Source organism: Chiloscyllium punctatum, chromosome 18 (genome assembly GCF_047496795.1).
Source record: "Chiloscyllium punctatum isolate Juve2018m chromosome 18, sChiPun1.3, whole genome shotgun sequence".
NCBI lineage: Eukaryota > Metazoa > Chordata > Chondrichthyes > Orectolobiformes > Hemiscylliidae > Chiloscyllium > Chiloscyllium punctatum.
The window spans coordinates 73530665-73602753 of record NC_092756.1 but is presented as its reverse complement, the minus strand read 5'-3'; the positions used below and the strand labels follow the sequence as shown (position 1 = coordinate 73602753).

Sequence of the window (72089 nt, the reverse complement as noted above, 5' to 3'; positions counted from 1 at the left end):
GTGTATGAGTGTGTATACGTGTGTGCATATGTGTGTGTGGGTGTGTGTGTGTGCATTTATATGTGTGTGTATATGTGTGTTGGTGTGTATATGTTTGTGTGTATGTGTATGTGTGTGTATGTGTGCGGCTGTGTATGTGCGTGGCTGTGTATGTGCGTGTGGGTGCATATGTGTGTGTATGTGTGTCTATGTGTGTGTGCGTATGTGTGTGTACGTGTGTGTGTATATGTGTATGTGTGTGTGGGTGTGTATGTGTGTGTATGTGTGAGTGTGGGTGTTTATGTATGTGTGTATGTGTCTGTGTATGTGTATGTGTGTGTATGTATGTGTGTGTATGTGCATGTGTGTGTATGTGGGAGTGCATGTGTATATGTGTAGGTGTGTGTTTATGTATGTGTTTATGTGTGTGCATGTGCGTGTGTTTGTATGTGTGTGCGTGTCTGTGTCTATGTGTATGTTTGTGTGTGTGTATGTGTGTGTATATGTGTGTATATGTGTGTGTGTATGTGTGTGTTTGTGTGTGTATGTGTGTGTATACGTATGTGTGTGGATGTGTGTGTGGGTGTGTGTGTGTATGTATGTTTGAGTGTGTATATATGAGTTTGTATGTGTATAAGAGTGTGCGTGTATGTGTATGTATGTGTGTGTATGTGCATGTGTTAATGTGTATGTATATGTGTGTGTTTGTGTGTGTATGTGTGTGTGGGTGTGTATGTGTGTGTATGTGTATGTGTGTGTGTATCTGTATGTGTGTGTATGTGGGTGTGTGTGTGTATGTGTGTATGTTTATGTGTGTTTGTGTGTGTGTTTATGTGTATGTGTTTATGTGTGTGTGTATATGTGTGTTTGTGTATGTGTTTATGTGTATGTGTTTATGTGTGTGTGTATATATATACGTGTTTGTGTGTGTGTGTATGTGCGTGTATATGTGTGTTTGTGTGTGTATATGTGTGTATTTGTGTGTGTATGTGTGTGCACGTGTGTGTGTGTGTGTGTGTAGGTATGCTTATGTGTGCATATATATGTGTGTATGCGTATGTGTGTGTGCGTGTATGTGTGTGTATGTGTGCGTATGTGTAAGTGTGTATATGTGTATGTGTGTGTATGTGTGTATGTGTATGTGTGTGTATGGGTGTGTGTACATGTGTGCATGTATATGTGTGTATATGTATGTGCATATGTGTGTTTATGTGTATGCGTGTTTGTGTGTGTATGTGCATGTGTGTTTGTGTGTGTATGTGTGTGTGTATATCTGTTTATGTGCACGCGTGTGTATGTGTATGTGTGTGTTTGTGTGTGTGTATATGTGTGTATGTGTGTGTATATGTGTGCATGTGGGTGTGTGTGCGGGTGTGTATGTGTGTGTGTATGTGTAGGGGTGTGTGTATGTGTGTGTGTATGTATGTGTGTGTATGTGGGTGTGCATGTGTATGTGTGTGTGTTTATGTGTATGTGTATATGTGTGTGTATGTGCATGTGTGTATGTGTGTGTGTATATGTGTGTGTATGTATATGTGTGTATGTGTATGTGTGTGTGTATGCAAGTGTGTGTGCGTATGTGTGTGTGTTTATGTGTATGTGTATATGTGTGTGTATGTGCATGTGTGTGAATGTGTGTGTGTATGTGTGTGTGTGCATCTGTGTGTATGTAAGTGTGTGTGTATGTGTGTGTATGTGTATGTGTGTATGTGTATGTGTGTGTGTCTGTGTTTCTGAGTGTGTGTGTGTATGTGTGTGCGTGTATGTGTATGTGTGTGTGTCTGTGTTTCTGAGTGTGTGTATGTAAGTGTGTGTGCGTATGTCTGTGTGTGTATGTGTATGTGTGTATGTGTATGTGTGTGTGTCTGTGTTTCTGAGTGTGTGTGTGTATGTGTGTGTGTGTGTGTGTGTGTGTGTGTGTGTGTGTGTGTGTAGTTGAATGGGGTCACCTGTAATGTCCCAGTTGAGGCCATCTCCATTGTTACCAAACTTGGTGATCAGCCTCTGCTCGGCCACTTTTCATTGTTGCCTGTCCCGAAGTCCCCCTTGGAGGAAGGTCCGAGGTCGAATGTCCCGAATTGCTGAAGTGTTCTCTGACTGGGAGGGAACACTCCTGTCTGTTGACACTCAGAACAGCACCACCCCCCCACCCCATATACACACATGCACACACACGCACACACACACACGCACACACGCACACACACACACGCACATACACATGCACAAACACACGCACACATGCACGCACGCACACACACGCGCACACACACACGCACACATACACGCACGCGCACACACACGCACACACACAGACGCGCACACACACATATATACACTCACACACACACACGCACGCACGCGTGCACATCACGCACCCGCGCACACACACACACACACACACACACACACAAGCACATATAAATTTGTGGGGTGAATTTGTATTTGCAGAACTACATTTTACTTTGCTCAAAAACTGCATGAACTACAGAGCTACGGAGAGAATTGTGGCAGCTCCCAGAATCAGGTGACTCAGTGGTTAGCACTGCTGCCTCACACTACGAGGGTCCCAGGTTCAATTCCAGCCTTAGATAACTGCCTGTGTGGAGTTTGCACATTGCTCTGGTTTCCTCCCACAGTACAAAGGTGAATTGGCCATGTTAAATTGCCCATAGTGTTACCTGTTTCCACACTGTAGGTAGTCTAATCCAGGGGAAGGATCTGAAGGCCCTAATTTACGAGGGCTCTAAGCTCATGCCTTTCCAGGACTTCTCAGCGGTGGTAAACCAGAAAAGAAAACCTTACGACGATGAGCCTAAGACATAGGAATGGAAGTAAGGCCATTCAGCCCATCGGGTCCACCCCCCGATTCAATCGTGAATGATGGGCATTTCAACGCCACTTCGTGGCACTCTCATCGTTCACCCTTAATTCCTTGCGCGATCAAGAATTTATCAATCTCTGCCCTGAAGACAATTAACGTCCTGGCCAATGCTGCGCTCCACGGCAATGAATTCCACAGGCCCACCACTCTCTGCCTGAAGAAATGTCTCCTCATTTCCGTTCTAAATTGACCCCCCTCTAATTCTCAGGCTGTGCCAATGGGTCCTGATGGAAACACATTCCCAGCATCCACCCTTTCTAAGCCATGCATTATCTAGTAAATTTGCATTAGATCTCCCCTCAACCTTCTAAACTCTAATCAATACAATCCCAGGATCCTCAGCTGTTCATTGTATGTTAAGCCTCCCATTCCAGGGATCATCTGTGTGAATCTCCGCTGGACATGCTCCAGTGCCAGTATGTCCCTCCTGAGGTGTGGAGCCCAAAATTGGATACAGTATTTCAAATGGGGCCTAACCAGAGCTTTATAAAGTCTCAGAAGGACATCGCTGCTTTTACATTCCAACCCTCTTGAGATAAATGGCAACATTACATTTGTTTTCTCAACCACGGACTCAACCTGCAAGTCAACCTTTAGAGATTCCTGGACTATCATTCCCAGATCCCTTTGTACTTTGGCTTTATGAATTTTCTCCTGTTTAAAAAATAGTCCATGCCTGTATTCCTTTTTCCAAAGTGCAAGTCCGAGCATTTGCTCAGGTTGAATTTCATCAGCCATTTCCTGGACCACTCTCCTAAACTGTCTAAATCTTTCTGCAGCCTCCCCACCTCCTCAGAACGACCTGCTTGTCTGCTGAACTTTGCATCATCGGTGAACTTCGCCAGAATGTCCCCCAGTCCCTTCATCCAGATCATTAATATATAAAGTGAACAGCTGTTGCCCCAACACTGAACCCTACGGGACACCACTTGTCACCAGCTGCCATTCCAAGAAAGAACCCTTTATCCCAACTCTCTGCCTTCTGTCAGATAGCCAATTCCCAATCCATGCCTGTAGCTCACATCGAACACCATGGACCGTCACCTTACTCAGCAGTCTCCCGTGAGGCACCTTATCAAATGCCTTTTGGAAATCTAGGTAGATAACATCCACTGGGTTTCCCTGGTCTAACCTACTTGTTACCTCTTCAAACAATTCTAACAGGTTTGTCAGGCATGACCTCCCCTTACTAAATCCATGCTGACTTGTTCTAATCCAACCCTGCACTTCCAAGTATTTAGAAATCTCATCCTTAATGATGGATCCTAGAATTTAACCTACAACCGAGGTTAGGCTAACCGGCCCATAATTTTTCATCATTTATCTTGATCTTTTCTTGAACAAGGGGTTTACAACAGTGTTTTTCCAATTATCTGGGAATTTCCCTGATTACAGTGATTTTTGAAAGATTAAAAATAGCCTCTACTATTTCCTCAGCCACCTCCCTCAGAACTCTAGGATGGAGACCATCAGGGCCGGGAGATTTATCAATTTTTAGACCTTTTAACTTTTCTAGCACTTCCTCTTTTGTAATGGCTACCATATTCAAATCTGCCCCCTGATGCTCCTTAATTGTTAGGATAATGCTCATGTCTTCCACTGTGAAGATTGACACAAAGTATTTACCAAGTTCTTCAGCCATTTCCTTATCTCCCTTCACGAACCGTCCTGCATCAATTTGGAATGGCCCAATTTCTACTTTTGCCTCTCATTTGTTTCTTATGTATTGAAAGAAACTTTAACAATCATTTCTAATATTACTGGCTAGCTTACCTTCATATTTGATCCTCTCCTTCCTATTTCTATGTCTTTGTTATCCTCTGTTTGTTTTTGTCGTCTTCCCAATCTTCTGATTTCCCAGTGCTCTTGGCCACTTTGTAGGCTCTCTCTTTCCCTATGATACATTTCCTGACTTCCTTTGTCAGCCCTGGCTGTTTACTTCCCGCCCCCTGACGGATAATGTTTCTGCCAAGAGAAGACTGAGGGAGTTTGGGATCCAGTACTCTCTGAGGTATCCGGCGGTGCTCCGATAACCTTACATGGATCCGTACATCTCTTTGATACATCGGAGAAGGCAAGAGACTTTGTGGACAAATTAACCGAATCTGAACAATTTAGTATCTACAAATAGTGTTGTTTGGTTATGTCTTTGTTTTTTTTAAAAAAACCGAGGAAGTCCAGTTGGAGCTTTCTTTTCCTTGTTTTCCCGATTGGTAATAATCCGGTTTAAACTGTGTTTGGTGGCGGTTGAGATGTGTACTTTCAATTTCTAAGTGAAGTGAGAGCAGTAACAAATTAAAAATTCTATATATGAATGCGCGAAGCATTAGACACAAGGTGGATGAGCTTGAGGCTCTTTTGGAAAGTGGCAGATACGATATTGTGGGGATAACTGAGACGTGGCTTCATGGGGACAGGGCCTGGGAAATGAATATTCAAGGCTACACGTGTTATCGTAAGGATAGACTGACGGGCAGAGGGGGTGGGGTGGCCTTGTTGGTAAGGGAGGATATTCAGTCCCTTGCGCGGGGGGACCTAGAGTCAGGGGATGTAGAGTCAGTGTGGATAGAGCTTCGAAACACTAAGGGTAAAAAGACCCTCATGGGAGTCATCTACAGGCCCCCAAAAATGTAGTCTGGATGTTGGAGGTAAGTTGAATCAGGAGCTGAAATTGGCTTGTCGCAAAGATGTTACTACAGTTGTTATGGGGGACTTTAACATGCAGGTAGACTGGGTAAATCAGGATGGTATCGGGCCTCAAGAAAGAGACTTTGTGGAGTGCCTCAGAGATGGATTTTTAGAGCAGCTGGTGCTGGAGTCGACCAGGGATAAGGCGATTCTGGATCTGGTATTGTGTAACGAACCAGAATTGGTCAGTGACCTCGAAGTGAAGGAGCCATTGGGAAGTAGTGACCATAATACAATAAGCTTCAATCTGCAATTTGAGAGGGAGTGGGTACAATCTGAAGTGACAATATTTCAGTTGAATAAAGGGAAATATGGAGCTATGAGGGAACAACTGGCCAAAGTTCAATGGTTTAATACCTTAACAGGGAAGACCGTGGAGGAACAATGGCGGATATTTCTGTGTATAATGCAGAAGATGCAGGATCAGTTCATTCCTAAAAGGAAGAAAGATCCCAGGAGGAGACATGGGCGGCCGTGGCTGACAAGGGAAGTAAAGAAACATATAAGGTTAAAAGAGAAAAAGTATAACTTAGCAAAGATAAGCGGGAAAACGGAGGACTGGGAAGTTTTTAAAGAACAACAGAGGATTAGTAAGAAGGAAATACGCAGAGAAAAAATGAGGTACGAAGGTAAACTGGCCAAGAATATAAAGGAGGATAGTAAAAGCTTTTTTAGGTATGTCCAAGGCAAAAAAATGGTTAGGACAAAAATTGGGCCCTTGAAGACAGAAGCAGGGGAATATATTACTGGGAACGAAGAAATGGCAGGGGAATTAAATGGGTACTTCAGATCTGTGTTCACTGGGGAAGACACAAGCAATCTCCCTGAGGTAACAGTGGCTGAAGGACCTGAACTTAAGGGAATTTCTATTTGCCAGGATTTGGTGTTGGAGAGACTGTTAGGTCTGAAGGTTGAAAAGTCTCCGGGACCTGATGGCCTGCATCCCAGTGTACTGAAGGAGGTGGCTCGGGAAATCGTGGATGCGCTGGTGATTATTTTCCAGAGTTCAATAGAATCGGGGTTGGTTCCTGAGGATTGGAGGGCGGCTAATGTTGTGCCACTTTTTAAGAAGGGTGGGCGGGAGAAAGCAGGAAATTATAGACCAGTTAGTCTGACCTCAGTGGTGGGAAAGATGCTGGAGTCTATTATAAAGGATGAAATTACGGCACATCTGGATAATAGTAACAGGATAGGACAGAGTCAGCATGGATTTATGAAGGGGAAATCATGCTTGACTAATCTTCTTGAATTTTTTGAGGATGTAACTCAGAAGATGGACGAGGGAGATCCAGTGGATGTACTGTACCTGGACTTTCAGAAAGCTTTTGATAAAGTCCCACACAAGAGGTTAGTGAGTAAAATTAGGGCGCACGGGATTGGGGGCAAAGTACTAGATTGGATAGAGAATTGGTTGGCTAATAGGAAACAAAGGGTAGTGATTAACGGCTCCATTTCGAAATGGCAGGCAGTGACCAGTGGGGTACCGCAGGGATCCGTGCTGGGACCGCAGCTTTTTACAATATATGTAAATGATATAGAAGATGGTATCAGCAATAACATTAGCAAATTTGCTGATGACACAAAGCTAGGTGGTAGGGTGAAATGTGATGAGGATGTTAGGGGATTACAGGGTGACCTGGACAAGTTAGGTGAGTGGGCAGATGCATGGCAGATGCAGTTTAATGTGGATAAATGTCTGGTTATCCACTTTGGTGGCAAGAACAGGAAGGCAGATTACTACCTCAATGGTATCAAATTAGGTAAAGGGGCTGTTCAGAGAGATCTGGGTGTTCTTGTCCACCAGTCAATGAAGGCAAGCATGCAGGTACAGCAGGTCGTGAAGAAGGCTAATAGCATGCTGGCCTTCATAACAAGAGGGATTGAGTATAGAAGCAAAGAGGTGCTTCTGCAGCTGTACAGGGCCCTGGTGAGACCACACCTGGAGTACTGTGTACAGTTCTGGTCTCCAAATTTGAGGAAAGACATTCTGGCTATTGAGGGAGTGCAGCGTAGGTTCACGAGGTCAATTCCTGGAATGGCAGGATTGCCTTACACGGAAAGACTGAAGCGACTGGGCTTGTATACCCTTGAGTTTAGAAGACTGAGAGGGGATCTGATTGAAACGTATAGGCTTATGAAAGGACTGGACACTCTGGCAGGAGGGAACATATTTCCGTTGATGGGGGAGTGCCGAACCAGAGGACACAACTTAAAAATACGGGGTAGACCATTTAGGACAGAGATGAGGAGAAACTACTTCACACAGAGAGTGGTGGCTGTGTGGAATGCTCTGCCCCAGAGGGCAGTGGAGGCCCAGTCTCTGGATTCTTTTAAGAAAGAATTGGATAGAGCTCTTAAAGATAGTGGAGTCAAGGGTTATGGAGATAAGGCTGGAACAGGATACTGATTAGGAATGATCAGCCATGATCATATTGAATGGCGGTGCAGGCTCGAAGGGCAGAATGGCCTACTCCTGCATCTATTGTCTATTGTCTATTGTCTAAGTTATACCAGAGGATGGGTGGGGTATTTACCCCATCGATCTTAAATGTTTTTTTTCTTTATTCATTTTGCTATTCTATGGTATATTTACTTTCTATTCTGCTTGTGTTTGTGGTACGGCTCTAGCGAGAAGGAGAGAAAATGGTTGGGATGGCTAGATGCCCACTTATGGGCTGTTTGGGATGGGTAGTTACCCCCTTTGGGCAGGAGGTGAGTTCCCCAATTCAGCGCCATTGGCACTTTATATGGTGGTTTGTATTGCTTTTATTCTTTGATAGTTTTGTAGGTTTGTTAAATGTCGTGGTTTCAGTTTATGTAGTTTTTATATTTGATGGATCATATGACACTAAGGCTCAGTGATTTGTGGTTCGAGTTCCTCCTCTCTGGAATTTAAATTTTACTGCAGAATGTAATGACTTGATTAAATGGTGAACGTGGAATATGAAGGGAAGTCACTCACCAATTAAGAGGAAGAAGGTACTTTTGAGTCTTAGAAAGGAGAATGTGGATAATCCTTTGTTAAAGGAGACGCACTTGGATGACAGGGAGCATTTGAAACTACAGAAGAATGGCTTTGGTCAGGTTTACTTCACATCACTGAATACCAGAAGTAGGGAAGTGGCTGTATTGGTGAGGAGTAATCTTACATTTAAGTTACGAGAGTGTGTTAAAGACACACACACAGGAGGTTTGTAACTCTAATAGCATTGATAAATGGGGAAGAATATGGTGTTATAAATGTTTCTTGCCCTCAAGCTCATCCCCTCAACATTTTGCTAGATGCGTTTTCAAATTGATCAGTCTTGTGTCCTGGCATATCACTAAAGGGGGAGATTTTAACTGTCTCATGGATCCCACAGTGCAGATGTTGCCAAAAGGCCCCCGACTCCCTCTGTACAAACTAAACAATTAGTGGATCTGTGTGTGGAGTGAGGGTTGGTGGACATCTGGAGGTGTCTCCACCCTACAGGCAGGGATTTTACGGTTTTCTTTTCCAATCCACACAGATGTCACACCAGGATTGATTTTTTTCCAATCCCCGTGGCAACCCTGGACTTGGTGGCACCTTGTACGATCGGTAATATTACCATCTCTGATCACACTCCAGTGTACCTGTTGGCTAAGATTAAGGATGTTACAGTGGGTCCAAGTCACTGGCAAATGGATTCCTTTATCCTCAAGGATAATACATTTGTGGAGCAGTTCTCTCAGAAGCTTTGGGCATTCCTAGGCATTAACTCACGCTCGGTTAGTAGCCAATCCTTCCTTTCTGAAATTGCCAAATCCTATGCCAGTGGGTTAGTTATTTCCTACTCTGCCAGTAAGAGGCGGCAGAAGGGTGAGCAGCAACGTCTCCTCAAAGCACGGTTGAAGGCAGCTGAGAAGGCCTACTTTGACAGGCCCTCGTTGTTCAAGTTACAGAGGATTATGGTGTTGCGGTCTGCATTGAATTCCGTGCTCACGCAGACAGCAAAGAACGAGCTTACTTTTGCAAAGCAAAGGTTATATGATCATGGTGACAGGTCTGGTAAATACTGAGCATATCTCGCTAGGAAAAGGAGAGTCCCTCAAGCCATTACGTGTTACTGTGAGACTGTGTTACCTTCTATTGTTAAAGAGGACCAGACGGGCTTCATAAAGGGCCGCAGATCCTCCAATAATGTTAGGAGGCTGCTTAATGTAATTCAAGTGTGTCAACAACAGTCAATATAGGGATTGGTGATTTCTCTAGATACAGAGAAGGCCCTTGACCGAGTTGAGAGGGTGTACCTTTTCTATACTCTGGAGCGGTTTGTTTTGGGCGAAGTTTTTATAAGATGGGTAAAGGTTCTCCACAATGACCCTCTCACTGCAACCATCACCAACAGGGTGTGATCAAGCAATTTTAACATTTTTTGGGTCAGCCGACAGGTCTGTTCCCTTTCCCCACTGCTTTTTACAGTGAGGATTGAATCATTGGTGGAGGCCATTCATAGGGATCCCAATATATCAGCTCCAGACGTGGGGTCAAATTTACATCAGAGTTTATTGTATGTGGACGATGTCCTCATTCTTTCATCAAATCCAGCAGTTTCAGTCCCTCGCCTGTTAGCATGCATCTGTGTGTTTGGCACCTTTTTGGGGGACAAGATTAATCTTTCAAAATCAGAGGCTATGCCTATGGGTGGTCTTATGAAAGTGTTAAGTCTTGAGGGTGAATATCGATTCCCATTTAAATGGTCACAGGGGGGTTTTGTGTATTTGAGCATGTCCATTACTCCAGTTCTGAATCGGCTGTTCAAAGCCAATTTTGTTCAATTATTTGACAAAATCAAACAAGACCTTCAAAGATGGAGGCGCTTCTGGTCTCGTGGTTGGGTCGGATAGCGCTTATTAAGATGAATATTCTCCCTTGTTTACTATACCCTATATGGATGCTCCCCCCGATTTTCGAGAAGCAAACATTCAGGAGACTGAACGTCTGTTTCAGCCCCTTTATTTGACATCGTCAGTGGCCCCTCATTAAATGAGCTAAACTGCGATTGTCTCACAGACTGGGGGGAGTGGATCTCCCAGACATTAAAAGCTACCAACGAAGCTCACTTTTATCCTACATGAGTGATTGGGCTTGTGGGGACCCTCTTTCAATATTGTTAGATATTGAAACCTCCCAGGCTAAGGTGACCCCTTACTCGCTTGCTGTGTTTGGACAAAATGAGGACAGTAAGTGAATATTGCCATAACCCAATAGTTATCGATACTGTTAAAGCATGGAGGGCAATTCGGCAGAGGGAAGGCAATATTGGCAAGACATCTTCTCTTACACTGGGTATGCCGGGTTTTCAACCGGGGATGATAGATTCAGGATCCAAACATTGGGCAGTTAGGGGTGTGTCTTGCGTGGGTGATTTGTTTGAGGGAGACACAATGATGTCCTTCGATCAGTTAGCACAGAAACACAAGCTACCGAACAGGGACCTCTTTCGTTTATTTCAAGTTAGAGATTTTATTCAAAAAAAGACGACACTTTTGACTGATCCGTCCAAATGCGACATAGAGAGAGGGGGGATTTAGCATCATATTCTGCAGTCCCCACAAAGTTCTGTATTTTTCTGACACAACATCCCACCAAACCCAACACAGACCTGGGGATGATTCCAGGGGAGATGAGAAATCGAATTGACATCAGACAAAGAAGATCAGCCGTGAAGACCAGGCTTAAAAGTTAGCCATCCCAGATGGGACTTGAACCCACACTTCCAGGATGAAGAGGCCAGTCCCTTATCCAGTCCCTTAGCCTGTAAATACTGCACCCTGAACCTCTCATATTGTGTTCTTCTCTGAGTTTTATACTCACACTGATTGGTTGTTCCCCCTTCCATCTCACGCTAAATCATTGGCTGCTTGATAAAATTGATCTTACCTCCCATTTCTCCCCAAACGGACAGACAAGAAATTAACCAAACTCCAACTTTGCACAACTCAAGTCTGAGGAATATGGAGCAGAGAGGAAAAGGGCTCAATGTTATTTTGTGCAGCACTTTCAAGATATTTGCAGTTAGTGGGGAAGGAGGAAGTGGAGATGTTACAAAAAGCTGCATTGAGGACACTTCAATAGGATCTTAGTGGGCATTCAGCCCATTGGGGCTGTGCTGTCTCTTTCAGACAATTCACCCCAAGATTTCCCAAACCCTGGAATTACCTTGTGTAAGTTTCTACTGAAGAACATTTTCCATAATCTCGAAGCAGGCAAGTGATTTTTAACGGAGTAGTTGGAAAATCCAGTCAATTTGGATTGAGATGGAGTTGATATAGGATGAAAACCAGCCACCACAAAGACCAGGCTTAAAACGTCAACACCCCAAAAGGGATTTGAACCTCCAATCCACTACATCAGAATCTACAGTCTAACCCATTAAGCCACAAAAACTCAGTGACAATACTCTACTGGGAATAGTTGATCTTAAATGAGTGCTACAGCCGAGCATATTTCAAGATCTGTCACGACACACTGAGGGATACACTAAAGTTTCGGGCAGCTGCTGCCAAGGTGTAACAGGGAAACAACACAGTCTAAGGTCTTTCTGACAAATTATCACATCATCCTTTCAGTTCTCAGACTCTCTTGGTGCCTGACAATGAACAGAGATCGGTTCCTGCCCAAGTACAAAATGCCTTTTTTGTCACGACACAGAACTTTGCGAAATGTCAAAATTCCAATCGTTTGTTGGTTCTTTTCTCTCTGCATAGACTGTACACAACTGATTTAGAACCTGTGTGTGCGTTACTATTTGATCTTTTATGAATAAAGTATATTTTTTAAATTATCAAAATCTGGAGAGAGAGAAAATCTGCACGAAACTGCGAGACCCCCCTTTGTGGAAAAGAGCCAGCCCTATATCGGGACAGGAAGGAGATTCCAATGGCCCAGCATGGATTGTTCCAGTTAATACCCTCGCCTCCTTGACCACAAAGTGAAGTGGGAGATGGCACGGAGCAGGGTGACACTAGGCACACGGACACACAAGATGGCCTCTGAGCCATAAGTTGGCCACTTGGCACACAAGATGGCCGCTGGACCACAAATGGAGAGAGACAGCAGTGCAAACATAGACACTGCCTGGGGCCACCAGAATGCCAGCACATTGCACTCACAACCGAGTTGATTAGTTTAAGGCGGATGGGAGAGACAATACACATGAATAACATACACTGCCCGCCGAAGGGTCTGGGTCAGACAACAGCTTTGATAGAAATGTTAGATACAGCCTCAATACAGAGTGATAATAGCCAGGGCTGCAGTAATCGTCCTTCTCAGGAAGAGCGATTAGCGCCCATTACTACAGCAACTGACTTCAGCGCAGACGCTGAAACTGACAACAACTGCACTGAAATTAACAAAGGCCACGCTGGAACTGACAATAACTGCACCGAAACGATCAAGGATTCTGCAATGTTTACAATAAACAAGCCATGTTACAGAGACAATAACCTCATCACTGACCTATTATATCACAAAATGTATAACAGTATCTTGACCATGTGCTCCGGGTTGAGAGAAGAATCACAGCTGACCACTGTGCTGTTGGTGCTGCTCTCTCCCCGGAGCTCCGGGATTTCCTTGGACAATAAACTCTGTTGGTGAACCCCGACTCTGACTCAGAGCCTGGTGATTTTCAGCAGTTGCCTTCCCACAAATGTTTGTCCAATCTGTGGATGTGGCACTCCAAGTTCTCCAACGATGGCCTAACTACCTCACATCTCCATCATAGCCTCCTTGCAATTGTATTCAATACCTTGACTAAGAAAGGTAAGGACCCAAATGCATAGCCACAGACCCATCAGTTCCAACCTTGAACACCCAGATTTCAATCATTTCCATTGACATATTGGACATCATCATAAATACCAAACATGCAGGTAATCTGTTGTTCAAGTGGTAATGTTGACAGAATATAGCTTAGACTGATACCAACATAACCAAAACAGAAGCTGCTTTGTCCATAGATTGGTAGCTCCATCTGTTGGAGCCCCAGTGATCTCATAGATAAGGCACTAACTTCCTAAACCAGTGATTGTGGGCTCAAGTCTAATTTGGGGTTTTGATTTTGTTGAAATCTTCACTGTGCAGCTGATCTCAATCCTGTGTGGTCAGGTGACCATGGCAACAAAATCAGGCATTCTCAATTGATCCTCATCTGGAGAAATTTGACCTGACAGAAAATTGGTCAAACTAAATTAAACAGCAGCTCTCAGCTCCAGAGAACAGTGCAACTAAAATCAAAGAACTACAATGTTTCAAGAAGAACCAGTTCCAACCAGACTGTGGGTTGAATATTGGAGAAGTGTCAGCCTGAGTTAATCCACTTTATAGCTCCTGGCATGACAACAGTGAAGGGTATTGGTGTGACCCCATTGGATGATGTGAACCCAGCTCATGACCGTATTGGCCAAAGCCTCAGAAGATTCTGGAAGATCAGGGACAGGAGAAGAGGAAAACACACCTGAATGCCAAACCTTAGCAAAGCCTTGACTGGGTCCTGCAGTGGAGCTCTGACCATCTGCTCCAAACCTGTTCATAAAAGACTTCGCGTGAGAAGGGCAGGCCATTCAGCCCATCACATCCACACTGACCCTCTGAAGAGCATCTCATCCAGGCCCAACCCCTATCCTCTCACCCTGCATTCCCCAAAGCCAATCCACCGAACCTGCACATCTTTGGACTGTGGGAGGAAACCAAAGCACCCGGAATACCCCATGGAGAGAATGTGCAAACTCGACACAAACAGACACCCAAGGGAGGAATCGAAGCCAGGTCCCTGACACTGTGAGGCAGCAGTGCTACCCACTGAACCACCATGCCATCCCCAGGAGAATCTCAGTAGGTTTTCAGCCATTGTGACTGTGCTTTCTCTTTCAAAGAATTCACCTCAATCATGCAAATCTTGTGTAAGAAATCATTGGGCACCACTTCCCATCAACTGAATGCAGATTTTCCCAAAGTAGACTAGCAATCAAGTTGACACAGGGCAAGTGACAGACACCCCAGATGGGACTCGAACCCACAATCCCTGGCTTAGAAGGCCAGTGCCTTATCCATTAGGCCACTGGGGCTACATGTGTGATGTTAAAATGGCAGCTTTTAAGTTTTGTTTTGTTTTGCACAAACACACTGACTGTGGCTCAGCCAGCACAGAGTCAGTGCCCTGGACTGAGGGGATTCTGAATCTCCTGGTTATATATGTTTTTCTCTTTACCCCCGCACTGCTGCCTAACTGTGGTAGTGCTTATATTTTCCCAGCACCCATGTTGTGTGTGTGCAGGTGTGAGACACAGTGAAAGACAACAGATGTACAAATCTTTATTCAATTCCCACCACCAGGAAGAAAGGAAACACCCGAGTGGCCAGTGACAAGCATCAAAGGGCAATGCTGTGTGACCAAACAGTGAGGGGGAGGGCACTCTCTGAACAGCTCAAGGATGTTGGTAGACACTGCGTGCTCCTTCTCCAGGGACACCCGGGCTCGAATGTAACCACGGAAGAGGGTCAGGCGATTGACCCGAACAACCAGTTTGGCCAGGCCCAGGAGCAGACCCACGAGGAGATCCTCTGACCAACCCTCCCCCCTCGGCACTGGGTGCCCAATGATGGGGAGTGTGGGGCTGAAGTCCAACCAGAAACGGAGGAGAAGGTTTCCCAGAAAGCTAAAAAGGGAGTGCAAGCGCCCTGTTCCATGGACTCCACAGCACCACAGAACAAGCAGTTGGGCTGGGAGTCCGTGAACCACCGCAATCTGCGGACTGCCGCGTGCAATACCCTCCAACCCAGATCCCCGTGAGAAAGGGGGAGGACTCCCATGTAGAGAGCCCTTCACTGGGGATGATCCCCACCGCCCGGTGGTAAATGGGCACGCCAGGGTGTGTCCGGGAGGTGGATGAGGGTGTGCAGCAGCAGTCTGTACAGGGCCCTCTGTGATACACCCCCGAAAGGGACAAAACTAAAACTCCAGAGACAGCTCAGGTTGTGGGGCACAGTCTCCCGCAGGAAGTACAGGACCCTGGGGCCAATGTGAAATTCCGTCCGGGCAGGAGTGAGTGCAGACAGGATCCCACCGCACACCTGAGCATCCTCCAACTGGGGCACTACGTGGGGTCTGAGCACCGTCGTTTTAAGGTGTCGGATGCTGGTGGCCACGTACCGGACGTCTCCCGCTGCCCTGCTCGCTATATCCTGCGGCAGCGTCCAGCCCAGGCCCACACCATCCAGTACGTCCCCGACCCTGGTCACCCTCACAGTCACGGCCCTCCCCTCCGACAGTCACTCGAACCCACGAGTACGGAGGTGCGGATTCCTGAGCAACGTCTCCCTGACGACAGCCGCTACTCCTGCCGGAGGGTAGGCGTGACGCGATTCGACCATGTTCCAGACCGTGAGCAGGTCCTGGTAAAAGACAGGCAGTGTCCTGAGAGTGACCTCCAAACCATCACGGTCCCTGAACAGGAGCTGAGTCTCGTAGTTGAGGTTACGCACCTGGTGGAAAAAATACGTCACCAGGGCCCCCCGCCCAGGGGGGGGCTCAATGTAAAGGTATCGCTGCAAGGTCTGAAGGTGGAACGTCGCTACCTGGGTGTGAACGCACACCAGCGACTGACCGCCCCCCTCAATATGGAGACTCAGGACCTGCGCAGTGACCCAGTGCATCTTTTTGTCCCAGAAGAAGTGAACCAATATTCTCTGGATGTCAGCGACAAAACCAGGAGGAGGGACCAAAGTGACCAGCCGGTACCACAGCATGGCAGGCACCAGCTGGTTTATGACCAACACTCGACTCCTGTGAGACAGCACTCGGAGCAGTCCTGTCCAGGGCGGAACCTGTAACTGGAGTGGGTGTGATGGTGGGGGGAATGGGGGTGGAGTCATGAGCAGGGGTAGTGTTCCCCTCGGGGTTCTGGGGGGTGGGGATAGTGACAGTGGGGTCTGTGGGGGGGCACGTCAGCAGAATGCAGGGGAGTGGTGGAAGTGGTGGTGACCAGGGAAGTAGGGGTGGCGGGAGTCACTGAGCATGTGGCATCAGCGATGATGTAAAGGGCGGAAGTGATGTCACGTGTGATGCATGAGGAATTGTGAAGGTTGGAAGTGGTTGTGGGAGTGGCCATGATGGGGCGGAAGTGACATCATCAATCAGCGTGAAAAATTCAGTCAGCATGGATTGAGATGAAGTTGACATGAAATGAAAATCAGCAACAAGGCCCAGGCTTAAAACCCAAGCACCCCAGATGGGACTTGAACCAACAATTACCAGCTGAAGGAAGCCAATGCCTTATCCATTAGGCCCCTAGCCCTTCCACCTTGGACTCCCTGTGGAAAGTGTTGACCTCAAAGTATGGAGCAGCTACTGTCAAGGTGTAACAGTTAAAGAACACTGTCTAAGGCCTTTCTGACCAGTTATGACATTGTCCCTTCATTTCTCAGACCCTCTTGGTGCCTCAGAATGAAGAGAAATCGTTTCCTGCCTCAGTAGAAAGATCTGCCCGAAATTGCGAGACCCCCCCCTTTGTGGAAGAGAACCAGCCCTATATCGGGACAGGAAGGAGATTCCAATTTCTGGATTAGTGGTGCTGGAAGAGCACAGCAGTTCAGGTTGCATCCAAGGAGCTTCGAAATCGACGTTTCGGGCAAAAGCCCTTCATCAGGAATAAAGGCAGTGAGCCTGAAGCGTGGAGTGATCAGCTAGAGGAGAGTGGGGGTGGGGAGAGAGTCGCATCGAGTACAATGGGTGAGTGGGGGAGGGGATGAAGGTGATAGGTCAGGGAGGAGAGGGTGGAGTGGATAGGTGGAAAAGGAGATAGGCAGGTAGGAAAAGTCCGGACAAGTCATGGGGACAGTGCTGAGCTGGATGTTTGGAACGAGGGTGAGGTGGGGGAAGGGGAAATGAGGAAACTGTTGAAGTCCACATTGATGCCCTGGGGTTGAAGTGTTCCAAGGCGGAAGATGAGGCGTTCTTCTTCCAGGCGTCTGGTGGTGAGGGAGCGGCAGTGAAGGAGGCCCAGGACCTCCATGTCCTCGGCAGAGTGGGAGGGGGAGTTGAAATGATTCCAATGGCCCAACATGGATTGTTCCAGTTAATATCCTTTCTCAGATGGATAGAGCTGGAGAGAGAGTAAAGATTGTGGGAATTTGGGAAATGCTGACAATCTGTTTTAATATTTTGTTAATAAAATCAAGTTGAACCGCAAACCAAATTTTGTCCCCCTTTGTCTGCATCACCAACAAGAATACTGAAGGAAAGTTGAGTTTAATTACATTGTGTTACGAATGTTCATCTGGTTGATCAGTGGAAATTAAAAGCCATGTCACACAACAGGCAGAGTCAATCTTTAGCTGAGTAGAAGTTCAGCAGAGAGAAACAGACTTACTTTGTGATATAATAGGTAATTCCTGTCCCATTGATCTATTAACTGCAGGGAACTTTCAGATACGTGGTATCTTTAGAGCAATTAAATATCCTCCCAAGATATATGCTTTCACTCTCAACTGAAGATGCTAAGAGCATTAACCAATAAATCAATGCCAAGCCAGTTGAAGTATTACACTTGGCACATCATCATCGCTGTAATTGCAGAATGCAGCATAACCTATTCCGTCTTCTAACCTACTGACAGCCTACTTTTCAGAAGTCTCCTTACACGACTCTGAAAACAAATTAAAAGAAACCAATTAAACCAAATAAGCACAAATTAAAATGTCCCAGTCATTTAAAAAGGCTCTGTAACAAAAGTCAAAATCTCCCATGAAAGCTTACACTTACAGAGTCACAGAGTTGTACAGATCCTTCGCTCCAACTCGTCCATGCCAACCAGATATCCGAAAGTTATCTAGTCCCACAAACCAGCATTTGGTCCATATCCCTCTGAAGCCTTCTTATTCATGTCCCCATCCAGGTGCCTTTTAAATGTTACAGAGTCTTAGAGTTATACAGCACAGAAACAGACCCTTTGGTCCAACTCGTCTATGCCGACCTGATATCCTGAATTAATCTAGTCCGACTTGCCAGCATTTGGCCCATATCCCTCTAAACCCACCCTGTTCATATACCCCCATCCAGATGCCTTTTAAATGTTTTGGAGGAGCCGGTGTTAGACTGGGGTGGACAAAGGTGCTACCTGAGCTGCATGTCAATATTTCCTGATTTTATTGCAGATTTCCAGCATTTGTGGGATTTATCTTTTGTATAATTTTTTTACGTAAGAATAGTGGAGACTTGAAAACATTGAATGGGACTTTTGATCATTAACCTCTTGGGAATTGTCTGCTATTGAATGATTTGATTCAGACTTTAGACAAGGTGCAATCATGACAATGTCTGTGGGATTATACTTATTATATATCAAGGAACAGCTCATCAAATAAGGCAATCCTCTGAAACATATGAATTCTCACCTCAAGTTTGGGGAGAAAGGTATAAAAGATCAGTATTAGATGGGGTGAGATCTGATCAACTTCAGAACAAGTTTGATCTTAAAACTACAATTCTACAGTGAAAGTGAAATATTGCGAAGTGTATGGTTAATTGTCCATGATATTTGTTCCTCCTTATTTAATTTCTTTCAGTATCTGTAGAGTAATTTATAAACATATATTTAAGAACCATTGTCATGCATTATTTTGGTAATTTTATAATTTGCCATTACTTTCTCTTCACCTTATTCAAGGAGAGTGTTTATTACAGTGAGTGATACCACACAGTATTTCAATTGCACTGAATTGGTTTTGAAAGATAACTCAATAAATGCAGGTTGATGCTGTCGATGGTTCCTGTCAATATATTTCGTTGACCTGTTCAGACGTGTTATGATGTTAAGTCTTAGGCAGAAAGAGGGAGAAGGTATAAGTAAGGTTCAAGAAACTGAAGACAGACAGAGCCCTGGAGATAACAGGAATGAACTCAAACTCGGAAATAGAGAATTTGAAGGGACCATGCGATGTTGATGGAAAACAGGATTAAGGAACCTCCAAGGCATTTTACAGAGGGATAATAAGCAACAGGTCGCCAGGGAAAGGGTATGTCTTCTCAGAGCAAAGGAGGGAATTTACACATGGAGCCGGAGGAAGTGGGTGAGGTTCTTAATGAATAAAGTGCATTGGTATTTCCAAAGGATTCTGGGTAGTCCAAGATGGAGGACGGGAAAAAGTTGTGACTGTAAGAGCTGCCCCTTTTTTGAGGCATTTTAGGTGTTGGGGGTGATTTCCTCAAATTCCAGGAGCAGCAATTACTGTTTTATTCTGCAACTTTGGAGAAAAAAACCTCAAAACAACGGCACTTTTAAAAGGAAGAAAATCAGACAAAGAAAGTGAGTACATGGTCAGGAGGGCGGGAGGGAAGAAACCTACACTGCTCACTGATATGGATAGGAAGGGTCGAGAGGGATATGGGCCCAGTGTGGGCGAATGGGACGGGATTAGATTAGGATATGTGGGCGGCATGGACAGGTTGGAGCGAAGGGTCTGTTTCCATGCTGTACATCTCTATGACTCTATGACATGGTGGATGGTGAGTCTTGTATATTGATATTCTAGAGCATATCAATATTAAAAAGGAGGTGTTGGGTGTTTTGAAAAGCATTAAGGTAGACAAGTCCCCAAGACCTGATGGAATCTATCATAGAATCCTGAAAGAGGCAGGTGTGGAAATTGCTCCGGATTTGTGCAAAATATTTGTATCCTTTATAGTCCCAGGAGAATTCCCAGAGGACTGCAGAATACCCAATGTTGTTTCGTTCTTTAAGAATGGCAACAAGAATAATTCAGGAAATTAAAGGCCAGATTGGCTTCCTGTTATTCATTGCTTGGACATCACTGTCTGTGCCTGGATGGTACCCTCTGGAAGTCACTCTGTAAAGATCTCCACCCCTCTACCTTGGGGTTTCAGGATCTCAAGGTGTTCCTCTCTTTGGCCAAGGTTTTGGTCCATGTGTAATGGTTTCCTGAATGTGGTTCCTGTGAAGTGCCTTGTGCCATGAAAAGGGATCCCTACATGCAGGCTGTAGTTGGGTTGAAGTGTTATGGAGAGCAGGCAGGAAAGTGGAGTTGAGGCCGAGATGAGATCAGCCATGATCGTGTGGAATGACAAAGCAGGCTCGAGGAGCTGAATTGCCGAATTTTTAAGATCTTCGGAGCACAAACAAAGACAGAGCTATCAATTGTCGTGGGTGGCTCACATGGTATCTCACCTCAGATGCATCATGAAGAGGGTGTCCATGTTCAAAGCCAGGGGTTGTGAGTTCATATCCCATTTGGGCTGTTATGTTTTTAAACATGAACTCTGATCAGCACCCTGTGTCTGTTTGATATCAATTCCAGTTAATAAGGGGAGATGGTGGTGCAGTGCTAGACCTGGAGTAGGAATCCAGAACACCAAGTTCATGGTGTGGGGGAGATGGACTGTAATCCCACCATACAAGGTGGTGAAATCTCAGCTCAGGAGGAGCTTTGTCTGATGATAACCATATATTGCTATTGAGGTTTGTCAGGAACCTAACTGGTTCCATATTCTCCTTTCAGGAAGAAAACCTGGTGAGACTACAGACCCACAGCAATGTGGTTGACTCACCCTCTGGGCAATAAACGCTGGCCTAGTCAGAAACATATCGCATTCCTTCCCTGTAGCTCGGTCACAATCCTGGAACACCCTCCATTGATTCATTGTAGGTTTACCTCCAACAAATGGTCAAAAATCACACCACACCAGGTTATAGTCCAACAGGTTTATTTGAAAACACGAGCTTTCGGAGCATTGCTCCTTCATCAGGTGTAATGAGAGAGGAGGCATCAGACACAGAATGTACAAGTAAAATATCAATGGGTCATACAAGTGATGTAAATGTATGGAACAAATCCAAAATGGCCGACTCCCTCCTGTTAAATCTTCAATCAGTTCGAAAGGAGATACAGGCAGCACATGGATTGCAGTGGTTCAAAAAGATAGCTCCCCATCACCTTTCAGGGGAAACTAGGGAGAGGCAATAAATGTTGATCTAGCCAGCAATGTTCACGCCCTAGAAATGAATAAAAACAATCCCACAATGGAGTAAACTGCCAGGGAAAAAGTCATAGTGTAATGACTTGAAAACATCAAGTCCCAACTTTGGATGGTTTCTATTATTATGTTTTACATGATCATCCAAAACTCACCAGTCATTGACATAAAGGTTATGATTTGGAGGAGCCGGTGTTAGACTGGGTCGGACAACGTTACAAATCAGACAGCACCAGGTTATAGTCCAACAGGTTTATTGGGAAACACTAGCCTTCGATGCACTGCTTTTTCATCATGTGGTTGTGGAGCAGGATAGTAAAACACTGAAGTTTTAGCAACAGGATTGCAGTGTCATGGCATGTAATATTAAACAAATTGAGCTGAAGTCTTTCATCTTTTAGAATGATCATGTTCGTTTCAGTTCCTTGTTATGTACATCCCAGACCTTTGTTAAAGTTACATTCTCAAGAGAGTTTTAACAATCGGTGCCATCTCAGCTCAGATAATGCATTGAAGATGTGGGATTAAAATATGTCTGTGTCCCAATGTTCGCTCAAACTGATTCTATTTCTAAAGTGGCATTTACAGAATCTTACATGGTTTTATGCAGTTTTTGAGAAAAACTAAAGATAATTCTGAACGTACAAATTCACCCCACAAACGTATATGTGTGTGCGTGCAGGGGAGACCGAGTGAGTGTGTGCATTTGGGTGTGCGTGGGATGGGGCGATGATGTGAGTGTCTGTGAGAGTGTGTGTATGTGTATGTGTTTGAGTGTAATGGGGTATACATCTGTGAAAAGGTGTGTGTGTGGGTGGGAGTGTGGGAGTGTGTATGTGTATTGTGTGACAGGATGAGTGTGTGTGTGTGTGTGTGTGTGTGTGTGTGTGAGTGTGTGTGTGTGTGTGTGTATGTAGTGGGGTCAGCTGTAGTGTGACATAAACCCAAGGTCCCAGTTGAGGCCATCCCCATGGGTACCAAACATGGCTATCAGCCTCTGCTCGGCCACTTTTCGTTGTTGCCTGTCCCAAAGCCCACCTTGGAGGATGGTTACCTGAAGGATTGAGGTTGAAAGTACCTGATCGTTGAAGTGATCTCCGACTGGGAGGGAACACCTCTGTTTGGTGATTGTTACGCGGTGCCCATTCATCTGTTGCCGTAGCCTCTGCTTGGTCTCACCAATGTACCATGCATTGGGCATCCTTCCCTGCAGCGTATGAGAGAGAAAACGTTGGCCGAGTCACATGAGTACCTGCCGCGTACATGGTGTGAGATGTCCCCATGTGTAATGGCGGTATCCATGGCGACACTCTGACACGTTTTACAGTGTCTGCTGTGACAGGGTTGTTTGGTGTTGTCCTGAAGGCCGGGCAGTTTGCTGTGAACAATGGTCTGTTTAAGGTTTGGTGGATGTTTAAAGGTGAGAAGTGAAGGGATGGTGAAGGTCTTGGCGAGGTGCTCATCCTCATCGATAATGTGTTGCAGGCTGTGGAGAATGTGACATAGTTTCTCAGCTCCTGGTAAGTACTGGATAATGAAGGGGACCCTGTTGGTTGCAGCTCGTGTCTGTCTCCTGAGGAGGTCATTGCAGTTTCTCCCTGGGGCATGTCAGAACTGGCGATTGATGAGTTAAGCATCGTATCACATTCTTATCAGGGCATCCTTGTGTACTTCCAAGTGCCCCTCACATTCCCCCTCACCTGAACAGATCCTGTGTAAGTGTACGGCTTGTACAGAGGGGACGGCTGTTTTAATATGTTGAGGGTGGGTTTGTGGTTGAGTGAGGTGCTGTGGTGTCCATCCTTGATGGAGATGCATGTGTCCAAGAATGAGACAGATACTAAACAGGAGTCCATGGTGAGTTTGATGGTGGGATGAAACTCGTGAAATGTTGGTGAACATAAATGTTGGGAGAGTGCAGCATTGTTCTGACATGAACACAACCAAGGTTGAGGGGATCAATTCTCCTGACATGGCCCCAGAAGCACGTGTTGTCCCAGTGACCTAACAGCTCCATCTCTGATCTTCTAAGCTACTGCCTGTGGTTTACATCCCTTCTGGGGATACTTTCAATTTAAACATTCTCTCCAATTAAAACCCTCTCACTGCATTATCTCCATTCAAATTAAGTTAATCTCTGACCTAATGTCTTTAAAAATCTGCATGGCTGCTTTGAGATCATCGAACTGTACAAACATTGAGCTTGCTTGACCTCTATACTGTCCTGTTGGCATTTAACAGGAAAGCTGGGAATTTGTCTTGCAAACGTTTCCTCCCCTGTCTAGGTGACATCCTCAGTGCTTGGGAGCCTCCTGTGAAGCACCTCTGTGCAGTTTCCTCCGGCATTTATCGTGGCCTGTCTCTGCCGCTTCCGGTTGTCAGTTCCAGCTGTCCGCTGTAGTGGCCGGTATATTGGGTCCAGGTCGATGTGTTTGTTGATAGAGTCTGTGGATGAGTGCCATGCCTCTAGGAATTCCCTGGCTGTTCTCTGTTTGGCTTGTCCTATAATGGTAGTGTTGTCCCAGTCGAATTCATGTTGCTTGTGTTCTGCGTGTGTGGCTACTAAGGATAGCTGGTCGTGTCGTTTCGTGGCTAGTTGGTGACACCTTTGTAATAATTAAAAACACAGAAATAGAGAACACACACCAGATCATCAACGCCACACTCACAGGAATCCAATTCACTAGAGAGGAAGAAAAGGACAACCAACTCCCATTCCTAGACGTGATGGTACAGAGAACACCGAACGGTGAATTCACCACAAAGATTTACAGGAAAGCCACACACACAGACCAAGTCCTAAACCATGAAAGCAACCACCCCAACACACACAAACAAAGTTGCATCAAGACACTATTCAAAAGGGCCACAACACATTGCAGCACACCAGAACTACAAAAAGAGGAAGAGGAACACCTATACAAGGTATTCGCCAAAAACAGATACCCTCGCAATTTCATCAACAGATGCCTAAGGGAGAGACAACGGAACGACGACATGCCGCAACCCAAAGGACTAGCCTCACTACCATACATCAGGAGCATTTCTGAACTGACAGTCAGACTACTGCGACCACTAGGACTCATAACAGCACACAAACCAACAGCCACGCTCAGACAACAACTCACCAGAACGAAGGACCCGATACCCAACGTGAGCAAAACCAATGTAGTGTACAAACTCCCATGCAAGGACTGCACAAAACACTACATCGGACAAACAGGAAGACAGCTAACGATTCGTATCCATGAACACCAACTAGCCACGAAACGACACGACCAGCTATCTTTAGTAGCCACACACGCAGAAGACAAGCAACATGAATTCGACTGGGACAACACTACCATTATAGGACAAGACAAAAAGAGAACAGCCAGGGAATTCCTAGAGGCATGGCACTCATCCACAGACTCTATCAACAAACACATCGACCTGGACCCAATATACCGGCCACTGCAGCGGACAGCTGGAACTGACAACCGGAAGCGGCAGAGACAGGCCACTATAAATGCCGGAGGAAACAGCACAGAAGTGTTTCACAGGAGGCTCCCAAGCACCTGAGGATGTCACCTAGACAGGGGACGAAACGTTTGTAAGACAAATTCCCAGCTCGACGAACAGAACCACAACAACTAGCACCCGAGCTACAAATCTTCTCCCAAACTCATTTAACAGGAAAAAATGCAGGTGAAATAAAGTTATTCCACACTCAATAATTTATATTTACATTCAATGAGTTGGACCAAGATAACAGTAATCCTAAAGGTGGAAGATTCATTGAAAATATTTGATTTGCAAGTAATGATAGACACAGTGAAAAGTTTTATCTTGTGAGCAATACAGGCAGCTCACAGAGTTAAGTAACATAGATAAGTAAACAATAGGGAAACAGCAGCAGGAACAACAACACAGGTACAGGCAAATATTGAGAGTCTGTGAGACCGTTCAGTATTCTAACAACAGTAGGGTAGAAACTGTTTCAAAACCGGTTGGTGCGTGTGTTCAGGCTTCTGTACCTTCTCCCCGATGGTAGAGGTTGGAGAAAAACATTGCCAGGGTGGGATGGATCTTTGAGAATGCTGGAGACCTTTCCTTGACAGTGGGCCTGGGAGATGGATTCTATAGATGGGAGGTTGACCTTTGTGATTGTCTGGGCCGAGTTCACCACTCTCTGTAACCATCTCCGATCTTGAATGGTACAGTTGCCAAACCAGGTAGTGATACATCCAGACAGAATGCTGTCGATGGTGCACCTATAAACGTTGGCAAGGGTATTCTCTGTCAGTAATATCCGATGTTCTGGAGGGATCAGTGTTGAAGGGTTGGTTTGTTGATGAGAGTGTGATGAGAGCTGGCTTCCAAAAGCAACCTCTCCAACCGTACTCTCAGGAATCTCGTCCCCATCCAGAAACAGCAGCCACTTGATGACCACCTTCAACATTCAATCCTGCAGATCCTCGAAAATCTTGTGCAAGATCATGTTGGATACCACTGACCATCAACTGAATGCAGAGATGGGGATTTTTCCAAAATAGATTAGAAATAAAGGATAAGCCACAGAGACACCCCAGATGGGACTTGAACCCACAATCTCTGGCATTGGAGGCCAGTGCCTTATCCATTAGGCCACTGGGGCCCCACATGCAGGTTGCCAATGGCAGCCTTTAAATACTGCACCCTGACCTCTCATAGTGTGTGTTTCTGAGTGTGAGATGCTTACTGATTGTTTTTTACCCCTTCCATCTCATGCTAAATTGTTGGCTGCTTGATAAATTGATCCCGCCTCCCATTTCTGCCCAAATGGACAGATGAAAAATCAACCAAACTCCAACTTTCTGGATTAGTGGTGCTGGAAGAGCACAGCAGTTCAGACAGCATCCAAGTAGCTTCGAAATCGACGTTTCGGGAAAAAGGGCTTTTGCCCAAAATGTCGATTTCGAAGCTACTTGGATGCTGCCTGAACTGCTGTGCTCTTCCAGCACCACTAATCCAGAATCTGGTTTCCAGCATCTGCAGTCATTGTTTTTACCACCTTCAAACTCCAACTTTGCACATCTCAAGTCTGAGGAAAATGGAGCAGACAGGAAAATAGCCAAGGGCTCAATGTTATTTTGTGCAGCACTTTCAAGATATTTGCAGTTACTGGGGAAGGAGGAAGTGGAGATGTTGCAAAAAGTTGCATTGAGGACAAATCAACACAATCTTAGCGGGCATTCAGCCCATTGTGGCTGTGCTGTCTCTTTCAGACAATTCACCCCAAGATCTCCCAAATCTCGGAATTGCCTTGTGCAAGTTTCTATTAAACAGCATTTGCCATAATCTCAACACAGGCACAATGATTTTTAACAGAGTAGTTTAAAAATCCAGTCAATTTGGATTGAGATGAAGTTGACATGGGATGAAAATCAGCCACTGCAAAGAGCAGGCTTAAAAATGAAATCCCAGATTTCAGAGGCCAGTGCCATAGCCATTAGGCCACGAGGGCACTATATTGGCAGACTACTGAAAACAGTTGACCTCAAATGAGTGTGACAGCCAAGCACACTCCCAGATCAGTGACAACACACTGAGGGATGCACTAAAGTTTCGGGCAGCTGCTGCCAAGGTGTAACAGGGAAACAACACAGTCTCAGGTCTTTCTGACAAATGATCACATCGTCCTTTCAGTTCTCAGACCCTCTTGGTGCCTGACACTGAACAGAGATCGTTCACTGCCCAAGTACAAAATGCCTTTCTTTCCACAACGATACAGAAGGTTTGAGAAATGTCAATATTCCAATGGTTTGTTGGTTCTTTTCTCTCTGCATAGACTGTACACAATTGATTTAGAACCTTTGTATGCATTTCCAAATAATGTTACAAACTGTTTCAATACTTTGTGAACAAAATCAAGTTGAAACGCAAATCAAATTTAGTCTCCCTTTGTCCCCATCACCAACAAGAATACTTGAGTAAAGTTGTGAGGAATTCATCAGATCAATGAGACTCCAGGAATTCTTCCAAGATGTCAGCAATGATCCCAATGAGCCAACCAACGAACGGGAACAGTCATCAGAGAGATCCATCGTGGAGCGACCAAAGAAGGAGTCAATTTGTATCCCTGCGGAGGGCCGCTGTCCTGGCCTTGAGATGTATGCTCAACCGTCAGGAGATGGGTGAATGTCAGATTTAAAAATCTCACAACACCAGGTTAGAGTCGAACATGTGGAAGCTCTAGGTTTCGGAGCACTGCTTCTTCATCAAGTGGTTGTGGAGAATAAGATTGCAAAACGCAGAATTTATAGCAAATGTTTACAGTGTGATGCAACTGAAATTGTATCTTGAGAAATTGTATCTGGATTGTTTGTGAAGTCTCTCATCTTTTAGAATGGCCAGGTTGGTTTTCGTTCTTTCATATGTAAATTGCAAATCTTTTATTAAAAGTTACATTCTCAAGTGAACTTTAACAATTGGTGTCGTGTCGGCCCAGATGATGCATTGAAGGTGTGAGCTCCCCTGTGTGAGGCTGTCTGTGCCACAATGGTCAGACTGATTCTAATCTAAAAAACAGATTTACAGCATCTCACATGATTCATACAGTTTTTGAGCAAAGTAAAATATAATTCTGTCAGTACAAGTTAATCACACAAACTTATATGTGTGTGTGTGTATATGTGTGTGAGTATATTTATGTGTGTGTGTGTATATGTGTGTGTGTGTGTGTGTATATGTGTGTGTATATGTGTGTGTGTATGTGTGTGTGTGGGTGTGTATGTGCGTGTGTATATGTGTGTATTTGTGTGTATATGTGTGTGTATGTGTGTGTATGTGTGTGTATGTGTGTGTGTATGTGTTTGCGCATATGTGTGTATATGTGTGTGTGTATATATTTTTGTGTGTGTGTGGGTGTGTGGGTGTGGGTGTGTATGTGTTTGTGTGTATATGTGTGTATATATGTGCGTGTGTATGTGTATGTATGTGTGTGTGCATATGTATGTGTGTGTATGTGCGTGTGTGTGTATGTGTATTTTTGTGTGTGTATGTGTGTGTATATGTGTGTGCATGTCTGCATGTGTTTGTGTGTATGTGTGTATTGTGTGTGTATATGTGTGTGTTTGGGTGTGTGTGTGTGGGAGTGTATGTGTGTGTGTATGTGTATGTGTGGTGTATGTGTATGTGTGTATGTATGTGTGTATGTGTGTGCATATGTGTGTGTGTACATGTGTGTATTGGTGTGTGTATGTGTGTGTGCATGTGTGTGTATGTGTGTGTGCATATGTATATGTCTGTGTGTATATATGTGTGCGTGTGTGCGTATGTTTGTGTGTCTTTATGTGCATGTGTATGTGCATAGAACATAGAACATAGAACATAGAACATAGAACATAGAACATAGAACAATACAGCACAGAACAGGCCCTTCGGCCCACGATGTTGTGCCGAACATTTGTCCTAGCTTAAACACCAATCCATGTACCTATCCAATCGCTGCTTAAAGGTCACCAATGATTCTGACTCTGCCACTCCCACAGGCAGCGCATTCCATGCCCCCACCACTCTCTGGGTAAAGAACCTACCCCTGACATTCCCCCCTATACCTTCCACCCTTCACCTTAAATTTATGTCCCCTTGTGCGTGTGTGTGTATGTGTATGTGTGTGTGTGTGTGTATGTATGTGTTTGCGTGTGTGTGTATGTGGGTGTGCATGTGTGTGTGTGTATGTGGGTGTGTAGTTGAATGGGGTCACCTGTAATGTCCCAGTTGAGGCCATCTCCATTGTTACCAAACTTGGTGGTCAGCCTCTGCTCGGCCACTTTTCATTGTTGCCTGCCCCGAAGTCCCCCTTGGAGGAAGGGCCGAGGTCGAATGTCCCGAATTGCTGAAGTGTTCTCTGACTGGGAGGGAACACTCCTGTCTGTTGACACTCAGAACAGCCCCACCCCCCCACCCCATACACGCACGCGCACACACACGCACACAAACACGCGCGCACACATGCACACACACACGTGTACACGCACACACACACACATACAGACACACACGCGCACACACATGTACACACACGTATACACACATACACACACACGCACACACACACACACACGTATACACACATACACACACGCGCGCACACACACACACACATACACGCACACACACACACACTCACATGAGCGCACACACACGCGCACAGACACACAAGCACATATAAGTTTGTGGGGTGAATTTGTATTTGCAGAACTACATTTTACTTTGCTCAAAAACTGCATGAACTACAGAGCTAAGGAGAGAATTGTGGCAGTTCCCAGAATCAGGTGACTCAGTGGTTATCCCTACTGCCTCACAATACCAGAGTCCCAGGTTCAATTCCAGCCTGAGATAACTGCTTGTGTGGAGTTTGCACATTGCTCTGGTTTCCTCCCACAGTACAAAGGTGAATTGGCCATGTTAAATTGCCCATAGTGTTACCTGTTTCCACACTGTCGGTAGTCTAATCCAGGGGAAGGATCTGAAGGCCCGAATTTACGAGAGCTCTAAGCTCATGCCTTTCCAAGACTTCTCAGCGGTGGGAAACCAGAAAAGAAAACCTTACGATGATGAGCCTAAGACATAGGAATGGAAGTAAGGCCATTCAGCCCATCGGGTCCACCCCGCCATTCAATGGTGAATGATGGGCATTTCAACGCCACTTGGTGGCACTCTCATCGTCACCCTTAATTCCTTGCGTGATCCAGAATTTATCAATCTCTGCCCTGAAGACAATTAACATCCTGGCCTCTGCTGTGCTCCACGGCAATGAATTCCACAGGCCCACCACTCTCTGCCTGAAGAAATGTCTCCTCATTTCCGTTCTAAATTGACCCCCCTCTAATTCTCAGGCTGTGCCCATGGGTCCTGATGGAAACACATTCCCAGCATCCACCCTTTCTAAGCCATGCATTATCTAGTAAATTTGTATTCGATCTCCCCTCAACCTTCGAAACTCTAATCAATACAATCCCAGGATCCTCAGCTGTTCATTGTATGTTAAGCCTCCAATTCCAGGGACCATCTGTGTGAATCTCCGCTGGACATGCTCCAGTGCCAGTATATCCTTCCTGAGGTGTGGAGCCCAAAATTGGATACAGTATTTCAAATGGGGCCTAACCAGAGCTTTATAAAGTCTCAGAAGGACATCGCTGCTTTTACATTCCAACCCTCTTGAGATAAATGGCAACATTACATTTGTTTTCTTAACCACGGACTCAACCTGCAAGTCAACCTTTAGAGATTCCTGGACTATCATTCCCAGATTCCTTTGTACTTTGGCTTTATGAATTTTCTCACTGTTTAAAAAATAGTCCATGCCTGTATTCCTTTTTCAAAAGTGCAAGTCCGAGCATTTGCTCAGGTTGAATTTCATAAGCCATTTCCTGGACCAGTCTCCTAAACTGTCTAAATCTTTCTGCAGCCTCCCCACCTCCTCAGAACAACCTGCTTGTCTGCCTAACTTTGCATCATCGGTGAACTTCACCAGAATGTCCCCCAGTCCCTTCATCCAGATCATTAATATATAAAGTGAACAGCTGCGGCCCCAACACTGAACCCTATGGGACACCACTTGTCACCAGCTACCATTCCAAGAAAGAACCTTTTATCCCAACTCTCTGCCTTCTGTCAGACAGCCAATTCCCAATCCATGCCAATAGCTCACCTCGAACACCATGGACGCTCACCTTACTCAGCAGTCTCCCGTGAGGCACCTTATCAAAGGCCTTTTGGAAATCTAGGTAGATAACATCCACTGGGTTTCCCTGGTCTAACCTACTTGTTACCTCTTCAAAGAATTCTAACAGGTTTGTCAGGCATGACCTTCTCTTACTAAATCCATGCTGACTTGTTCTAATCCAACCCTGCACTTCCAAGAATTTAGAAATCTCATCCTTAATGATGGATCCTAGAATTTAACCTATAACCGAGGTTAGGCTAACCGGCCTATAATTTTCCATCTTTTATCTTGATCTTTTCTTGAACAAGGGGTTTACAACAGTAATTTTCCAATCATCTGGGAATTTCCCTGACTCCAGTGATTTTTGAAAGATTGAAAATAGCCTCGACTATTTCTTCAGCCACCTCCCTCAGAACTCTCGGATGTAGACCATCGAGGCCGGGAGATTTATCAATTTTTAGACCTTTTAGCTTTTCGAGCACTTCCTCTTTTGTAATGGCTACCATATTCAAATCTGCCCCCTGACTCCCCTTAATTGTTAGGATAATGCTCATGTCTTCCACTGTGAAGATTGACACAAAGTATTTACCAAGTTCTTCAGCCATTTCCTTATCTCCCTTCACGAACCGTCCTGCATCAATTTGGAATGGCCCAATTCCTCCTTTTGCCTCCCGTTTGTTTCTTATTTATTGAAAGAAACTTTAACAATCATTTCTAATATTACTGGCTAGCTTCCCTTCATATTTGATCCTCTCCTTCCTATTTCTATGTCTTTGTTATCCTCTGTTTGTTTTTGTCGTCTTCCCAATCTTCTGATTTCCCAGTGCTCTTGGCCACTTTGTAGGCTCTCTCTTTCCCTATGATACATTTCCTGACTTCCTTTGTCAGCCCTGGCTGTTTAATTCCCACCCCCTGACGGATAATGTTTCTGCCAAGACAAGACTGAGGGAGTTTGGGATCCAGTACTCTCTGAGGTATCCGGCGCTGCTCCGATAACCTTACATGGATCCGTACATCTCTTTGATACATCGGAGAAGGCAAGAGACTTTGTGGACAAATTAACCGAATCTGAACAATTTAGTATCTACAAATAGTGTTGTTTGGTTATGTCTTTGTTGTTTTTTAAAAAAACCGAGGAAGTCAAGTTGGAGCGTTCTTTTCCTTGTTTTCCCTATTGGTAATAATCCGGTTTAAACTGTGTTTGGTGGCGGTTGAGATGTGTACTTTCAATTTCTAAGTGTAGTTATACCAGAGGATGGGTGGGGTATTTACCCCAACGATCTTAAATGTTTTTTCTCTTTGTTGTGGTTCTGTTCGCCGAGCTGGGAATTTGTCTTGCAAACGTTTCGTCCCCTGTCTAGGTGACATCCTCAGTGCTTGGGAGCCTCCCGTGAAGCGCTTCTGTGCTGTTTTCTCTGATATTTATAGTGGCCTGTCTCTGCCACTTCCGGTTGTCAGTTCGAGCTGTCCACTGTAGTGGCCGGTATATTGGGTCTGGTCGATGTGTTTGTTGATAGAGTCTGTGGATGAGTGCCATGCCTCTCAGAATTCCCTGGCTCTTCTCTGTTTGGCTTGCCCTATAATGGTAGTGTTGTCCCATTCGAATTCATGTTGCTTGTCATCTGTGTGTGTGGCTACTAAGGATAGCTGGTCGTGTTGTTTCGTGGCTTTCTGTGTGTGTGGCTTTCCTGTAAACCTTTGTGGTGAATTCTCCGCTCGGTGTTCTCTGTACCATCAAGTCTAGGAATGGGAGTTGGTTATCCTTTTCTTCCTCTCGAGTGAATCGGATTCCTGTGAGTGTGGCGTTGATGATCTGGTGTGTGTTCTCTATTTCTGTGTTTTTAATTATTATGAAGGTGTCATCCATGTATCTGACCCAGAGTTTGGGTTGAAGTTGTGGTAAGACTGTTTGTTCTAACCTTTGCATTACTGCTTCTGTTATGAGCCCAGAGATCGGGGAGCCCATGGCTGTTCCGTTAATTTGTTTGTATATTTGGTTTTTGAATGTGAAGTGTGTTGTGAATTCACCACAAAGGTTTACAGGAAAGACACACACACAGACCAAGTCCTAAACTATGAAAGCAACCACCCCAACACACACAAACGAAGTTGTATCAAGACACTATACAAAAGGGCCACAACAAACTGCAGCACTCCAGAACTGCAAAAAGAGGAAGAGGAACACCGAGACAAAGTATTCGCCAAAAATGGATACCCTCGCAATTTCATCAACAGATGCCTAAGGGAGAGACAACGGAACGAGGACGTGCCGCAACCCAAAGGATTAGCCACACTACCATACATCAGGAGCATTTCCGAACTGACAGCCAGACTACTGCGACCACTAGGACTCATAACAGCACACAAACCAACAGCCACTCTCAGACAACGACTCACCAGAACAAAGGACCCAATACCCAACATGAGCAAAACCAATGTAGTGTATAAAATCCCATGCAAGGACTGCAGAAAACACTACATCGGACAAACAGGAAGACAGTTAACGATCCGTATCCACAAACACCAACGAGCCACGAAACGACACGACCAGCTATCCTTAGTAGCCACACACGCAGAAGACAAGCAACATGAATTCGACTGGGACAACACTACCATTATAGGACAAGACAAAAAGAGAACAGCCAGGGAATTCCTAGAGGCATGGCACTCATCCACAGACTCTATCAACAAACACATCGACCTGGACCCAATATACCGGCCACTGCAGCGGACAGCTGGAACTGACAACCGGAAGCGGCAGAGACAGGCCACTATAAATGCCGGAGGAAACATCACAGAAGTGTTTCACAGGAGGCTCCCAAGCACCTGAGGATGTCACCTAGACAGGGGACGAAACGTTTGTAAGACAAATTCCCAGCTCGACGAACAGAACCACAACAACGAGCACCCGAGCTACAAATCTTCTACCAAACTTTGAGTATTTTCTCTGTATTCATATTGCTATTCTATGGTATATTTACTTTCTATTCTGCTTATGTTTGTGGTACGGCTCTAGCTAGAAGGAGGGAAACTGTTTGGGATGGCTAGATGCCCACTTATGGGCAGTTTGGGATGGGTAGTTGCCCACTTTGGGCAGGAGGTGAGTTCCCCTATTCAGCGCCATTGGCACTTTATATGGTGGTTTGTATTGCTTTTAATCTTTGATAGTTTTGTAGGTTTGTTAAATGTAGTGGTTTCAGTTTATGTAGTTTTTATATTTGATGGATCATATGACCCTAAGGCTCAGTGATTTGTGGTTCGAGTTCCTCCTCTCTGGAATTTAAATGTTCCTGCAGAAGGTTATGGCTAATGACTTGATTAAATGGTGAACCTGGAATATCAAGGGAATTCGAGGAGAAAGTGAGGACTGCAGATGCTGGTGATCAGAGCTGAAAATATGTTGCTGGAAAAGCACAGCAAGTCAGGCAGCATCCAAGGAACAGGAGAATCGACGTTTCGGGCATCAGCCCTTCTTCAGGAATCAAGGGAAGTCACTCACCAATTAAGAGGAAGAAGGTACTTTTGAGTCTTAGAAAGGAGAAAGTGGATATTCCTTTGTTACAGGAGACACACTTGGATGACAGGGAGCATTTGAAACTACAGCAGAATGGCCTTGATTGGGTTTACTTCACATCATTTAATACCAGAAGTAGGGGAGTGGCTGTATTGGTGAGGAGGAATCTCCAGGTTAAGTTACGAGAGTGCGTTAAAGACACACACACAGGAGGTTTGTAATTCTTATAGCCTTGATAGATGGGAAAAATATGGTGTTTAAATGTTTATTGCCCTCCAGTGCATCCCCTCAAGTTTTTGTTTTCTAAATTGATCAGTCTTGTGTCCTGGCATATCATTATAGGGGGAGATTTTAACTGTCTCATGGATCCCACAGTACAGAGGTTGCCCAAAGGCCCCCCCCCACACCCGATCCCCTCTGTATAAACTAAACAATTAGTGGATCTGTGTGTGGAGTGAGGGTTGGTGGACATCTGGAGGTGTCTCCACCCTACAGGCAGGGATTTTACGGTTTTCTTTCCCAATCCACACAGATGTCACACCAGGATTGATTTTTTTCCAATCCCCGTGACAACCCTGGACTTGGTGGCACCTTGTACGATCGGTAATATTACCATCTCTGATCACACTCCAGTGTACCTGTTGGTTAAGATTAAGGACGTTACAGTGGGTCCAAGGCACTGGCAAATAGATCCCTTTATCCTCAAGGATAATACGTTTGTGGAGCATTTCTCTTGGGAATTTTGGGCGTTCCTAGACATTAACTCACGCTTGGTTAGTAGCCAATCCTTCCTTTCGGAAATTGCCAAAGCCTATGCCAGTGGGTCAGTTATTTCCTACTCTGCCAGTAGGAGGCGGAAGAAGGGTGAGCAGCAACGTCTCCTCGAAGCATAGTTGAAGGCAGCTGAGAAGGCCTACTTTGACAGGCCCTTGTTGGTCAAGTTACAGAGGATTACGGCGCTGCGGTCTGCTTTGAATTCCGTGCTCATGCAGACAGCAAAGAATGAGCTTACTTTTGCAAAGCAAAGGTTATATGATCATGGTGACAGGTCTGGTAAATACTGAGCATATCTCACAAGGAAAAGGAGAGCCCCTCAAGCCATTACGGTGATTAGGGAAGGGTCTGGGAACCGAACGTGTGACTCCAAAAAGATTAATGTGTCATTCCAGAGATTTTACTCTAAGTTATATCAATCTAAGGTTTGTGAGGAGGGTAGGGCCAAAATGGAGGCTTTATTCAAGGATCTGGAGCTCCCGGGTGTGACCCCTGAACAAGGGTCTTTTCTCAATGTCCCGTTATCAGAGCAAGAGGTGCAGGAGTCTGTGAAGCAGCTTCAGAGTGGAAAGGCACCCGGTCCTGATGGACTTCCCAGCGAATTCTAGAAGGAATTTATAAACATATTGTCAGGCCCGATGTTCAACATGTTTAATGACCCATACAGCCATGATTGTCTCCCGCCATCACTGACAGTGGCCAATATTTCGCTTGTTCTTAAAAAAAGGAAGGTCCCGGGGGACTGTGCTTTGTACAGGCCAATTTCACTCTTAAATGTGGACTTTAAAATCCTCTCTAATACTCTTGTGTTAAGGCTGGAGACTGTGTTACCTTCTATTGTTAAAGAGGACCAGACGGGCTTCATAAAGGGCCGCAGATCCTCCAATAATGTTAGGAGGCTGCTTAATGTAATTCAAGTGTGTCAACAACAGTCAATATAGGGATTGGTGATTTCTCTAGATACAGAGAAGGCGCTTGACCGAGTTGAGAGGCCGTACCTTTTCTATACTCTGGAGCGGTTTGTTTTGGGCGAAGTTTTTATAAGATGGGTAAAGGTTCTCCACAATGACACTCTTACTACAATCATCACCGACAGGGTGTGATCAAGCAATTTTCACATTTTTGGGGTCAGCCGACAGGTCTGTTCCCTTTCCCCACTGCTTTTTACAGTGGGGATTGAATCATTGGTGGAGGGCATTCATAGGGATCCCAATATATCAGCTCCAGACGTGGGGTCAAATTTACATCAGAGTTTATTGTATGTGGACGATGTCCTAATTCTTTCATCAAATCCAGCAGTTTCAGTCCCTCGCCTGTTAGCATTCATCTGTGTGTTTGTCACCTTTTTGGGGGACAAGATTAATCTTGCAAAATCAGAGGCTGTGCCTATGGTTGGTCTTATGAAAGTGTTAAATCTTGAGGGTGAATATCGATTCCCATTTAAATGGTCACAGGGGGGTGTTGTGTATTTGAGCATGTTCATTACTCCAGTTCTGAATCGGCTGTTCAAAGCCAATTTTGTTCAATTATTTGACAAAATCAAACAAACCTTCAAAGATGGAGGCGCTTCTGGTCTCGTGGTTGGGTCGGATAGCGCTTATTAAGATGAATATTCTCCCTCGTTTACTATCCCCTATATGGATGCTCCCCCTGATTTTGGATAAGCAAACATTCAGGAGACTGAACGGCTGGTTCAGCCCCTTTATTTGACATCGTCAGTGGCCCCTCATTAAATGAGCTAAACTGCGATTTTCTCACAGACTGGGGGGAGTGGATCTCCCAGACATTAAAAGCTACCAACGAAGCTCACTTTTATCCTACATGAGTGATTGGGCTTGTGGGGACCCTCTTTCAATATGGTTCGATATTGAAACCTCCCAGACTAAGGTGACCCCTTACTCACTTGCTGTGTTTGGACAAAATGAGGACAGTTAGGGAATATTTCCATAACCCAATAGTTATCGATACTGTTAAAGCATGGAGGGCAATTCGGCAGAGGGAAGGCAATCTTGGCAAGACATCTTCTCTTACACCGGGTATGCCGGGTTTTCAACCGGGGATGATAGATTCAGGATCCAAACATTGGACATCTCGGGGTGTGCCTTGCGTGGGCGTTTTGTTTGAGGGAGACACAATGATGTCCTTCGAACAGTTAGCATGGAAACACGAGCTACCGAACAGGGACCTCTTTCGTTTTTCTCAAGTTAGGGATCTTATTAAAAAAAAAACAACACATTTGACTGATCCCGACACCTCCGACATAGAGAGGAGGGTGCTCAGTGCTAAGAGTACACTTTCTGTCAGCACTTTATGTCATCAATTGGAGGGGGGGTACCCCCTCAGATGAATTCGATCGACTCTGTTGGGTTTGGGAGAGAGAGCTAGGTTTTGAAGTCTCCTCAGAGGCAAGGTATCAGTATGCAATTGGACCCATGCTTTACAGTTGAAGATTCTCCACAGGTCCCACTTGGCCCCAGACTGTTTGTCAAAATTTAAACCACTGGTATCTTCAACATGTTTCAAGTGCAAGGTCGGTACAGGCACTCTTCTCCATTGTCTCTGGTCCTGTGGGAAGCTTCAAACATACTGGAGAGCTGTGGTGGGTGCAATGGAGCGGATTTTGGGTGTAAGGGTGGAGAAGGACCCGATCTCTCTTCTTCTGGGCCTGCCCAGTGTGCTCCCTGCAGATGAGCAGACGAAAAACATCTCAATATCCTCATATTTTGTGCAAGAAAGAATATCTTGTTAGTTTGGTTATATGAAAACCCCCCTGGGCCTGTTGTGTTGGTGGAAGATTGTTATGGAGCACATCCCCTTGGATTTTCTCACCAGTATGGTACACAACAAAACTGAGGCGGGTTGGAATTTTTTTTACATTTTTCTTGTGTTTTTTTGAATTGTTTTGATTTGTATTGTTTTGTATTTGTTGTAATATTAAAAGATACATTTTTTCAATAAAAATATATTTTAAAAATTGTGATAGTCATTTAAAAAGGCTCTGTAACACGAGTGAAAATCTTCAAGAAAGCTTACACTTACAGAGTCATAGACTTGTCCAGACCCTTCAGTCCAACTCGACCATGCCAACCAGATCGCCTCAATTAATCTAGTCCCAGAAGGCAGCATTTGGCCCATATCCCTCATTTTTTCTTGTCTTTCTGGGACCATTCCTTCAATGATGGCTGTGCAAACATTGAGCTTGCTAGACTTCCATACTGTCCTGTTGGCATTGAACAGAAAAAAGTGCAGGTGAAATAAATTCATTCCACACTCAATAATTTATATTTTAAATTGTATGAGTCGGACCAAGGTAATAGTGACCCTAAAGGTGGAAGATGCATGAAAATATTTGCTTTGCAAGTAATGATGAAGCAGTTATGAAGGGGCTCTGACATCACCACGGTCTGCAAATCATAATCGGCTTAACCAGACTCAAGAACTAAAGAGAAACCAAGAACATCTCACCAATATTACCATGAAGTTTGGTCACAGTGAAGGATCAATAGCGAGACCGCAAAAACACATTTCATATCTCTCTGTGCTGTAATTTTCTGCTGTCTTTCTCCATTGAAATAATATCCAGCTGCTTTATTCTTCCTGCCAAAGTGTATAACCTCACATATTCCCACATTGTCTTTAATTTGCTTAATTTTTGCTACTCCCTTAACCCACCCATCTCCCTCTGTAAACTCTGTGAGTCAGCCTCAGCAGTTGCCTTCCCACAAATGTTTGTCCAATCTGTGGATGTGGCACTCCAAGTTCTCCAACGATGGCCTAACTACCTCACATCTCCATTGTAGCCTACTTGCAATTGTATTCAATACCTTGACTAAGAAAGGTAAGGACCCAAATGAATAGCCACAGCCCCATCAGTTCCAACCTTGAACCCCCAGATTTCAATCATTTCCATTGACATATTGGACATCATCATAAATACCAAACATGCAGGTAATCTGGGGTTCAGCTGGTAATGCTGACAGAATATAGCTTAGACTGACACCAACACAAACAAAACAGAAGCTGCTTTGTCCAGAAATTGGTAGCTCTATCTGTTGGAGCCCCAGTGATCTCATGGATAAGGCACTAACTTCCTAATCCAGAGATTGTGGGCTCAAATCTTATTTGGGATATGATTTTGTTGAAACCTTCACTGTGCAGCTGATCTCAATCCTGTCTGGTCACGTGTCCATGGCAACAAAATTAGGCATTCTCAATTGATCCTCAGCTGGAGAAATTTGACCTGATAGAAAATTGGCCAAACTAAATTAAACAGCAGCTATCGGCTCCAGAGAACAGTGCAACTAAGATCAAAGCGTAACAAAGATTCAAGAAGAACCAGTTCCAACCAGACTGAGTGTTGTATATTGGAGAAGTGTCAGCCTGAGACAATCCACTTGAGAGCTCCTGGCATGACAACAGTGAAGGGTATTGATGTGACCCCATTGGATGATGTGAACCCAGCTCATGACCGTATTGGCCAAAGCCACAGAAGATTCTGGAAGATCAGGGACAGGAGAGGGGGAAAACACACCTGAACGCCAAACCCTAAGCAAAGCCTTGACTGGGTCCTGCAGTGGAACTCTGACCATCTGCTCCAAACCTGTTCATAAAAGTCCTCGCGTGAGTCGTGCAGGCCATTCAGCCCATCACATCCACACTGACCCTCTGAAGAGCATCCCATTCAGGCCCAACCCCTATCCTCTCACCCTGCATTCCCCAAAGCGAATTCACTGAACCTGCACATCTATGGACTGTGGGAGGAAACCAAAGCACCCGGAGTCCCCCATGGAGAGAATGTGCAAACTCTACACAAACAGACACCCAAGGGAGGAATCAAAGCCAGGTCCCTGACACTGTGAGGCAGCAGTGCTACCCACTGAGCCACCATGCCATCCCCAGGAGAATCTCAGCAGGTTTTCAGCCATTGTGACTGTGTTTTCTCTTTCATATAATTCACCTCAATCCTGCAAATCTTGTGCAAGAAGATGTTGGGCACCACTTCTCATCAACTGAATGCAGATTTTCTGAAAGTAGATTAGAAATCAAGTTGACGAAGGGCAAGTGACGGACACCCCAGATGGGACTCGAACCCACAATCCCTGGCTTAGAAGGCCAGTGCCATATCCATTAGGCCACTGGGGTCACACAGAAGGCAGAATATCACAGCCTTTATGTACTGCACCCGACCTCTCATACTGTGTGTTTCTGAGTGTTATACTCTCACTGATTGTTTTTGACCCCTACCATCTCATGCTGAATTGTTGGCTGCTTGATTAATCAATCTCACTTCCCATTTGTCCCCAAACCGTCAGATGAGAAATTAACCAAACTCCAATGTTGCAAAACTCAAGTCTGTGGAATATGGAGCAGACAAGAAAACAGCAAAGGGCTCAATGTTATTTTGTGCAGCACCTTGAAGATATTTGCAGTTCGTGGGGAAGATGTAAGTGGAGATGTTGCAAACAGCTGCATTGAGGACAAATCAACAGAATCATAGCAGGAATTCAGCCCATTGTGGCTGTGCTGTCTCTTTCAGACAATTCACCCCAAGATCTCCCAATTCCTAGAATTATCTTGTGTAAGTTTCGAATAATCATCGTTAAAAATCAGACAACACCAGGTTGTAGTCCAACAGGTTTATCTCAAAGTACTAGCTTTCGGAGCGCTGCTGCTTCATCAGGTGGTTGTGGAGTATAAGATTGTAAGACACAGAATTTATGGCAAAAGTTTACAGTGTGATGTCACTGAAATTATATATTGAAAAAAATCTGGATTGTGTGTGAAGTCTCTCATCTTTTCGAATGACCAGGTTGGTTTCAGTTCTTTCATGTGTAAATCACAAAACGTTTTTCATTGCCAAGTGAAATGGCAAGCTGTCCAATAAAAGTTAAATGCTGTGAATGCTGGAAATCTGAAACAGAGAAAATGCTGGAGAAATCATGACTCAAAAACATGATTGAATTTTCTGAAAAAGTCACAAAGAGGATTTATGAGGGCAGAGAGGTGGATGTGATCTTTATGGACTTCAGAAAGGTGTTCGACAAGGTTCCCCATGGGAGACTGATCAGCAAGGTTAGATCTCATGGAATACAGGGAGAACTAGCTATTTGGATACAGAACTGGCTCAAAGGTAGGAGACAGAGGATGGTGGTGGAGGGTTGTTTTTCAGACTGGAGCCCTGTGACCAATGGAGTGCCACAAGAATCAGTGCTGGGTCCACTACTTTCCATCATTTATATATATGTTAGTATCATTATGAGGTATCATTAGTAAGTTTGCAGATGACACCAAAATTGGAGGTGTAGTGGACAGCAAAGAAGGTTACCTCAGATTACAACCGGATCTTGATTAGAAGGGCCGATGAGCTGAGGAGTGATGGGTGGAGTTTAATTTAGATCAATGTGAGGGGCTGCATTTTGGGAAAGCAAATCTTAGCTGGGCTTATAGACTTAATGGTAATGTCCCAGGGAGTGTTGGTGAACAAAGAAACCTCAGAGTGCAGGTTCATAGCTCCTTGAAAGTAGAGTCGAAGATCGATAGGATAGTGAAGAAGGCGTTTGGTATGCTTTCCTCTATTCTAAATCAGTTGTGTACAGTCTATGCAGAGAGATAAGAACCAACAAAACATTGGAATGTTGACATTTCTCAAAGCTTGTGTATCGTTGTGAACAAAAAGGCATTTTGTACTTGGGCAGGAACTGATCACTGTTCATTGTCAGGCACCAAGAGGGTTTGAGAATTGAAAGAATGATGTGATAATTTGTCAGAAAGACCTGAGACTGCGTTGTTTCCCTGTTACACCTTGGCAGCAGCTGACCGAAACTTTAGTGTATCCCTCAACATGTCATCTGAGATGTTGGTACATGCTGGGCTGTAACGCTCGCTTGATGCCAAGACTTTACACTTGCAAATGGCTATGTGTGCCCTTGTAGCATATTGGTTAAACCACTGTCCTCCAAAGTGTGGGATTGTGGGTTTAATTTCCCTCTGGGCTGCTTACGTTTTAAGCTTGGTCTTTGTAGCTGACTTTTGTCCCATGATTCCTGAAGAAGGGCTGATGCCTGAAACGTCGATTCTCCTGTTCCTTGGATGCTGCCTGACCTGCTGCGCTTTTCCAGCAACACATTTTCCACTCTGATCTCCAGCATCTGGAGTCCTCACTTTCTCCTCGACTTTTGTCCCATGCCAACTTTATCACGATCCAAATTGACTGCATTTTTCAACTACTCTGTTCAAAATCACTGTGCCTGTGTTGAGATTATAGCGAATGCTGTGTAATAGAAACATGCACAAGGCAATTCCAGGATTTGGGAGATCTTGGGGAGAATTGTCTGACAGAGACAGCGCAGCCACAATGGGCTGAATGCCCGCTAAGATTCAGTTGCTTTAGAACATATGACATTGATCAAAGAACAGTACAGCACCAAACAGGCCCTTCAGCCCACGATGTTGTGCCGACCATTGATCCTCATGTATGCACCCGCAAATGTCTGTGACCATATGCATGTCCAGCAGTTTCTTAAATGTCCCCAATGACCTTGCTTCCACAACTGCTGCTGGCAACGCATTCCATGCTCTCAAAACTTTCTGTGTAAAGAACCCGGCTCTGACATCCCCTCAAAACTTTCCTCCAACCAGCTTAAAATTATGACCCCTGGTGTTAGCCATTTCTGCCCTGGGAAATAGTCTCTGGCTATCGACTCTATCCATGCCTCTCATATCTTGTATACCTCAATTAGGTCCCCTCTCCTCCTCCTTTTCTCCAATGAGAAATGTCCGAGCTCAGTCAACCTCTCTTCATAAGATAAGCCCTCCAGTCCAGGCAGCATCCTGGTAAACCCCCTCTGAACCCTCTCCAAATCATCCACATCTTTCCTATAATAGGGCGACCAGAACTGGACGCAGTATTCCAAGTGCGGTCTAACCAAAGAAAGCATTTGTTCTCAATGCAACATTTTGCAACATCTCCACCTACTTCCTCCCCAATAACTGTAAATATCTTGAAAGCGTTGCACAAAATAACATTGAACCCTTTGCTATTTTCCTGTCTGCTCCATTTTCCTCAGACTTGAGTTGTGCAATGTTGGAGTTTGGTTGGTTTCTTGTGTGTCCGTTTGGGGACAAATGGGAAGCGAGATTGATTTATCAAGCAGCCAATTTTTTAGCATGAGGTGGAAGTTGCAAAAAACAATTAGTGAGAGTATAAAACTGAGAAAAACACAATATGAGCCATCAGGGTGCAGTATTTAAAGGCTGCCAGTTTGACAGCAGTCATGTAGCCCCAGTAGCCTCATGGATAAGATATTGGGCTCCTAAGCCAGGGATTGTAGGTTCAAATCCTATCCTGAGTGCCTAACTTTCATAGGTTGTCCTCTTTGAACTTTACTTCTAATCGACATTATAAACATCCCCATGTCTGCATTCAGTTGATGGGAAGTGCTGTCCAACATGAACTTGCACAAAGTTGTCGGGGATCTGCAGGATTGGGTCGAAATTGCCTGAAAGAGACAGCAGAGCCACAATGGGGAAAGAACTGCTGAGATTCTCCTGGGACTGTCATGGTGACTCACAGCGTCAGGGACCTGGCTTTGATTCCTCCCTTGGGTGTCTGTTTGTGTCGTGTTTGCACATTCTCTCCATGGGGTACTCGGAGTGCATTGTGTTCCTCCCACAGCCCAAAGATGTGCAGGTTCGGTGGATTGGTTTTGGGGAATGCAGGGTGAGAGGATAGGGGTTGGGCCTGGATGGGATGCTGTTCAGAGGCTGAGTGTGGACTTGATGGGCTGAATGGCTTGTCCCCCTCACTCTAGGGCTTTTATGAACAAGTTTGGAGCAGATGGTCAGAGCTCTGCTGCAGATCCCAGTCAAGGCTTTTCTAAGGGACTGGCATCCAGGTGTGTGTTCACATCCTTCTTTTCCCTGACCTTCCAGAATGTTCTGTAGCTTTGGCCAAAGGGATCATGATCTGGGTTCACATCATCCAATGGAATCACATTGCCAGGAGCTAGACAACGGATTTACTCAGACTGACACTTCCAGTCATCGAGTCATAGAGATGTACAGCACAGAAACACACCCTCGGTCCAACCCGTCCATGCCGAACAGATATCCCAACCAAATCTAGTCCCACCTTCCAGCACCCGGCCCATCTCCCTCCAAACTCTTCCTATTCATATACCCATCCAGATGCCTTTTAAACAATGTAATTGTACCAGCCTCCACCACTTCCTCTGGCAGCTCATGCCACACACACGCACCACCCTCTGCCTGAAAAAGTTGCCCCTTAGGTCTCCTTTATATCTTTTCCCTCTCAACCTAAACCTAAGCCCTCTAGTTCTGGAGTCCCCCACCCCAGGGAAAAGACCTTGGCGGTTTACCCTATTCATGCTCCTCATGATTTTATAAACCTCTGTAGGGTCACCCCTCAGCCTCCGATGTTTGGATCTTCCCCTTAGAGGAACTGATATCAGCTTCCACCGCTGTGACTCTGTGTTCAACCTCATCCGTCCTCTTTTCCAGGTCTCCCAGCTGCTGTTCATGCTTCTGCAGCATGATAGAGATCGGAGCCAGCTTCACCTCTATCTGCTTCCCCAAAATCTCGTGAGATTTCGCGAGCTCCTTCCCCAGGGCCTGGTAGGTAATCGAGTCCGAGGATCCTGCAGGCTGGGCCGGGGGCCTGGCCCCGGACACTGCTCCTCCCTTCTCCAACATCCCTGGACGTTGAAAACGCAGGTAAGTTGATTTTTCACAATGTCCTGGGACTCCACAACCTTTTCAGAGTCCCAGGATATCGCGATGGTCTGGATTGGGCAGGATAGAAATTCTTCCCCCTTGTGCTGTGGTGCGAAGCTCTGCAACATGATTGTCTGAGATCACCGCCATCTTGGATCCCCAGAGTGCAGTGAGAGTATAAAACTCAGAAAAACACACAATGAGAGGTCAGGGTGCAGTATTTAAAGGCTGCCATTTTTGGGTTCACTGTGCAGCCCTAGTGGCCTAATGGATAAGGCATTGGCCCCCTGAGCCTGGGATTGTGGGTTCAAGGCCCATTTGGGGTGTCGGGCTCTGCCTTATGTGTCGTTAATCTTTAAGCCACTTTGCAAACATCCCCATCTCTGCATTCAGTTGATGGGATGTGCTGTCCCATGTGACCTTACAGAAGCCTTTTGGGGATCTGCAGGATTAAGGCTGAATTCCCAGAAAGAGACAGGACAGTCACAATGGCTGAAAACCTGCTGAGATTCTCCTGGGGATGGCATGGTGGCTCAGTGGGTAACACTGCTGCCTCACAGTGTCAGGGACCTGGCTTCGATTCCTCCCTTGGGTGTCTGTTTGTGTCAAGTTTGCACATTCTCTCCATGGCGTACTCCGGGTGCTTTGGTTTCCTCCCACAGCCCAACGATGTGCAGGTTCGGTGGATTGGCTTTGGGGAATGCAGGATGAGAGGATAGGGGTTAGGCCTGGATGGAATGCTTTTCAGAGGGTCAGTGTGGATGTGATGGTCTGAATGGCCTCCTCCCACCCCACTCTCGGGCTTCTCTGAACAAGTTTGGAGCAGATGGTCAAAGGCCCAGTCAAGGCTTTGTGAAGGGACTGCCATCCAGGTGTGTGTCCCTATGCTCCTTTTCCCTGATCTTCCCGAATGTTCAAATCAACATCATCACATTAAAGATATTTTGTTTCTTGTCTTAATGAGAAGGGATTTGCCTTCAAGAGCACAAAGGATTTGGATGTTGTCTCTTGAGGTTTGCTGATGAAACCGTTGATGTGCAGGGTCAACTGCAGATAATGGCAGAGACACTCTCTAGTGGTGACTGTCAGCGTTACCAGTCGTGAAGACTTCATCCAAGAAACTGACGGTGATCTTGGCCGCAGTCTCACTATGGCCTGCAAATCACAATCGGCTTAACCAGACTCAAGAACTAAAGAGAAACCAAGAACATCTCACCGATATTACCATGAAGGTTGGTCCCAGCAAAGGATCAACAGCGAGACTGCAAAAACACATTTCATATCTCTCTGTGCTGGAACCTTCTGCTGTCTTTCTCCATTGAAATAATATCCAGCTGCTTTATTCTTCCGACCAAAGTGTATGACCTCACACATTCCCTCATTGTCTTCCATTTGCTGCGTTTTTGGCTATTCCCTTAACCCATCCATCTCCCTCTGTAAACTCTGTGAGTCAGCCTCAGCAGTTGCCTTCCCACAAATGTTTGTCCAATCTGTGGATGTGGCACTCCAAGTTCTCCAACGATGGCCTAACTACCTCACATCTCCATCAGAGCCTCCTTGCAATTGTATTCAATACCTTGACTAAGAAAGGTAAGGACCCAAATGCATAGCCACAGCCCCATCAGTTCCAACCGTCAACCCCCAGATTTCAATCATTTCCATTGACATATTGGACCTTATCATAAATTCCAAACATGCAGGTAATCTGGGGTTCAGCTGGTAATGTTGACAGAATATAGCTTAGACTGACACCAACACAACCAAAACAGAAGTTGCTTTGTCCATAGATTGGTAGCTCTATCTGTTGGAGCCCCAGTGACCCCATGGGTACGACACTAACTTCCTAAACCAGAGATTGTGGGCTCAAATATTATTTGGGATTTTGATTTTGTTGAAACCTTCACTGTGCAGCTGATCTTAATCCTGTGTGGTCACGTGACCGTGGCAACAAAATCAGGCATTCTCAATTGATCCTCAGCTGGAGATATTTGACCTGACAGAAAATTGGCCAAACTAAATTAAACAGTGGAGCTCTGACCATCTGCTCAGAACCTGTTCAGAGAAGCCCTAGAGTGGGGTGGGAGGAGGCCATTCAGTCCATCATGTCCCCACTGACCCTCTGAAGAGCATCCCATCCAGGCCCAACCCCTATCCTCTCACCCTGCATTCCCCAAAGCCAATCGACCGAACCTGCACATCTTTGGGCTGTGGGAGGAAACCAAAGCACCCGGAGTACCCCATGAGAGAATTTGCAAACTCGACACAAACAGACACCCAAGGGAGGAATCAAAGCCAGGTCCCTGATGCTGTGAGGCAGCAGTGCTACCCACTGAGCCACCATGCCATCCCTAGGAGAATCTCAGCAGGTTTTCAGCCATTGTGACTGTCCTGTCTCTTTCAGGGAATTCACCCCGATATCCTGCATATCCTCAACATTCTGTATTTTTCTGACACAAGGTACCACCAAACCAACACAGACCTGGGGGTTCTCCAGAGATGAGAAATTGACTTGACCTTGATTGAAGATCAACCGTGAAGATGAGGGTTAAAAGTCGGACACCCCAGATGGGACTTGAACCCACAATCCCTGGCTTAGAAGGCCAGTGCCTTATCCATTAGGCCACTGGGGCCACATGTGTGTCGTTAAAATGGCAGCTTTTAAGTTTTGTTTTGCAAGAACACACTGACTGTGGCTCAGCCAGGACAGAGTCAGTGCCCTGAACTGAGGGGATTCTAAATCTCCTGGTTACATATGTTTTTCTCTTTACCGCCGCACTGCTACCTAACTGTGGTAGTGCATATATTTTCCCCAGCACCCATGTTGTGTGTGTGTAGGTGTGAGACACAGTGAAAGACAACAGATGGACAAATCTTTATTCAATTCCCACCACCAGGAAGAAAGGAAACACCCGAGTGGCCAGTGACAAGCATCAAAGGGCAATGCTGTGTGACCAAACAGTGAGGGGGAGGGCACTCTCTGAACAGCTCAAGGATGTTGGTAGACACTGCATGCTCCTTCTCCAGGGACACCCGGGCTCGAACGTAACCATGGAAGAGGGTCAGGCAATCGGCCCTAACAACCAGTTTGGCCAGGCCCAGGAGCAGACCCACGAGGAGATCCTCTGACCAACCCTCCCCCCTCGGCACTGGGTGCCCAATGATGGGGAGTGTGGGGGCTGAAGTCCAACCAGAAACGGAGGAGAAGGTTTCCCAGAAAGCTCAAAAGGGAGTGCAAGCGCCCTGTTCCATGGACTCCACAGCACCACAGAACAAGCAGTTGGGCTGGGAGTCTGTGAACCACAACAATCTGCGGACTGCCGCGTGCAATACCCTCCACCCCAGATCCCCGTGAGAAAGGGGGAGGACTCCCATGTAGAGAGCCCTTCACTGAGTGTCGTATTTGAGGTTACGCACCTGGTGGAAAAAATACGTCGCCAGGGCACCCCGCCGAGGGGGAGGCTCAATGTAAAGGTATCGCTGCAAGGTCTGAAGGTGGAACGTCGCTACCTGGGTGTGAACGCACACCAGCGACTGACCGCCCCCCTCAATATGGAGACTCAGGACCTGCGCAGTGACCCAGTGCATCTTTTTGTCCCAGAAGAAGTGAACCAACATTCTCTGGATGTCAGTGACAAAACCAGGAGGAGGGACCAAAGTGACCAGCCGGTACCACAGCATGGCAGGCACCAGCTGGTTTATGACCAACACTCGACTCCTGTGAGACAGCACTCGGAGCAGTCCTGTCCAGAGGCCTAGGCGAGGTGAGACTTTGGCCTCCAGCTCCTGCCAGTTCCCCGGCCAGGATTCCTCAGCCGGGCTGAGGTAGACCCCCAGGTCGAGGAGATGGTGGTACTCCAGCTGAACCCCCGTAACTCCTCCGGCAGAGACTCCACCCGTCACGGACTGACCAGTCGTCTGGAATATTGGGCCCAGTTGATCCTGGTGGAAGAGGCCGCTGAGTACAAGGCCTGGCACTCACACATCCTCCACAAGAGGCACAGGAAAGGCTCCACGCACAGGGAATCCAGCTGGCCGGACAGGGGGCATCCTTGGCGTACTCCTCTCCCAAAGCGAAGGGGCAGTGCCATGGAGTCATTATCTTTAAAATTAATTGCACCTGCCTCCACTTGGTCCACATCCACACAAGCATTTCCTGTCATGTACCTGTCCAAATGTCTTTCTCATAGATTCCATACAGTGTGGAAACAGGCCATTTGGCCCAACAAGTCCACCCAGACTCACTCCCCTACAGGTCCTCCTGACAAATGTACCCAACCTTCACATCCCTGAACAGTCTGGGCAATTTTGCATGGCTAATTTACTTGTGGGAAGAAACTGGAGCACCTGGAGGAAACACACACAGACACAGGGAGAAAGTGCAAAATCCACACAAATTGTCACCAGAGGCTGAAATTGAACCTCGGTCCCTGGTGCTATGAGACAGCAGTGCTAACCACGGAGCCAACTTGGAAACTCTACAAAAATAGTCACCCAAGGGAGGAATCATAGCCCGGTCCCTGACACTGTGAGGCAGCAGTGCTACCCACTGAGCCACCATGCCATCCCCAGGAGAATCTCAGCAGGTTTTCAGCCATTGTGACTGTGCTGTCTCTTTCAGACAATTCACCCCCCCATCCTGCAGATCCCCGAAAATCTTGAGCAAGAACATGTTGGGCACCACTTCCCATCAGCTGAAAGCAGACAAGGGGGATTTCTCCAAAGTCAATTAGAAATAACATTGACAGTGAACAAGCCATAAATAATCAGACACCCTAGATAGGACACGAACCCAAAAACTCCTGATATAGGAGACCAGTGCCTTATCCATTACGCCATTGGGGATATGCCCATCACGGTCAAATGGCAACCTTTAAATACTGAACCCTGCCCTGTCATATTGTTTTTTTCTGAGTTTTCTACTCTTACTGATTGTTTTTTACCCCTTCCATTTCATGCGAAATTGTCGGCTGCTTGATAAATTGATCTCGCCTCCCATTTGGCCCCAGACGGACATTTGAGAAATCACAGCCGGTCAGACAGTGTCCAAGGAGCAGGAGAGTCGACATTTTGAGCATAGGCCTGAGGAGATTGTGCTGGAAACATTGACTCCCCTGCTCCTCGGATGCCACCTGACCAGCTGTACTTTTCCAGCACCACACAGTTTGACTCTGATCTCTCACATCTGCAGTGCTCACTTTCTCCCAGTCGAGAAATCAACTCAACTCCAACTTTGCAGACCCACAGTTTGAGGCAAATGGAGCAGAAGGAAAAGGGCTCAATGTTATTGTGTGCAGCACTTTCAAGATATTTGCAGTTAGTGGGGAAGGAGGAAGTGGAGATGTTGCAAAAAGCTGCATTGAGGACAAATCAACAGAATCTTAGCGGGCATTCAGCCCATTGTGGCTGTGCTGTCTCTTTCAGACAATTCGCCCCAAGATCTCCCAAATCCCGGAATTACCTTGTGCAAGTTTCTATGTCACCTCATTTGCCATAATCTCAACGTAGGCACAGTGATTTTTAACAGAGTACTGTCGATGAAAAATTCAGTCAGCATGGATTGAGAGAAGTTGACATGGAATAAAAATCAGCAACAAAGCCCAGGCTTAAAAATCAAGCCCCCCAGATGGAACTTGAACCAACAATTACCAGCTTTGGGAAGCCAGGGCCTTATCCATTCGGCCCCTCAGGCTCCCACCTTGCACTCTCTGTTGAAAGTGTTGACCTCAAACGAGTGCGACAGCTGAGCATGTTCCAAGATCGAGGATGACATGTTGAGGGACACACTAAAGTATGGAGCAGCTGCTGTCAAGGTGTAACAGTTAAAGAACACTGTCTAAGGCCTTTCTGACCAGTTATGACATCGTCCCTTCATTTCTCAGACCCTCTTGGTGCCTCAGAATGAAGAGAAATCGTTTCCTGCCTCAGTAGAAAGATCTGCCCGAACTTGCGAGACCCCCCTTTGTGGAAGAGAACCAGCCCTATATTGGGACATTATGTTGCTAATGTTCATCTGGTTGATCAGTGGAAATTAAAAGCCATATCACACAACAGGCAGAGTCAATCTTTAGCTGAGTAGAAGTTCAGCAGAGAGAAACAGACTTACTTTGTGATAGAACAGGTAATTCCTGTCCCATTGATCTATTAACTGCAGGGAACTTTCAGATACGTGGTATCTTTAGAGCAATTAAATATCCTCCCAAGATATATGCTTTCACTCTCAACTGAAGATGTTATAACTTCAATGGCTAAGAGTATTAACCAATAAATCAATGCCAAGCCAGTTGAAGTATTACACTTGGCACATCATCATCACTGTAATTGCAGAATGCAGCATAACCTATTCCATCTTCTAACCTACTGACAGCCTACTTTTCAGAAGTCTCCTTACACGACTCTGAAAACAAATTAAAAGAAACCAATTAAACCAAATAAGCACTAATTAAAATGTCCCAGTCATTTAAAAAGGCTCTGTAACAAAAGTCAAAACCTCCCAAGAAAGCTGACACTTACAGAGTCACAGAGTTGGACAGATCCTTCGCTCCAACTCGTCCATGCCAACCAGATATCCGAAAGTTATCTCGTCCCACAAACCAGCATTTGGTCCATATCCCTCTGAAGCCTTCTTATTCATGTCCCCATCCAGCTGCCTTTTAAATGTTACAGAGTATTAGAGTTGTACAGCACGGAAACAGACCCTTTGGTCCAACTCGTCTATGCCGACCTGATATCCTGAATTAATCTAGTCCGACTTGCCAGCATTTGGCCCATATCCCTCTAAACCCACCCTGTTCATATACCCCCATCCAGATGCCTTTTAAATGTTTTGGAGGAGCCGGGGTTAGACTGGGGTGGACAAAGTTAAAAATCACACAACACCAGGCTATAGCCCAGTGGGTTTATTTGGAAGCACTAGCTTTCGAAGCGATGCTCCTTCACTGGGTGGTTGTCTTCACCTGATGAAGAAGCAGCGCTCTGAAAGCCAGTGCTTCCAAATAAACCTGTGGGATTATAACCTGGTGTTGTGTGACTTTTAACTTCTAAATGTTGTTATTGTACCAGCCTCCACCACTTCCTCTTGCAGCATGTTCCATATAAGCACCACCCTCTGCGTGAAAAGGTTTCCCCTTAGGTTCCTTTTAAATTATTATTCCTCTCACCTTAAACCTTTTCCCCTCTGTTTTTGGACTCCCCCACCCTGGGGAAAAGACTGAAGCTATTCACCCTATCCATGTCCCTCATGATTTTATAAACCTCTATAAGGTCACCCTTCAGCCTCCGACACTCCAGAGAAAATAGCCTCAGTCGATTCATCCTCTCCCGATAGCACAAACCCTGTAACCATTGCAACACCCTTGTAAATCTTTTCTGAATGCTTGCAAGTTTTACAACATCTTTCTATAGCAGGGAAACCAGAATTGAATGCAGTATTCCAAAAGGTGGCCTAACCAATATCCTGTACAGCCACAACCCAACATCCCAATTCCTATACTCAATACACCGACTCATAAAGGCAAGTGGATCAAATGCCTTCTTCACTGTGCTATCTACCTGCAACTCCTTCTCTTCCTAATCTGTGTGTATGTGAGTTACAATAATCTTTTTGCATTCTGATATGAATAGATTCACTCTTTTGTTAATTCAACATATCCAGGTTTAATTGGCTACTTTTAAACACCAATTCAATTGGTTTGGGAGGAAGACATCCACAAGAAAGGGTCCCTTTTTAAATTAACCTGTTAGTGACCAACCAAGGATCCAGGTAAATAAAGAAAGGAAACCATTTCATCCCTGCTCACCTCGGAGCTTAACAATTTGGGGTATCTGTCTGGAACTGTAATAACGTCGGGAACAATTCTCACACCAGCCTCTCTTTGTAAGTGCTCCATGTATTTACGAAACAATGCCCTTCACCAGAACATCTCAGTGAGATATTTAACAGTCCATTTACATTAATCACTCCAAGGGCATGATCTACATTAAGAATATAAACAGTAAGTGTTGAAACTCTCAGGTTTGGAAGCATCTGCTGAAAAAAACAAAATGAATATTGCAAATTGAGAATTGTGTTTCTCTCCATGGATGCAACCTGAGCTGCATTTCATTATTGCCTGATTTTATTGCAGATTTCCAGCACTTGTGGTATTTAACTTGTATATAATTTTTTTACGTAAGGAGAATGGAGACTTGAAAACATTGAATGGGACTTTTGCTCATTAACCTCTTGGGAATTGTCTGCTATTGAATGATTTGATTCAGACTTTAGATAAGGTGCAATCATGACAAAGTCTGTGGGATTGTACTTATTATATATCAAGGAACAGCTCATCAAATAAGGCAATCCTCTGAAACATATGATTTCTCAAGTTTGGGGAGAAAGGTATAAAAGATAAGTATTAGATGGGGTGAGATCTGATCAACTTCAGAAAAACTTTGATCTGAAAACTACAATTCTACAGTGAAAGTGAAATATTGCGAAGTGTATGGTTAATTGTCGATGATATTTGTTCCTCCTTATTTAATTTCTATAAGTATCTGTAGAGTAACTTATAAACATATATTTGCGACCCATTGTTATGCATAATTTTGGTAATTTTATAATTTGCCATGACTTTCTCTTCACCTTATTCAAGGAGAGTGTTTATTACAGTGAGTGATACCACACAGTATTTCAATTGCACTGAATTGGTTTTGAAAGATAACTCAATAAATGCAGGTTGATGCTGTAGATGGTTCCTGTCGATATATTTTGTTGACCTGTTCAGACGTGTTATGTTGTTAAGTCTTAGGCAGAAAGAGGAAGAAGGTATAAGTAAGGTTCAAGAAACTGAAGACAGAAAGAGCCCTGGAGATAACAGAAATGAACTCAAACTCGGAAATAGAGATATTTGAAGGGACCATGCAACGTTTATGGAAAACAGGATTAAGGAACCTCCAAGGCATTTTACAGAGGGATAACAAGCAACAGGTCACCAGGGAAAGGGTATGTCTTCTCAGAGCAAAGGAGGGAATTTACACATGGAGCCGGAGGAAGTGGGTGAGGTTCTTAATGAATAAACTGCATTGGTATTTCCAAAGATTCTGGGTAGTCCAAGATGGTGGACGGGAAAAGGTTGTGACTGTAAGAGCTGCCCCTTTTTTGAGGCATTTTAGGTGTTGGGGGTGATTTCCTCAAATTCCAGGAGCAGCAATTACTGTTTTATTATGGAACTTTGGAGAAAAGAAACCTCAAAACAACGGCACTTTTAAAAGGAAGAAAAACAGACAAAGAAAGCGTGTACTTGGTCAGGAGGGCGGGAGGGAAGAAACCTACACTGCTCACTGATATGGATAGGAAGGGTCGGGAGGGATATGGGCCCAGTGTGGGCGAATGGGACGTGATTAGATTAGGATATGTGGGCGGCATGGACGGGATGGACCGAAGGGTCTGTTTCCATGCTGTACATCTCTATGACTCTATGACATGGTGGATGGTGAGTCATGTATATTGATATTCTAGAGCATGTCAATATTAAAAAGGAGGTGTTGGGTGTTTTGAAAAGCATTAAGGTAGACAAGTCCCCAAGACCTGATGGAATCTATCATAGAATCCTGAGAGAGGCAGGTGTGGAAATTTTTACGGATTTGTACAAAATATTTGTATCCTTTATAGTCACAGGAGAATTCCCAGAGGACTGGAGAATACCCAATGTTGTTTCTTTCTTTAAGAATGGCAAAAAGAATAATTCAGGAAATTAAAGGCCAGATTGGCTTCCTGTTATTCATTGCTTGGACATCACTGTCTGTGCCTGGATGGTACCCTCTGGAAGTCACTCTGTAAAGATCTCCACCCCTCTACCTTGGGGTCTCAGGATCTCAAGGTGTTCCTCTCTTTGGCCAAGGTTTCGGTCCATGTGTAATGGTTTCCTGAATGTGGTTCCTGTGAAGTGCCTTGTGCCATGAAAAGGGATCCCTACATGCAGGCTGTAGTTGGGTTGAAGTGTTATGGAGAGCAGGCAGGAAAGTGGAGTTGAGGCCGAGATGAGATCAGCCATGATCGTGTGGAATGACAAAGCAGGCTCGAGGAGCTGAATTGCCGAATTTTTAAGATCTTCGGAACAAAACCAAAGACAGAGCTATCAATTGCCTGGGTGTCTAACATGGTATCTCACCTCAGATGCATCATGAAGAGGGTGTCCATGTTCAAAGCCAGGGGTTGTGAGTTCATATCCCATTTGGGCTGTTATGTTTTTAAACATGAACTCTGATCAGCACCCTGTGTCTGTTTGATCTCAATTCCAGTTAATAAGGGGAGATGGTGGTGCAGTGCTAGACCTGGAGTAGGAATCCAGAACACCAAGTTCATGGTGTAGGGGAGATGGACTGTAATCCCACCATACAAGGTGGTGAAATCTCAGCTCAGGAGGAGCTTTGTCTGATGGTAACCATATTTTGCTATTGAGGTTTGTTAGGAAGCTAACTGGTTCCATATTCTCCTTTCAGGAAGAAAACCTGGTGAGACTACAGACCCACAGCAATGTGGTTGACTCACCCTCTGGGCAATAAACACTGGCCTAGTCAGAAACATATCGCATTCCTTCCCTGTAGCTCGGTCACAATCCTGGAACACCCTCCATTGATTCATTGTAGGTTTACCTCCAACAAATGGTCAAAAATCACCCCACACCAGGTTATAGTCCAACAGGTTTATTTGAAAACATGAGCTTTCGGAGCATTGCTCCTTCATCAGGTGTAATGAGAGAGGAGGCATCAGACACAGAATGTATAAGTAAAATATCAAAGGGTCATACAAATGATGTGAATGTATTGAACAAATCCAAAATGGCCGACTCCCTCCTGTTAAATCTTCAATCAGTTCGAAAGGAGATACAGGCAGCACATGGATTGCAGTGGTTCAAAAAGATAGCTCCCAATCACCTTTCAGGGGAAACTAGGGAGAGGCAATAAATGTTGATCTAGCCAGCAATTTCACGCCCTAGAAATGAATAAAAACAATCCCACAATGGAATAAACCGCCAGGGGAAAAGTCATAGTGTAATGACTTGAAAACATCAAGCCCCAACTTTGGATGGTTTCTATTGTTATGTTTTACATTATCATCCAAAACGCACCAGTCATTGACATAAAGGTTATGGTTTGGAGGAGCAGTTGTTAGACTGGGGCGGACAACGTTACAAATCACACAGCACCAGGTTATAGTCCAACAGGTTTATTGGGTAACACTAGCTTTCGAAGAGCTGCTTCTTCATCAGGTGGTTGTGGAGCAGGATTGTAAAACACTGAAGTTTTAGCAACAGGATTGCAGTGTCATGGCATGTAATATTAAACAAATTGAGCTGAAGTCTTTCATCTTTTAGAATGATCATGTTAGTTTCAGTTCCTTGTTATGTACATCCCAGACCTTTGTTAAAGTTACATTCTCAAGAGAGTTTTAACAATCAGTGCCATCTCAGCTCAGATAATGCATTGAAGATGTGAGGTTAAAATCTGTCTGTGTTCGGTCAGACTGATTCTATTTCTAAAGTGGCATTTACTGATTCTGACATGGTTTTATGCAGTTTTTGAGCAAAACAAAACATAATTCTGATCGTACAAATTCACCCCACAAACGTACATGTGTGTGCGTGCAGGGAAGACCGAGTGAGTGTGTGCATTTGGGTGTGCGTGGTAGGGGGCGATGGTGTGAGTGTCTGTGAGAGTGTGTGTATGTGTATGTGTTTGAGTGTAATGGGGTATACATCTGTGAGAAGGTGTGTGTGTGGGTGTGAGTGTGGGAGTGTGTATGTGTATTGTGTGACAGGATGAGTGTGTGTGTGTGTATGTGTGAGTGTGGGAGCGTGTATGTGTATTGTGTGACAGGATGAGTGTGTGTGTGTGTGTGTGTGTGTGTGTGTGTGTAGTGCAGTGGGGTCAGCTGTAGTGTGACATGAACCCAAGGTCCCAGTTGAGGCCATCCTCATGGGTACCAAACGTGGTTATCAGCCTCTGCTCGGCCACTTTTCGTTGTAGCCTGTCCCAAAGTCCACCTTGGTGGATAGTTACCTGAAGGATCGAGGTTGAAAGTCCCTGATCGTTGAAGTGATCTCCGACTGGGAGGGAACACCTCTGTTTGGTGATTGTTACGCGGTGCCCATTCATCTGTTGCCGTAGCCTCTGCTCGGTCTCGCCAATGTACCATACATTGGGCATCCTTCCCTGCAGCGTATGAGATAGACAACATTGTCCAAGTCACATGAGTACCTGCCGCGTACATGGTGGGAGATGTCCCCATGTGTAATGGCGGTATCCATGGCGACACTCTGACACGTTTTACAGTGTCTGCTGTGACAGGGTTGTTTGGTGTTGTCCTGAAGGCCGGGCAGTTTGCTGTGAACAATGGTCTGTTTAAGGTTTGGTGGCTGTTTAAAGGTGAGAAGTGGAGGGGTGGGGAAGGTCTTGGCGAGGTGCTCATCCTCATCGATAATGTGTTGCAGGCTGTGGAGAATGTGACGTAGTTTCTCAGCTCCTGGTAAGTACTGGGCAATGAAGGGTACCCTGTTGGTTGCAGCTCGTGTCTGTCTCCTGAGGAGGTCATTGCAGTTTCTCCCTGGGGCATGTCAGAACTGGGGTTGATGAGTTAAGCATCGTATCACATCCTTATCAGGGCATCCTTGTGTACTTCCCAGTGCCCCTCACATTCCCCCCTCACCTGAACAGATCCTGTGTAAGTGTACGGCTTGTACAGAGGGGACGGCTGTTTTAATATGTTGAGGGTGGGTTTGTGGTTGAGTGAGATGCTGTGGTGTCCATCCTTGATGGAGATGCATGTGTCCAAGAATGAGACAGATACTAAACAGGAGTCCATGGTGAGTTTGATGCTGGGATGAAACTCGTGAAATGTTGGTGAACATAAACGTTGGGAGAGTGCAGCATTGTTCTGACATGAACACAACCAAGGTTGAGGGGATCAATTCTCCTGACATGGCCCCAGAAGCACGTGTTGTCCCAGTGACCTAACAGCTCCATCTCTGATCTTCTAAGCTACTGCCTGTGGTTTACATCCCTTTTGGGGATACTTTCAATTTAAACATTCTCTCCAATTAAAACCCTCTCACTGCATTATCTCCATTCAAATTAAGTTAATCTCTGACCTAATGTCTTTAAAAATCTGCATGGCTGCTTTGTGATCATGGAATTAAAACATTACCAAGTCAGTTTGATACATGTGGCAACAAACGTTTGATGAACTGGAGCAAAAGGGAGTGGAATTAATTTCTCAGCTCTCCCAAAGAGACAGCATAGACATGATGGGCTTCAGTATATGCAGTCACATTCGAAGATTCATTGATCTGAAATTAAACAGTCAAATGTCTGTTTCACCACAGTCGCCTCATCTGTTGTTCGTTTCCTCACTGATGCAGGAATTAGCATTGACCCATTTGTTCTTGTCTTTCTGGGACCATTCCTTCAATGTTGGCTGTACAAACATTGAGCTTGCTTGACCCCTATACTGTCCTGTTGGTATTTAACAGGAAAAAATGCAGGTGAAATAAAGTTATTCCAAACTCAATAATTTATATTTACATTGAATGAGTTGGACCAAGATAACAGTGACCCTAAAGGTGGAAGATTCATTGAAAATAATTGGTTTGCAAGTAATGATAGACACAGTGAAAAGTTTTTTCTTGTGAGCAACACAGGCAGCTCACAGAGTTCAGTAACATAGATAAGTAAATAATAGGGAAACAGCAGCAGGAACAACAACACAGGTCCAGGCGAATACTAAGAGTTTGTGAGACCGTTCAGTATTCTAACAACAGTAGGGTAGAAACTGTTTCAAAACCGGTTGGTGCGTGTGTTCAGGCTTCTGTACCTTCTCCCCGATGGTAGAGGTTGTAGAAAAACATTGCCAGGGTGGGATGGATCTTTGAGAATGCTGGAGACCTTTCCTTGACAGTGGGCCTGGGAGATGGATTCTATAGATGGGAGGTTGGCCTTTGTGATTGTCTGGGCCGAGTTCACCACTCTCTGTAACTGTCTCCAATCCTGAATGGTACAGTTGCCAAACCAGGTAGTGATACATCCAGACAGAATGCTGTCGATGGTGCACCTATAAACGTTGGCAGGGGTTTTTGCTGTCAGTAATATCCGATGTTCTGGAGGGATCAGTGTTGAAGGGTTGGTTGGTTGATGAGAGTGTGATGAGAGCTGGCTTCCAAAAGCAACCTCTCTATCCGCACTCTCAGGGATCTCGTCCCCATCCAGAAACAGCAGCCACTTGATCACCACCTTCAACATTCAATCCTGCAGATCCTCGAAAATCTTGTGCAAGATCATGTTGGTGACCACTGAGCATCAACTGAATGCAGAGATGGGGATTTTTCCAAAATAGATTGGAAATAAAGGATAAACCACAGAAACACCCCAGGTGGGAATTGAACCCACAATCCCTGGCTTAGGAGGCCAGTGCCTCATCCATTAGGCCACTGGGGCACAACCACACAGTTGCCGATGGCAGCTGGTAAATAATGCACCCTGACCTCTCATCATGTGTGTTTCTGAGTGTTGTATGCTTCCTGATTGTCTTTTACAACTTCCATCTCATGCTAAAAAATTGGCTGCTTGATAAATTGATCCCGCTTCCCATTTGTCCCCAAACGGACAGATGAGAAATCAACCAAACTCCAACTTTGCACAACTCAAGACTGAGGAAAATGGAGCAGTCAGGAAAATAGCAAAAGGTTCAATGTTATTGTGTGCAGCACTTTCAAGATATTTGCAGTTAGTGGGGAAGGAGAAAGTGGAGATGTTGCAAAAATCTGCATTGAGGACAATTCAACAGGATCTTAGCAGGCATTCAGCCCATTTTGGCTGTGCTGTCTCTTTCAGACAATTCACCCCAAGATCTCCCAAATCCTGGAATTACCTTGTGCAAGTTTCTACTAAACATCATTAAAAATCAGACAACAACAGGTTGTAGTCCAACAGGATTATCTCAAAGTACTAGCTTTCGGAGCGCTGCTGCTTCGTCAGGTGGTTGTGGAGTATAAGATTGTAAGACACAGAATTTATGGAAAAAGTGTACAGTGTGATGTCACTGAAATTATATATTGAAAACATCTGGATTGTGTGTGAAGTCTCTCATCTTTTAGAATGACCAGGTTGGTTTCAGTTATTTCATGTGTAAATCACAAAACGTTTTTCATTGCCAAGTGAAATGGCAAGCTCTCCAATAAAAGCTAAATGCTGTGAATGCTGGAAATCTGAAAAGAGACAGCACAGCCACAATGGGCTGAATGCCCGCTAACATTCTGTTGATTTCTCTTCAATGCAGCTTTTTGCAACATCTCCACTTTCTCCTTCCCCAGTAACTGCAAATATCTTGAAAGTGCTGCACAAAATAATATTGTGCCCTTTGCTATATTCCTGTCTGCTCCATTTTCCTCAGACTTGAGTTGTGCAAAGTTGGAGTTTGGTGGATTTCTTGTCTGTCCGTTTGGGGACAAATGGGAAATGGGATCAATTCATCAAGCAACCAATTTTTTAGCATGAGATGGAAGTTGTAAAAAACAATCAGTGAGAGTATAAACTGAGAAAAACACAATATGAGCCATCAGGGTGCAGTATTTAAAGGCTGCCAGTTTCACAGCACAAACGTAGTCCCAGTGACCTAATGGGTACAGCATTGGTATCTTCAGGCAGGGGTTGGGGGTTCAAGTCCCATCTGGGGTGGATACCCTTTCGTAGCTTGCCATCTTTCATCTTTACTTCTCATCTTCATTTTAAACGTCCCCATGTCTGCATTCAGTTGATGGGAAGTGCTGCCCAACATGAATTTGCACAAAGTTGTCGGGGATCTGCAGGATTCGGGTGAAATTGTCTGAAAGAGACAGCAGAGCCACAATGATGAAGAACTGCTGAGATTCTCTGAGGATGACATGGTGGCTCGATGGGTTTGGGACTGGATGGAATGCTCTTCAGAGACTGAGTGTGGATTTGATGGGCTGAATGGCTTGTCCCCCTCACTCTAGGGCTTTTATGAACATGTTTGGAGCAGATGGTCAGAGCTCTGCTGCAGATCCCAGTCAAGGCTTTGCTAAGGGACTGGCATCCAGGTGTGTGTTCATATCCTTCTTTTCCCTGACCTTCCAGAATGTTCTGTAGCTTTAGCCAAAGGGGTCATGAGCTGGGTTCACATCATCCAATGGGGTCACATTGCCAGGAGCTAGACAACGGATTTACTCAGACTGACACTTCCAGTCATCGAGTCATAGAGATGTACAGCACAGAAACACACCCTCGGTCCAACCCGTCCATGCTGAACTGATATCCCAACCCAATCTAGTCCCACCTTCCAGCACCCGGCCCATCTCCCTCCAAACTCTTCCTATTCATATACCCATCCAGATGCCTTTTAAACGATGTAATTGTACCAGCCTCCACCACTTCCTCTGGCAGCTCATGCCACACACACACACCACCCTCTGCCTGAAAAAGTTGCCCCTTAGGTCTCTTTTATATCTTTTCCCTCTCACTCTAAACCGAAGCCCTCTAGTTCTGGAGTCCCCCACCCCAGGGAAAAGACCTTGGCGGTTTACCCTATTCATGCTCCTCATGATTTTATAAACCTCTGTAAGGTCACCCCTCAGCCTCCGATGTTTGGATCTTCCCCTTCGAGGAACTGGTATCAGCTTCCACCACTGTGACTGTGTGTTCAACCTCATCCGTCCTCTTTTCCAGGTCTCCCAGCTGCTGTTCATGCTTCTGCAGCATGATAGAGATCGGGGCCAGCTTCGCCTCTAATCTGCTTCCCCAACATCTCGCGAGATTTCGCGAGCTCCTTCCCCAGGGCCTGGTCGGTAATCGAGTCCGAGGATCCTGCAGGCTGGGCCGGGGGCCTGGCCCCGGACACTGCTCCTCCCTTCTTCAACATCTCTGGACGATGAAAACGCAGGTAAGTTGATTTTTCACAATGTCCTGGGACTCCACAACCTTTTCAGAGTCCCAGGATATCGCGATGGTCTGGATTGGGCGGGATAGAAATTCTTCCCCCTTGTGCTGTGGTGTGAAGCTCTGCAACATGATCGTCTGAGAACACCACCATCTTGGATCCCCAGAGTGCAGTGAGAGAATAAAACTCAGAAAAACACACAATGAGAGGTCAGGGTGCAGTATTTAAAGGCTGCCATTTTATTTGTCATGTCTGTAGCCCCCGTGGCCTAATGGATAAAGCACTGGCTTCCGAAGTCAGGGATTGTGGGTTCAAATCCCACCTGGGATATCTGACTTTTCATAGTATGTCCTTTCGCTCTTACCTACTTTGCAAATGTCTGCATTCAGTTGATGGGATGTGATCTTGCACAAAACTTTTGGGGATCTGCAGGATTGGGGCAAAATTGACAGCACAGTCACAAGGGCTGAAAACCGGTTGAGATTCCCCTGGGAATGGCATGGTGGCTCAGTGGGTAGCACTGCTGCCTCACAGTGTCTGGGACCGGGCCTTGATTCCTCCCTTGGGTGTCTGTTTGTGTCGAGTTTGCACATTCTCTCCATGGGGTACTCCGGGTGCTTTGGTTTCCTCCCACAGTCCAAATATGTGCAGGTTCAGTGGATTGGCTTTGGGGAATGCAGGGTGAGAGGATAGCAGTTGGGCCTGGATGGAATGCTCTTCAAAGGGCCAGTGTGAATGTGATGGGCTGAATGGCCTGCCCTCCTCACCCTAGGGCTTTTATGAACAATTTGGAGCAGATGGTCAAAGCACCACCGCAGTTCAAGGCTTTGTGAAGGGACTGACATCCAGATGCATGTCCCTCTCCTCCTTTTCCCTGATCTTCCAGAATGTTCTGTGGCTTAGGCCAATGGGGTCACATCATCCAATGGGGTCACACCAATACCCTTCACTGTTGTCATGCCAGGAGCTATAAAGTGGATTGTCTCAGGCTGACACTTCTCCAATATACAACCCACAGTCTGGTTGGAACTGGTTCTTCTTGAATCTTTGTAACTCTTTGATCTTAGCTGCACTGTTCTCTGGAGCTGATAGCTGCTGTTTAATTTAGTTTGGCTAGACCTGGAGTAGGAATCCAGAACACCAAGTTCATGGTGTGGGGGAGATGGACTGTAATCCCACCATACAAGGTGGTGAAATCTCAGCTCAGGAGGAGCTTTGTCTGATGATAACCATATATTGCTATTGAGGTTTGTTAGGAAGCCAACTGGTTCCAGTGTCATGGCATGTAATATTAAACAAATTGAGCTGAAGTCTTTCATCTTTCAGAATGATCATGTTAGTTTCAGTTCCTTGTTATGTACATCCCAGACCTTTGTTAAAGTTACATTCTCAAGAGAGTTTTAACAATCGGTGCCATCTCAGCTCAGATAATGCATTGAAGATGTGAGGTTAAAATCTGTCTGTGTCCCAGTGTTCGGTCAGACTGATTCTGTTTCTAAAGTGGCATTTATAGAATGTGACATGGTTTTATGCAGTTTTTGAGCAAAACAAAACATAATTCTGAATGTACAAATTCACCCCACAAACGTATATGTGTGTGCGTGCAGGGGAGTGAGTGTGTGCATTTGGGTGTGCGTGGGAGGGGGCGATGGTGTGAGTGTCTGTGAGAGTGTGTGTATGTGTATGTGTTTGAGTGTAATGGGGTATACATCTGTGAGAAGGTGTGTGTGTGGGTGTGAGTGTGGGAGTGTGAATGTGTATTGTGTGACAGGATGTGTGTGTGTGTGTATAGTGCAGGGGGGTCAGAGGGGACGGCTGTTTTAATATGTTGAGGGTGGGTTTGTGGTTGAGTGAGGTGCTGTGGTGCCCATCCTTGATGGAGATGCATGTGTCCAAGAATGAGACAGATACTAAACAGTAGTCTATGGTGAGTTTGATGGTGGGATGAAACTCGTGAAATGTTGGTGAACATAAATGTTGGGAGAGTGCAGCATTGTTCTGACATGAACACAACCAAGGTTGAGGGGATCAATTCTCCTGACATGGCCCCAGAAGCACGTGTTGTCCCAGTGACCTAACAGCTCCATCTCTGATCTTCTAAGCTACTGCCTGTGGTTTACATCCCTTCTGGGGATACTTTCAATGTAAACATTCTCTCCAATTAAAACCCTCTCACTGCATTATCTCCATTCAAATTAAGTTAATCTCTGACCTGCTGTCTTTAAAACTCTGCATGGCTGCTTTGAGATCATCGAACTGTACAAACATTGAGCTTGATTGACCTCTATACTGTTCTGTTGGCATTTAACAGGAAAAAATGCAGGTGAAATAAAGTTATTCCACACTCAATAATTTATATTTACATTGAATGAGTTGGACCAAGATAACAGTGACCCTAAAGGTGGAAGATTCATTGAAAATATTTGATTTGCAAGTAATGACAGGCACAGTGAAAAGTTTGTCTTGTGAGCAATACAGGCAGCTCACAGAGTTAAGTAGCATAGATAAGTAAATAATAGGGAAACAGCAGCAGGAACAAAAACACAGGTACATGCGAATACTAAGAGTCTGTGAGACCGTTCGGTATTCTAACAACAGTAGGGTAGAAACTGTTTCAAAACCGGTTGGTGTGTGTGTTCAGGCTTCTGTACCTTCTCCCCGATGGTAGAGGTTGTGATTGTCTGGGCCGAGTTCACCACTCTCTGTAACCGTCTCCGATCTTGAATAGTATAGTTGCCATACCAGCTAGTGAGCAGAAGGGCTTATGCCCGAAACATTGATTCTCCTGTTCCTTGGATGCTGCCTGACCTGCTGCGCTTTTCCAGCAACACATTTTCAGCATACCAGGTAGTGATACATCCAGATAGAATGCTGTCGATGGTGCACCTATAAACGTTGGCAAGGGTATTCGCTGTCAGTAATATCCGATGTTCTGGAGGGATCGGTGTTGAAGGGTTGGTTTGTTGATGAGAGTGTGATGAGAGCTGGCTTCCAAAAGCAACCTCTCCAACCGCACTCTCAGGAATCTCGTCCCCATCCAGAAACAGCAGTCCCTTGATCACCACCTTCAACATTCAATCCTGCAGATCCCCGAAAATCTTGTGCAAGATCATGTTGGATACCACTGACCATCAACTGAATGTGGAGATGGGGTTTCTTCCAAAATAGGTCAGAAATAGAGGATAAGCGACAGAGATACCCCAGATGGGACTTGAACCCACAATCCCTGGCTTAGGAGGCCAGTGCCTTATCCATTAGGCCACTGGGGCCACAACTGCCATGGCAGCCTTTAAGTACTGCATCCTGACCTCTCATTGTGTGTGTTTCTGTGTGTTGTGCTCTCACTAATTGGTTCTTACCCCTTCCATCTCATGCCACATTGTTGGCTGCTTGATAAATTGATCCCGCCTCCCATTTCTCCCCAAATGGACAGATGAGAAATCAACCAAACTCCAATTTTGCACATCTCAAGTCTGCGGAAAATGGAGCAGACAGGAAAATAGCAAAGGGCTCAATGTTATTTTGTGCAGCACTTTCAAGATATTTGCAGGAACTGGGGAAGTTGGAAGTGGAGATGTTGCAAAAAGCTGCATTGAGGACAAATCAACAGAATCTTAGCGGGCATTCAGACCATTGTGGCTGTGCTGTCTCTTTCAGACAATGCACCCCAAGATCTCCCAAATCCTGGAATTACCTTGTGAAAGTTTCTATTTAACAGCATTTGCCATGATCTCAACATAGGCACAATGATTTTTAACAGAGTAGTTAAAAAATCCAGTCAATTTGGATTGAGATGAAGTTGACATGGGATGAAAATCAGCCACTGCAAAGACCAGGCTTAAAAATGAAATCCCAGCTTTCAGAGGCCAGTGCCATAGCCATTAGGCCACGAGGGCACTATATTGACAGACCACTGGAAACAGTTGACCTCAAATGAGTGTGACAGCCAAGCACACTCCCAGATCTGTGACAACACACTGAGGGACGCACTAAAGATTCAGGCAGCTGCTGCTAAGGTGTAACAGGAAAACAACACAGTCTCAGGTCTTTCTGACAAATGATCACATCCTCTTTTCAGTTCTCAGACCCTCTTGGTGCCTGACACTGAACAGAGATCGTTTTCTGCCCAAGTACAAAATGCCTTTCTTTCCACAACGATACAGAAGGTTTGAGAAATGTCAATATTCCAATGGTTTGTTGGTTCTTTTCTCTCTGCATAGACTGTACACAACTGATTTAGAACCTTTGTATGCATTTCCAAATGATGTTACAAACTGTTTCAAGACTTTGTTAATAAAATCACGTTGGGGGGATCCAAGATGGTGGCGACCCAGCAAGTCTGTGTCTATAGTGCTCTTCCCAAGACTTTGGTAAAGTGGGTCACCCACCCCCACCACACTCACCAAATCATTTATAATACCTGTTAAATTTAACTAGTTGCTATTCCTGATGAAGGGCTTTTGCCCAAAACGTCGATTTCGCTGCTCGTTGGATGCTGCCTGAACTGCTGTGCTCTTCCAGCACCACTAATCCAGTCATTACATTTAAATAGTCTAATATTTCTTAAAGATGACCAAAGGGAAGGGAGCCCGCAGCTCTCAGCAAGCAGGACCCCCTGCCCCACCCTCTCCCTCTTCAGCTGCAGCAGAGACGTCCACAGCCGCCCCGGGGGACTTACCTACAGTAACAGGTCTTGTGGAGATGATCTCTAAACTGGACGCGAAGATCGACGCCTTTATCGAGGAGTCCCAAAATCGATGGGACTCACTCTCGGCCGCGCTGCAGAAGCACGACTGAGACATCCAGGAAATTGAGCGCCGAGTCGGAGGGGCAGAGTTAAAGGCCGCGACCTCCGAAACTACAGCGCAATCGGCCGTGGATCAGGTCCGGACTCTCGAACAGCGAGTCCGGACCTTAGAGAATTACATTGATGACCTCGATAATCGAGGTCATCGGAAAAATATTCGTTTGCTGGGCCTTCCCGAACGGAAAGAGGAAGGCCAGCTTACAGCATTCCTGGAGCAGTGGCTGCCACAGCTTTTAAATCTGGAAGCTGGATCAGGCCAGGGAAGGGTAGAATGGGCCTACTGGGTCACAATACGTGGGCCCGGCTCGAACCAGCGCCCACGCCCGGTCCTGTTCCGGCTGCAGAACTATAGGGAGAGGCAGATACTCCTGGAAGCTTCTAGAAATCTTGGAAAAAAACCCCAAGCTATGATCTATAAAGGATTCAAGATCATGTTATTCCAGGACTTTTCCCCAGCTCTGGTCCGAAAGAGGAAGGCATTCGGCGAGGCGAAGAAGCGTTTCAGGGACTTAAATATTCAGTACTCCTTACGCTACCCAGCGTCGCGACGCTTTAACCATGAAAGATCCGTATATAACTTCGGATCACCAGAAAAGGCTAAGGAATTCTTGGACTCTCTTAGATAAACTGTAAGAGATAATGGATGTTGGTTTGCCTTTCCCCCCACTTTGGTTTATATCCCCCCTTTTTTCCTTCTTTTTTCTTACCTTACTGTTTAATATTATCATGGGGGGTGGGGAGAGGGATTTGATTTTCTCCCCCCCCCCTTTGGGGTTGTTTCCTTTTATTACTTTATGTGTTTATATGGGTATGTGTGTATATGTATATATATATATTATTTCTATAAATAAGCTGGGGGGCTTGGTTAGTGTTGGTGGGGGGAGGTGGTTACCTTATTCTATTTTACCTCTGTCTTTAGGAGCGGGGTTGTTTCTCCCTTGTTATTTTGTATTATTATATTTAATTATTATTTGTTGAGGTTGTAATTTTATAGTTATATGTTTATATATAGTATTAACATTCCCAAATATATCCAGGTGTTGGTGTGGGCGGGGGTAGGGTGCTCACTGTTAACTCTAGCTTTGTATTATATCTGAATTCTCCTCATTTTATTGAGGAGCGCATCGGTTGGGAGAGGATATGATGGACTTTTGGAGAGGAAGTGACACCCCCTGGGAACAGGGGGAAAATCTCCACTTAGGTACGTTTTATATTTTTTAAAATTTAGAAATAGTTTTTTATTATACTGTTGTGAGTGTGTTAGAGAGCCTTTATTTTTGTAAATTTTATATGCTCTATGCTCGGGATGTTCTAGATTGGGCTTACCCTCCCGAGGGGTCTCGGATTTGCCCGGATGATTATGGTTGATCAGTCGGTTAAGTGGTGCACCTGGAATGTCAAGGGGAGTAATTCGCCAGTCAAAAGGAAGAAAATATGATCAAATCTTAAGAAAGAAAGAGTCGATATAGCTCTCCTACAGGAGACACACCTGTCGGATAAAGAACACTTGAAATTACGACAGGGTGGATTTGATCAGGCCTTTTTTTCTTCTTTTAGCTCAAAAAGCAGGGGAGATGTTATTCTTGTTCGGAAGAATTTCCCTTTCAAAATTCTAAATCAGATAAAAGATGAATCTGGACGATATATTTTGATCAAAGCCCTCATAAATGGAGAAGAATATGGGATTTTAAATTTGTACTGTCCCCCGGCACACCCTTTTAATTTTATAACGGAAGCTTTTTCAAAATTGATGGCTTTTGGTGCCCGTCATACAATTATAGGGGGAGACTTTAATTGTATTATGGATCCGGAAATAGATAGGATTCCCAAAAGTACTGTAGGAGTATCTCCCAGATCTAGACAATTGGTGGATCTGAACAAAGAATTAAGATTAGTAGATGTATGGAGATGTCTTCATCCACAGGGCAGAGATTTTTCTTTTTATTCCAATCCACATAAATGCCATACCAGAATTGATATGTTTTTTGCCCCCTCGATTTTTAAAAATTCCATATCATCCTGTAAAATAGGTAGTATAGCAATTTCCAACCACGCTGCTGTATATATGGAAACTAAGGCGAGGAACAATGGGACATCCCTTCGGCATTGGCGTATGGACCCCTTCCTAATGAAAGACAGTTAATTTGTAAAGTACTTCTCTCACGAATTTAAAACTTTTTTAGAAATTAATTCAGGTACGGCTAGCAACCCATCAATGATGTGGGAGACCATCAAAGCTTACACGCGAGGTTTGATCATCTCCTATTCAGCGACCCAGAAAAAATTGAAGGGAGAACAACAGCGTCTGCTCGAAGCTCGCTTAAAAGTAGCTGAAACAGCATACGCTGATAGACCTTCTATTATTAAGTTGCAAAGGATTACGGCCCTTAGGACAGCTCTAAGCACCACACTTACCCAAACGGCTAAGAGGGAAATATTATTTGCAAAACAAAGGTTATATGAATATGGCGACAAACCGGGTAGATACTTCGCATTTCTTGCAAAGACAAGGAAGGCCCCTCAGACTATTACGTCTATCAAGGAAAGTACGGGTATTTTGACTCATGATCATAATAAGATAAATGCGATCTTTAGAGAATTTCATTCTGAGTTATATAAATCGCAGGATTGTGAAGATAGGACTAGGAGGATGCAGTAATTTTTTAAAATTTTGACCTTTCCGGGCCTAACTCCGGAACAGGTATCGGTCCTAAATGCTCCTCTAACAGTCCAAGAAATACTTGATGCAATCAGGCAACTTCAGAGCGGTAAGGCACAGGACCCAGATGGTTTTCAAGCTGAATTCTATAAAGAATTTACAGAAATATTGGCTGGTCCACTTATGGACATGTATAACTATGCATATAGTCAGGGCTGTCTCCCGCCTTCGCTGAAAGAGGCAAATATTTCTCTTATCCTTAAAAAAGGAAAGGATCCAGAAGATTGTACGTCATATAGACCAATATCCTTGCTAAATGTAGATTTTAAAATCCTTTCTAAAACGTTAGCACTGAGACTAGAAAGGGTACTGCCACATATTATAAAGGAGGATCAGACAGGGTTTATTAAGGGCCGTAGATCATCCAATAATATTAGAAGGGTTTTGAATATGATTCAAGCCTGTCATCAGGGAAAGATACCAGGAGTAGTAGTTTCATTAGACGTGGAAAAGGCATTTGATAGGGTTGAATGGTCATATTTGTTTTACACATTGGAAAGGTTTGGCGTTGGACAGGTGTTTACCAAATGGGTCTCAACATTGTATAGTGATCCCAAAGCAGTTGTGGTTACCAATGGATTAGGTTCGGATAGCTTCAGTGTGGGTAGGGGCTGCCGTCAGGGATGTCCTCTCTCGCCATTGTTATTTACGCTAATAATTGAACCACTAGCAGAAGCTATACGGGCTGATCCTAATATAACGGCCCCGAGGATTGGTACAGGTAAACATAAAATTACCCTTTATGCAGATGATGGTCTTTTATTCCTCAGTAATCCTCTGATGTCCGTACCTTGCCTAATCCAAGTTATTAATACATTTAGTGCATTCTCAGGCTATAAAATTAATTTTTCAAAATCGGAGGCTATGCCACTGGGTGGCCTTGCTATGCTACCCCACTTAGTGAACGGATCCCTTTTTCCCTTTCGTTGGTCCCTGGAGGGTTTCTTATACTTAGGCATTTTTATTACCCCAGTATTTGGTCAGTTGTATAAGGCTAATTTTGTGCATTTACTGGAAAGGATAAGGCAGGACCTCCAGCAATGGGGAGACCTTCCAATTTCCTGGTTGGGTAGAATGGCACTAATTAAAATGAATGTTCTGCCCCGTCTCCTATATCCTATGAGAATGCTTCCGGTGATGCTGCCGAGGATGGCTCTACGTAAATTATATGGCAGGCTGGGTTCCTTTATCTGGAATCATAGACGGCCCCTCATTAAGCTGAAGAAGCTACAGCTTCCACAGACAAGGGGAGGACTGGACTTCCCAGATTTTAGGAAATATCAGTTAAGTTCCCTATTAAGTTACATAGCTGATTGGGTCTTGTCTGATCCACAATCAATCTGGTTGGACATCGAGGCTTCTCAAGTAAAATATCCACTTATTAACCTCTTATTTTCAGACAAGAGGAAAATCATTACAGACCACTGTAAAAACCCTATAATACTAAACACAATTAAGGCTTGGAATATAATGCGGCAAAATGAGGGTAACTCACATAAAACATCCCCCCTATGCCCCGATAGTGGGAGCGTGGGGATTCCAACCGGGGTTTACAGATACCACTTTTAAACTCTGGAGATCCAGGGGTATCTCATGTCTAGGGGACCTATTTAAGGATGGGGTCCTGATGTCTTTTGAACAGCTGCGTCAGAAATTCGGATTACCTAATGGAGACCTGTTTCGATACTTCCAAATTCGAGATTATATACAGAAGAAGACTACGTTATTAGATCATCTTTATAAATCAGATAGAGAATGTAATGTTCTACGACCAGTGGGGATATCTTCCGTCAGCACTATTTATCATTTACTACATGATGAAGTATCGGGAGATATGGACAATCTGCTTAAAACGTGGGATCAGGATTTGGGACTAGAAATCTCTATAGAAATGTGGAATGATATTTGGGAAAATGCTAGAAGAATTACTATCTGTAACATAACCCAGGCTATCCAGATGAAGATACTTCATAGGGCCCATATAGCACCGGTTCGATTGGCAAAATTTAAGGCAGGAGCATCTCCAATGTGTCCCAAATGTAAAATAGAGGTGGGCACTCTTGTACATTGCCTATAGACCTGTCATAAGATCCGTAGATATTGGACTAAAATAGCAAGCACCCTGGCAGAAATTTTAGGAACGGAAATTAAAGTGGACCCTGTATCTCTCCTTTTGGGCTTTTCGAACTCTCCCTCCCTGGACATGTACGGGAAGAGACTATTCTCTCTTTCTGGAAAAATATTTTGGTGAACTGGGTGGCTGAGGGCTCCCCTGGACTTTCAAATTGGAACAGATTAATTATGGAATGTATTCCCCTTGACTTCCTTACAAATATGGTACACTGAAAGACCGAA

General features: G+C 45.0%; 6 non-coding genes across 6 annotated transcripts; all 6 read right to left on the bottom strand.

Moving 5' to 3' along the window:
• Positions 1 to 14574: 14574 nt before the first annotated feature.
• trnar-ucu (transfer RNA arginine (anticodon UCU)) lies at positions 14575 to 14647 on the bottom strand. Its single transcript has one exon. It is a non-coding gene; the product is annotated as a tRNA-Arg (tRNA).
• Positions 14648 to 26133: 11486 nt separating this feature from the next.
• On the bottom strand, positions 26134 to 26206 carry trnaw-cca (transfer RNA tryptophan (anticodon CCA)). The gene has a single exon. It is a non-coding gene; the product is annotated as a tRNA-Trp (tRNA).
• A 14412-nt stretch (positions 26207 to 40618) lies between these two features.
• On the bottom strand, positions 40619 to 40691 carry trnar-ucu (transfer RNA arginine (anticodon UCU)). Its single transcript has one exon. It is a non-coding gene; the product is annotated as a tRNA-Arg (tRNA).
• Positions 40692 to 47838: 7147 nt separating this feature from the next.
• On the bottom strand, positions 47839 to 47911 carry trnar-ucu (transfer RNA arginine (anticodon UCU)). The gene has a single exon. It is a non-coding gene; the product is annotated as a tRNA-Arg (tRNA).
• Positions 47912 to 59677: 11766 nt separating this feature from the next.
• On the bottom strand, positions 59678 to 59750 carry trnar-ccu (transfer RNA arginine (anticodon CCU)). The gene has a single exon. It is a non-coding gene; the product is annotated as a tRNA-Arg (tRNA).
• A 5654-nt stretch (positions 59751 to 65404) lies between these two features.
• trnar-ccu (transfer RNA arginine (anticodon CCU)) lies at positions 65405 to 65477 on the bottom strand. Its single transcript has one exon. It is a non-coding gene; the product is annotated as a tRNA-Arg (tRNA).
• Positions 65478 to 72089: the final 6612 nt, after the last annotated feature.